The 71373-nt window shown below is 33.2% G+C and overlaps 9 protein-coding genes across 10 annotated transcripts in view; 3 read left to right on the top strand and 6 right to left on the bottom strand.

The window, feature by feature from the left end:
- LOC107487888 (uncharacterized) overlaps nt 1-5370 on the bottom strand; it is a 6041-nt gene extending 671 nt beyond the window's left edge. Inside the window, exons 1-8 of the mRNA XM_016108617.1 lie at nt 5268-5370; nt 5014-5187; nt 3725-3811; nt 3509-3562; nt 3369-3426; nt 1966-2891; nt 655-1872; nt 1-456 (exon numbers count right to left, since the gene is read on the bottom strand). The exon at nt 1-456 is cut by the window's left edge and continues 671 nt beyond it. Of these exons, the coding sequence (XP_015964103.1) occupies nt 1-456; nt 655-1872; nt 1966-2891; nt 3369-3426; nt 3509-3562; nt 3725-3811; nt 5014-5187; nt 5268-5370 (3076 nt within the window). The remainder of the gene's footprint in view (nt 457-654; nt 1873-1965; nt 2892-3368; nt 3427-3508; nt 3563-3724; nt 3812-5013; nt 5188-5267) is intronic.
- Nucleotides 5371-12464: 7094 nt separating this feature from the next.
- On the bottom strand, nt 12465-13610 carry LOC107487795 (F-box/kelch-repeat protein At3g23880-like). The gene has a single exon (XM_016108520.1). The coding sequence runs from the start codon at nt 13608-13610 to the stop codon at nt 12465-12467; it is 1146 nt and encodes a 381-aa protein (XP_015964006.1).
- Nucleotides 13611-15877: 2267 nt separating this feature from the next.
- LOC107487704 (F-box protein At3g57580-like) lies at nt 15878-16993 on the bottom strand. The gene has a single exon (XM_016108431.1). The coding sequence runs from the start codon at nt 16991-16993 to the stop codon at nt 15878-15880; it is 1116 nt and encodes a 371-aa protein (XP_015963917.1).
- Nucleotides 16994-21128: 4135 nt separating this feature from the next.
- Nucleotides 21129-23078, bottom strand: LOC107487627 (uncharacterized). Its single transcript, XM_021143323.2, has 4 exons — nt 23039-23078; nt 22790-22950; nt 22091-22205; nt 21129-21990 (listed from the first exon to the last, which is right to left on the bottom strand). The coding sequence occupies exons 1-4, from the start codon at nt 23045-23047 to the stop codon at nt 21790-21792; spliced, it is 486 nt and encodes a 161-aa protein (XP_020998982.2). The 5' UTR covers nt 23048-23078; the 3' UTR covers nt 21129-21789.
- Nucleotides 23079-25922: 2844 nt separating this feature from the next.
- Nucleotides 25923-30321, bottom strand: LOC107481860 (probable tetraacyldisaccharide 4'-kinase, mitochondrial). 2 transcript variants are annotated; one of them, XM_016102242.3, is made up of 8 exons: nt 30131-30321; nt 29934-30057; nt 28476-28709; nt 27452-27601; nt 27119-27328; nt 26591-26650; nt 26303-26383; nt 25923-26224 (listed from the first exon to the last, which is right to left on the bottom strand). In XM_016102242.3, the coding sequence occupies exons 1-8, from the start codon at nt 30301-30303 to the stop codon at nt 26063-26065; spliced, it is 1194 nt and encodes a 397-aa protein (XP_015957728.1). In that variant the 5' UTR covers nt 30304-30321; the 3' UTR covers nt 25923-26062. The 2 variants fall into 2 exon arrangements, with proteins under 2 accessions (XP_015957728.1, XP_052113542.1); XM_052257582.1 differs by having other exon boundaries at nt 29934-30062; nt 30131-30243.
- Nucleotides 30322-38631: 8310 nt separating this feature from the next.
- LOC107481777 (uncharacterized) lies at nt 38632-44742 on the top strand. Its single transcript, XM_016102124.3, has 9 exons — nt 38632-39305; nt 39677-39722; nt 39921-39999; nt 40108-40153; nt 40244-40342; nt 41938-42006; nt 42102-42435; nt 42577-42722; nt 42807-44742. The coding sequence occupies exons 1-9, from the start codon at nt 38886-38888 to the stop codon at nt 44190-44192; spliced, it is 2625 nt and encodes an 874-aa protein (XP_015957610.1). The 5' UTR covers nt 38632-38885; the 3' UTR covers nt 44193-44742.
- A 4829-nt stretch (nt 44743-49571) lies between these two features.
- On the top strand, nt 49572-51594 carry LOC107487538 (transcription factor MYB97-like). Its single transcript, XM_016108223.3, has 3 exons — nt 49572-49946; nt 50054-50945; nt 51311-51594. Exons 1-3 carry the CDS (start codon nt 49572-49574, stop codon nt 51592-51594), a joined length of 1551 nt encoding a protein of 516 aa, XP_015963709.3.
- A 6572-nt stretch (nt 51595-58166) lies between these two features.
- Nucleotides 58167-60767, top strand: LOC107487448 (transcription factor MYB97-like). Its single transcript, XM_016108124.3, has 3 exons — nt 58167-58547; nt 58669-59566; nt 60475-60767. The coding sequence occupies exons 1-3, from the start codon at nt 58167-58169 to the stop codon at nt 60765-60767; spliced, it is 1572 nt and encodes a 523-aa protein (XP_015963610.3).
- A 9643-nt stretch (nt 60768-70410) lies between these two features.
- Nucleotides 70411-71373, bottom strand: part of LOC107481685 (protein disulfide-isomerase 5-2) — a 3563-nt gene continuing 2600 nt past the window's right edge. Inside the window, exon 5 of the mRNA XM_016102015.3 lies at nt 70411-70996. Coding sequence (XP_015957501.1) covers nt 70673-70996 — 324 coding nt within the window. The 3' untranslated portion in view covers nt 70411-70672. The remainder of the gene's footprint in view (nt 70997-71373) is intronic.

Raw genomic sequence — 71373 nt, 5'->3', positions numbered from 1 at the left:
TTGCAAACCTGGAATGAGCTGTTCTTCCTCCAGGTAGCAAGAGTGAAGCTATTCCACTTGAAGCAACTGTTAAGACAATTTGACCCTTTGATCTAAGAGCAGCTGAGATAGTATTCCAAACGAAAGTCTTTCCTGTACCTCCGTACCCATATAAGAAGAAAACTTTACCACAATCTGAATTGACAGCTTGAAGGATTTGGTCATATACATATTTTTGTTCTATTGTCATTTGTGATAAAAATTGCTTGTGTTGCTCAGCCAACATAACTCGATCATAGCGGAGTTCATCTAATATTAATTTGTTTTGCAAAGAGCCACGTCTCATGCTGTGGATGTTATCCATGTTGGGAAATGGCATTGTTGCATATTCTCGAAGTGTTTTGCCATTGCTGTTAAGTATTTGTTCAATCTCTATTAGAGTAAGTTCTGATAATTCATCGTCTGATAAAACCAAATCTGCAATTAAAATTGAAAATGAGTATTAGAAAAATAAAAACACCTTAAGACATTTAATTGTACATTGTGACATTTATATTTGCTAAAAAGTTTCAACAATTTTCATATTAATATCAATATAATAAATGATATCATGTGGACATTTGATGAAGAAAGTTGTAGCAAAACAAATGTAGATATTAATGAATAAGTTCAAACCAGGTAAATTGAACATAGTTATATGACTATGTAGTATCCCATCTGAAAGTAAAGTCCAACATCTCTGCCAAACTACTTCAGGCCGAGTCATTGAATTTGACCACAAAAGAGTTGCGAACAACTTTTTCAAATAATATTCAGAATCCCAGTGACTTGCTTCTTCAATAGCATCAATGTATTCTTGATCATCATCAAGTAACCCACGCGCGTAACATGCATCTCTGAATGTAGGATAAACAACACCATTGAAAGACCGAAGTTCTTCATAGCTTCTTGGCCCTTTAACAATGTTGAGTAACATTCTTAAATAGTATAATTCACCTGCAGATGGAGGGATAAAGAATAGTCTACCAATAACAGTGTTTGTTTTCCTTGGCTCCCATATTCTCAGGCTGCGTTTCCAAACAAATTCAGTTGGAAAATTGTTATAAGTTAATTGTCTAGCTGCATCATAGTCTGTGTTTGCTTGAAACCAAGCTATGAACATGGATTCTTTAATTGTTGCTTTATCAACAGTTCTTTGCAAATTGTCTTGATCTTCAAAGATAACTGGTTGTTCATCGGGCAAGTGAAAGCTTAACCGTTCAACTGAAGGTCTTCTATAGTGAATATCAAATGCAAATATTCTCCAAGCAGATTCACATGGAGAGATATACCGACAATCATAATACATTTTCACTTCATCTATGATTGAATTAGAATTGGGAAGCGTTGAAGTTGAATAAAAAGAAGCTGTGACTCGATCACTTCCCTTGTTAACATACTTAAAAAGATACTTTATCGATCTTGATTGATTGCACCATTCAACATTGATATGGGCACCATACTTCATTAATAAGAACTTATTATGTGGCACAACATACCGATTATCCAAATGAATACCTGAAACCTCAATGGTATGACCGTCATTTCGACGTCTATAAAGTGGATATCCATTTTGATCGATGGTGGTAAACTCTACGAATTTTTTAGGAAAATGTCGGGTGCAAACACCGTTCTCCATGCAAGGTGAATTTTTGTTTGCAATTCCACAGGGTCCATGCATCATAAAAGCCTTAACTGCCTGATAGTATTCTGGATCCAGAGTCTGATCTGGAATTTCTGCTGATATAATATTGTCTATATCATCAGGACCAGGGAATTTATGCTCTTGTGCAAGAAATAGTAGTATGTGTGCATGGGGTAATCCACGCTTCTGAAACTCAATAGTATATATAACTGCAATAATAAATATGCATTAAGTATGATAGTATTAAAATGGATTGAAGTAGTTAACATTTTCCCACGAAAAGTGCGGGTTTGGAGTATTACCTGCCCTTGATGTACCAAAAATTCTATTCTTCTGGATATCTTTGATGAGTATGTCTAACTTTGCCTTGAATAATCTGCAAACCATGTCTGGTCTATCTTCAGGTTTTAAATTATTTTCCTTACAATAACGCTTCAATTCTTCCCATTGGGGGTTGCAAGTTACTGTTATAAATAAATCTGGATAACCAATTGACCTACAAATTGCCATTGCATCTTGGTAATTCTGAATCATATATCGTGGTCCCCCTGTGAATGTTGCAGGTAAAACAATGCGCTTGCCTAGTGATGATGCCTCAGTTTCACCGTTCATAATTGCATCTTTTAGACCTTTATAGATTTCAGCTCTGAATTGTCTTTGCTTTGAGTATACATATTTAAGTCTAGCCGCTTCAACCATTGAGAATGCATCAACTAAAAACTGTTGAAAAAGTCGTCGAGAATACAACAAAACACCTTCACGACTTGATCTATGCTGAATTCTAAATGCAAAAAAATCCCTCATGCTAACGTAGGAGCTTTCCTGTGTAGAATTTTTCGGCAATTTGTTTAAAAGGATATTTTCTCTCCAGCCGTCTTCACCATAAGGGAATAGTAAAGGATATTGTAATCCTAAATATGATGGGTTGAGTTCTGAAATTCGTTGAAGTTGGCCAGATTTTGTTTCGACAATAATATCTCTTTCTTTTGTATTTGAATCAAAATCTCCAACAACTAAACCTGCAACCTCATCAACAGATGGTAGATTATATCGCCTTCCATCTTTGCCCCTTTTCCCAATAAGACGTAAACGAACATTAGTTTGTGGATTAGTTCTGATTACGTCTCTTACCATGCGAAAACTTTTTGCAAGAACGTTATGTTGATCCAGCATTTCAATAACATCAGATATGATCTCCAAATTCCATTGGTTGGTTTTGTTGCCAGAGCTGTCAAAAAGAATTTGTTGTTGTTTAATAATTATGCTCACTATCAAATAAAGCTTAATAAATAGAGGCAAGATTGAAGTAATACTAAATTAATACCTAAGAATGGAACTGCGATTCTTGATCTCATTTTGTGTATCATAGATGTAAAGTTGTGCAAATTTTGCTGAACTTCCCTCTTCTGGTAATAAGCTTCCCATTAAATGATAATTTTGACCATGTAATATAAATGTAGGAGGACCCCTCGTGTGGTTAATACATCTATCTATTTTGCCACACAATGAAGTAAAAGCAAACATACTATTGTATGTGCGCGTATTTTTTTGAAAGTGATTAGCCTTTGCATCACAACCAAAAATTAGATCATTCAATATTTGAGGCGCCTCCTGTAGTCTAGGTAATTCAACTTGGCCTTGACGACAACACAAAGTGAAAGTTGGAATCCTTGCATTATAGTTTTTGTTAATTCGTTCTTGATACCAAAACTCAGCTCCACAATGTCGGCATTTGAAATTCGGATCTCCAAGGTCTAGATAACCTGTGATATGAAAAATATAGTGAGTTTGAAATTCTATAGAGCTATTTTGAAAAAAATGGGAATAATTCTTTTAACTATTAACCGTGTGGGATTGGTTCTGAGTCATTATGAATATCGTGCTGCTGGTCTGGTTCTCCTGTAATGTAATATTATGATTTTGTTAGTAAGGCAGAAGGTAGCAAGTTAACTATTTGTATGTGTGAACCGAAACAAAGTTGAAAAATGTTCCCCACTTTTTAATTTAATTCAATTTAAACATGACATGAAATTGATAACTACTTAAACAACACAATTTTACCTTGATTCTCTTCTGCATATGATTCATTTTGCCTCTCAATATTGTAGTTCTGTAGATTGGGGTTTGATAAATAACTCATTCCATGATCTGCTAAAGAAAAATAAGGTAGTTATTATTTGTAAGCCAACTTGTAATAGAGATATGATTGTTGTTAAATATCTATCATATATGTACTCTTAAATGGATATCTCATGGAAAGAAAATATGGGCGGAGGTATTTTTAATTTCATCGATTACATCAATTTTAGCAAGTGGGTAAAAACTGGGTAGTTTAAAAGGCTTAAGGTTAGGTAATTTTAAAGGCTCAATTTTTTAGTAAAAGAAAATGAGCATGTGTTATTCTCAGTTATGGAATAGTGATGTTTGTTATTAATATGGATTTTTTTTTAATTTCCAATTGCAAATCGGAGGCTCAAATTTGGCTGGCACGAAAAAATCGAAGGTCCAATTTTTGACAAAGTAAATTCAAATTTATGAGAAAATAAAATTGAACCTCCGATTTATGCAGGGTCATTATTTTTTATAAATTTAAAGGGTAAACAAATCGGTGGGTAGGTTTTCTAAAAAGGAAAATAAAGTTGCAGAAAACCTAAATCTGAGAATAGGTTTTGTGAAAGAATTTTGAAAAATTGAAAGAATCCAAATATGAGGGTAGATTTTGTGAAAAAGAATTTCAGAAATTCAGAAAATCCAAATAGGAAGGTCCGATTTTTTGTTTCCTAAATCTAACCATCTGATTTGTTTGTCGCTATCTTCCACAACTAATGATAACATACCCAGCTCCAATATTAATGGGAAACATCATTCTATCATCAATATGAAGTTAAAATATCGATTTTTAACTTATCGTAATACTTATAGAAGTCATGACAAAATGATAGACACGGAATGAATTTTTTTTGCAATAATTTTTATTGGTTTTGGCTTTATTAGGTATTTTGACAATGTTTTTTATGAATTTTTTTTGCAGCTGTTAAGTTTAATTAAGTAACACAATTTTAAGACCAACATGACATACCATCTAAAGAAATCATTTATGCAAATCATAATAACTAATAGAAGTCATGACAAAATGATAGACATGGAATGAATTCTTTTTGCAATATTTTTTATTGGTTTTGGCTTTATTAAATATTTTTACAATGTTTTTTATGAATTTTTTGCAGCTGGTAAGTTTAACTATTCAAGTAATATAATTTTAAGACCAACATGACATATCATCTAAAGAAATAGGAAGTTCTAATAAGAAAGACATAAATAAAAATTTTAGAAGTAATTAACTTTCTGACCTGGTTGAAGCCCAGGTCTTCCATTATTGAATTCAAATGATGGATCAAATGTGACATTCGATACTTGTGTTCGATTTACTGCAGAAGGCTTTTGTCCATTAATCGATTGAAGCTCTTTGTCATTGTTGGTCAGATTTTCAATAGTTGAATGGTTACAAAGAGCTTCTTCTGAACCTTAAAGAAAATGAAATCCATCTTGAGATATTCATTTAGTATTGCAACTATGCAATTTCAAACTGTGGCTTCTAATTTACCTTGTATGATCAGATTAATATTCTGTTTATAGTTAGTAACACTTGGTTGAGATTCAAATTCTACTATACCAAGTTTATAGCCAACCATGTTAGCTTCAGTCATGGTGATCATGGTCTGGTTTGCAGACAATTTTTGATCTGCAAAATAAAAAATTCATTACGATCTCATAAGATCTATAGTAATCAATCTTTGGGGCAAGATTTATTTAAAAAATTGTAATAATGTGTTGTTTATAGGCAAGATTTATTTAAAAAATTGTAATAATGTGCTGTTTATAATTATAGTTAAAGATTAGCTACACAAATTTGTGAATTTACAGTCCACATGGATATCTTTATTTACCCTCCATTCCTTTGACTTTGAAATGTACATAGATGTCTTTTTCTTTCTACCTTCATGCGTAGTGTGGAGTTTCATATTGTTTAATAGTTAGTCTTAGTTTTAGGCTTATTGCAAGTGGTGTACGCACATCATATGACAAACTAAAAACCGAACAAAATTTAATGAATTTAAACATATTAATTATATATATATATATATACATGTATAGACACACAATTGAAGGAGATATATATGAATGTATAATTTTATAGTGTCTTCAATGAAGAATACTTTTACCTGACTGCACCACAGACATAGCTTTTCTAATTAGTGATGGATCTGTTTTCTGATTTTTTCTTGATGAGTGTTTTGCTGTTGTATTCTCTGAGCAACCATAATGTAGACTTTGTGCATTTGCTGTAAAATTGAAAAATATAATTACTGTACAATTAATAAAAGAAATTGGTTTGATGGAAAACTTTGCTTAGTTTATAAATGATATAAATGTTTAAGAAGCATAAACTGTGGTAGATATGAAGTGTTACCCATGTTGTGTTGCTGCATAAGTTTATTTTTCTTGACAGCTAACCTAACATGTCTGTCCTTTCGTGCTTTCTTCATAATTTCGAAATTCACTGCATGGAATCAAGTTTCAGTAAAAGAGCTGAAGTTAACAAATAAAAATTAATAAATAAAGTTCATTAGTTAACTCCACCTTAAATCAAAGAAAACTTCCATATAAAATAATTGACTTTTAGGTTGCTAAAGCACACGGCAAAAAAGCAGTCCTGATTATAATTCTACTTTTTTAAGTGAAGCATAAAATCTGTATCCAATGTAAGATATAAGAGTTTTAAAGATAAATGAGATAAGATGAGCAGTTCCAATTACTTAAATTAGGACACGTTTTGTTATGTTTATTGCTAAGATTAAGCATGGAATACTTGATCTGTTTGTTAGCCACCTTATCAATTTGAAAATAAACACAGCATACCACTATCTTTTCGTATTTAAAAATAATGAAAGATTATGTTGATTTCTCAAAATCAGTTGTGTCATTAGTGGCTAATTTTAATAGTATAGTTCAGATTAATATCATTCGTCCCCTGTCCAATTATCTTGCAATATTCAAATCAAAAGCATTTGAGAGAAAGAGCATAGGATAAAAAAAACAAAAAGAAAAAAAAGATACATAAATTCTCAATAGACAAACTTAATGCCAGAGCTCCATGTCTCAGTCCTTCAAATTGTAAATACTTATGCAGTAAATATAATTGTAAATTATTGACCTGTTGTTAATAAATCTTTCTTTGTCAAAGTTAAAATATTATCTCAACATTAAAAATACAAAATTGTTAATGCAAACATTTTTTAGAAGCCTACATATATCATTGTTTAAAAAGTTTGATCGTTCTTACTTCATTGATATAGTAAAGGTGATGAAATTAATACTCAAATCAATGTTGGCTATTTTTTTCAGAGCATATTCTTTGTTTAATTTCCGTGAATTACTTGTCTATGTACTCCAAATATTAGTGTCATGGCTAGGTGTTAACTCCAAAAATGAAACATAGTCTTGTTATTTATCTTCTATATCTGCTATTATAAAGTATAAATAACTGAGTACACAATCATTTTTGCTTGAAGACCCAAAAGCTAATTTTTGTTTGAAGACTCAAAAGCTAAATTTCAGATTTACCTTTCATGAGCAGTGTAATGTTTTTGAATATTCTTAAAATTCTGCAGCATTGGTTTGGCTATTGACTGAATGCTTCTTGTGAATAAAAACATGATGGTGAAATTTGAGAGGAAAAAAAATATCGTTGTCTTATTTGAAGAAGGGGATTTAATAAAATGATTGGATTTTTATTTAAGTGGAATTACTTTATAATAGTTGGTGCTAGTGGGAGGATTTTAGTCATACAGTAAGATATTAGTTGTAATACATATTTCTTATGATGCAAAGATTTTTCTCCTAAACTACAAATTTTGGATCATTCTAATTGATATGAAAATCTATTATACAAATTAGAAGCCTTTTATGTATGAATAACATTATATATAAAGATAAATTTTTGCCTGCATGCCCCTGTTTACTGTGAGTGTATTTAAGTGATGAATTGTAATGTCTATAAGTTGTTCATCATAACAATGAAGGCTACCCATGAATTATGTTGACAGGCAGAAAATGTTGAATGCAACTGGAACATAAATATTACCATTTTCTAACTCAATCAATGGTTGTCGATTCCTTAAAGAAGTTTTCCCCATCCTTTCTATCGTTGAGGATTCTCCTCCCCTGGTTGGTGGTAAAATGGCAGGAGAATTTTCTGTATGCGACATAAATTAAAAAACAAAATACAAACTATCGATAAAATTGCTTACCTGAATATGTGTTTTTGAGAAATAATTAAGGCAACAAATAAAAAGGGTAGTATGCGGTGGAACCTTGTTGCAGAGCATAGTTTAATCTCCTTTTCTTTTGAGCTAGAATGTGATATCTACGTTGTCTTGCCTGCTTCCTATCATCTGGTTCCATACTACAGAATTGATTTAGAGCAAATATTTTTACTAAAACGGGTGTGTAATATTGCTACTAAGCTACTTCTTTCATGTATTTGTTTCTAAGCACACTATGAAGAAGGAAGGAATCAAATGTTTGGTTCTATTTAGACTAACAGCAACCAAGTCTATGAGTCAGTAGCAAATTCACTCTCCTATTAAAATTAAGTAACTCAAATTTTGTATTTTATATTTTCTTGAAAAGAATAGTTATAAAATACCAATATATTTGTAGATGTGTGACCCCAACACTGTATCAAAAGCAAATGAGTTACTGTAAGGTTAAATTACTAATTTATTTGGCAAAATTTCAAGTGATTTTTGTTTAAGATATTTTGTTGGAAAAAATGGAACAAATAGAATATTACTTGTTTACTTTGTTTTTATTATTTGGAAAGAAAATTTTGGTGATGTATCAGTACAATATAGAGCCACTCAAATTACTGACGTGATGGTTCCATCACAAACTGCAGCTTTATACCATGCGTATGGTATCTTGTTTATTAAGTGTAAATTTGGGAAAAAGAATGAACGTCCTGTTTTTTACAAAAAATAATTTCTTACTTACAAAAGATTTATGAAATTAAAATGGTTTTATCAAGTTACTTAGTTCCAATTTGATCAAATTTAAAAAAGATTCGTATCATTGAATCCTGTCAAAACTATATTCATGTTTGCTGCAACTACCCAAGACAAAATAGCATTAATTGTCCTAACTGTATACATGATTTTATCCATATAATTACATATATATTTCTTGCTATAACATAAAATAACAACAAACAGGGTAAAACTGTTTATAAGGCAACTAAACTGGAAAAATTCCTATGAAATACTCATGGATGAGCTTCACTTCAATAGCTTGAGACCACTGAACACAGTGAACATGATGCCTCTCATATTGATTTGCAATATGGAATCTTGATAAAACAATTTCCTTCAAATCAATCCCAGTTTGTTTGGTATCATCAGCTAAACTTATAAGATCATTATCAACAAATAACTTGGGATTATCATATGTACTCAGCCCCTTCAGCTTCAAAGTTGATTTCCATTTAAAGCAGTCATCCTTTGTATTTATAATGCTCCATATGCATATAGTATAATTATTTTCATCTTTTGGGTGAGATAAAAAAGAAACAAACCCCTGATATTTTAGTAGAAATTGACATTTTGATCTATATCTGTCACGTATGGGAAGGATGTAAAAAGTTTTCTTTATGATAGAATAAATCAATATAGAATCTGCAAACTGATAATCTTCACCAGTGAAATGAATCCAAAAGATCTGACCATTTTCAGCAACATAATCAGGCCCAACCTTTCCTCTCATACCTTCACTTGCACTTATTTTGGTCCATTGTTGATCTTCAGAGGAATAGACACTATAGAATATTAAATCTTCCTGCAAATTCCTTTTGAAGGTGTGAAGTATGCAATAATGCATGCTTTTCGGAAAGTAAGCAAAAGCAAAAGCTGGAAAAAAAACCTTGAACCCCAAGAATTTTGGTGGAGGAATTTGTCTCTTTGATCTAGTAAATGCATTCCAAACTATTATCTTTGCTTCATGTTGCAACATGTTATAAGAAAGACATATATTGCCATTCTCTATGCCTATTACCATCAGTTTGTCAGCATCACCCAACTCTGCTAGCAGTGGAAAAAATAATAGATTACCTCGTTTTGGATCGAGTCTAATGAAGCAATTTTTTTTCCCTTTCCAGGATGGAAAGAAAACATGAATTAGAATGGAAGGATGAGCCTTTGAGAACAGTTGATAATACTTTGAGACAAACTCAAAAGCTGATAGCGTTTTTCTCCAGTCATGTGACAACAATTTGCACCTGCACACTGTAGCAGGATCAGTTTTGCATAAAATATAGATGATTAAATCTTTAGGTAATGAAGGTATTGCAAGTTTGTGAGCTACATCATAGTTTTCCATGTTACAAAGAGAATATCATAAGTTTTTTTCTTCCAATTGTGAAAGGCTGAGTTTATCGAAATAACTAAAAAGAGAGGGTTAAGGTCAATTGGAAGAAAACCACTTGAACAGCTGGGGTGGATGTAGCTTATTTTGGCCTTATTTTATCATATAAGTAAGTCAAATATGAAAATTGATATTAATATTATACCTGTTAAAAAATAATTTTTAATCAAAGTTGCATTTAAAGAAATTCAGTCGGTGAGGTGATTGTTCTCTGAGCAGATAAGATCACAATTTTGTGAAAACATGATGTCATGGGCTATATAGGTCTTAGTGGGTAATACCCAATACAATCACTCATTAATTAGCCTAACTCAGTTTTACAAAGGAAATAGAAAAAGATGGGAGTTTAGTTACTTTATCTCTTTACTTATAACTAAAATTTGTTTAACTGTCCTAAACCAAGTCTTCTACTATTTTAAACTAAGTTAGCGGAAGTAGTTAATATTTAGTATAATAACTAAAAGTATATATATATATTGGATATAGAAAGGTAACTTCACAACTAAAAAATATTAAACATTTTAAATAAATATTGACAATACATTAAATAATAGATATTTAGTAATATGTTTAGGAATAATTTAATTTTTTGTATAATTTTTATATAGTTTTTGTGTAAGTATTTTCGAAAAGTTTTTTTGTTATCAAACAGTAGATTAATTATCGAAATATTGATCATATTTGTATATACCTTAATAGTGTGCAATAAATATTTAGTAATAATTTTATTTTTTGTATCATTTTTATATAGTTTTGTGCAGGTATTTCTGAAATTTTATTTTGTTATCAAACAAAAGATTAATTATCGGAAGATGCATGATATTTGTATATACCTTAATAGTATGATGTTTTAGGAGTTTTGAATTTTATTATTTGTAATTTTTTTTAAGTCAAATAAATTTTATATCTTATACTATATCAAGGTTTGCTTTTGATTAAATCACTGAAATCAATGTTTTATTATGATAGTAATGAAAGCTTTTTTTTAATTAAACTACACAGATCATGACTTATTATTTTTATCTTTTTTACGTCATTGGCATACCAAAAGGTTTGAAGTTTATAATCCTATCAACCATTTGTATTTTATTCTGAAGTTGTCATTAGTTAATCACAATGCATGAACTCTGTTTCTACTTTAAATTGTAGGCTGTCATAGGTAGTTGATTTATTTTATTAACCAAATACTACATTAAATTTTGTTTAAAAAAAGTTTAAAATGGTGACGTTTCTTATTTTTCTGCATTTGCTCTTATAAAGCATGAAAAATTGAGTACAAATTAATTTTCACTTGAAAAGGAGAATTATTAACTTCCTAATAATTTTCAGGTATAGTTTATAATATTTTATGAAGTTGATTAATTAATACTTAATTTATATGAAAAGATTAAAATTTTTTCTGATATCCTACTAAATTCTATTTATCTTGAATTTAGTTAAACTCTTCTTTTATTACAATGGTAAAAGAAAATTTTCATAAAACTTTGTTGATTACCAAAACTGTTGAAATTAATATTTTATACTGAAAAAATTTTAACATGTAGCTTGTTTTCTATGCTTGATCATATGAAGCATATAAATAGTTGAGTACAAAATACATTTTACTTTACAAAGGAAATTATTAAATTTCTTGTAATTTTCATGTATTATTTATAATATTTCTGAAAAGGTTCATTAAGTAATATTAAATTTAAAAGAGAAAAATATTTTTTTAGATTTCTAATATTTAGTAAAAAAAAGTTTAGTTTCATAAAGAATTTGGCAAAAAATATTAAATTGTTAAAATAAAGATTCATAACACTCGGGGCACTTATAGCTTTCTAGTACTCAACTTAATTGAACAACAAATATTTAGTAGCCATTTTATTCATATTTTAGAATCTTTATTAATTTTTTTCATGCATGTAATCTTTATTAATTTTTTACTCTTTATAGTAGTTTAGGAAGCTTCTTTCTTAATGTCACCATTTTTTATTATGAATTTGGATTATTTCTGGTAGGTAAATTTTTTTTCTAAGTTGAAAGTTTGAAAAATAATATTATCAATTGTTATGAAAGCTCAGTTACCTCATATGTTGATTACTTAATTATGCTAACAAACATCACACGATCACTATACGAACATGCTCATTCAACAGCAAAAACATAAACATTAAAATACATAAGTAGAAATGTCTAAAAACATCTCACACAAGCAACATGACATAGCAACAACAAACACACATTCCATTACAAACCTAGAAAGAAAGAAAAAACTTAATTAGAATCACACCAGATGCATAGTCCTAACACAATACGATCATTAAAGAACCAAACTTGCATATCACACCGGGAATAGTCCTGGGTAGAATTTGTGTAGTGTCCATAATTTGACTACATTGTCATAATTAACCCATTGAAGAGTCTTCTTTGAGCCAGTAACTGGACTATAACAGCGTATATGAAAGTGAGTGAATCTGAAGTCATGTATATCTTCAACTTCTAGATGTCTTTCCTTAATCTGAATAATATCATCATCAACAATGGTAGCAGGTATGTAAGACGGCCCAATGCCACTGTAGGAAAATAGTTTAGTCCAGTTAAAGCTAGAACTATTCTGGTCAAGTTGCCAAATGACTGAGTTATATGAGTAATCATCACCAATATTAGCAGCAACACATAGGTGCCCACTTCGGACTAAAAGAGTATGGGAACCTTGAAGTCCTTCATTTGGAAGTGAAATCTGATCAAAGGAGTAAGTGATAATATTGAAAGAAACTATATAAGGAGGCTGAATATCCTCTTCGTCAGTAATGACACTAACCCAATAAACAACACCATTAACTGACACATAGGCTGGATTCAACCTACGTGCATTCTCTGGGCATGGAACTGTAACATTCCAGTTTCTTCTAAAACTTGTGTACATGGTTAAAACACATGTGGAGCTATCTGGATTTTCCATGTACACGTGCAGCAGAGCATAGTCAAGCGTGTTTGGATAGTACAGAAAAGAGTAAAGAAAAGCACAACCTTCACAGTAATGTTTATTAGGGTCAGAAATGATTTTAGAGTAACGGGAGATCGGATTCCAGGTGAGCAAGTAGCTTTTGTTACCCATAGAAGAGTAGCGTATACAAACAATGCCATTTTCAACTCCAACTATCTGGAACCAACCTTCAGCAGTTAACAGGAATGGGAAGTGAAGTGGAGAAGTCTCACCAGTTAAGGCACTCATATTCATGACCCAGTCTAGTGACTTTGTCCATTCAGAAGAGTAGCCAAAGTGAGCAAAGATGGAACAACCCTTGCTCTTCCACCTTCTTGCAATCTCTTCTAAAAAAGCATATGAACTGAGATTTTTTCTCCAAAACCTGCATGTTGCTCGAGTATTGAGAATGGTAGATACATCACACAAATAAAAAATTTCCAACATAATCTCCATCGGAAGATCTGGAATGTTAACCCTTTTAGGAGGAACATCACTCATGGTGGTATTTTTAGTAATGAAATACTGGCTTATTGTAGAGGGAAGAAGGATGAGTAGAAGACTTATTTGAGTGTTTTAGTTTAACTGTGAAGACTTATTTAAGTTCTGATATAGTATTTATAGAATGATGTATGTATCACTTATAGGATAATAATATTAAGGTCACCTGCCTAATGCCTTTGAGTAAACTAAATATGGAAAAAAAACAATGCTATCAACAAATAGAAAAAAAGAATATTCATTGATTCTCAGATTAATGTTACCAATTAATTAATGAAAAAGAGAATGCTTGATCCTATTTGGTGAAGACATGTCAATGTTGGAGATTGTTTTTACCTCAAATTATTTTTTGAAATGCAATTAAGTTGTGAAATGGACTATATAAGTTAAAGCATTGCATATGTGTTCCTTGACTTAATTCTACTTATATCCTTTGCTTCTGCAGATATATACTACATTGTTGCTTTGTTTTTTTAGTAAATAGATAAGCTTTCTTTATTCATTTATATAACTACAATATTATAATAGACTCCTTTATTGTTAAATTAGACCAACAATATATGAAATGGGTAATTATTTGGTCAGTCAAATCATTGGGTTTCACCAGGTATTAATACATAATCTAAATTGGAAAAATCCCTGATGCAATTTTCATCGATTATTGGGTTTACTTCAATAAGCTGCAGACCACTGACACACATTTAAAGAGATAATATCTCTCATGTTGATATGAAACCACTCATTAATTGAAGATAGTAAAGAAATCATTTCTAGATACTTTATCTCATCTCTTTAACTAAGGTTTGTTTGGTTCTATTGTTCAAGAAATCTTTCCCAAGGTGAGGCTATTTCGAACTAAAATATTTGGAATAGTTAATATTTAACTTAGTAGGAAAAACAATCTTGTCTTATTTGTATGGAATTTACTATAAGTCTATAACAATATAACTTTATCTTCAATTTGATAGGAAACAGAGAACTTGACATTAATATTAAGAGATATTAATTACACAACATCTTTTTAAATAAATAGAATAATATTGATTAGATGGAGTACATAATTAATTGCCTAAGATGATAGGACCTCAACTTGAAGGTTACTATAGTATAGCTCTAGAGAAATATTTTACCAACTGTATTTTGTTTAGCATAATTAGCCTAATTGTTTGCTTGTAGAAGTCATTGGTACTCCAATAATGATGATAATTCCTATGTAGTCAAATTTGAATATGCTCATTTAAAATGGTTTGATTGGGTATATATATGAACTGTATGGTTGATAAATAATTATGTTAAATAGTATTTTTTTTAATTAACATTCCAAACTAAAATAATTGTGTATTTTTTTCTCAATTATCATGTTAATAAAAAGTTAAACATTTTTGGTCATAGATATGCTCTTATACCTTCATATAAGCTCTCATAATATTAAAGTAAGAAATTTTTTTTGGCGTTGTAAATATATATGCATATTCTGTACTTTTATAGATCCAATTCTAATTGTTACAATACTTCTCATTGCATTTTTTATAGTGAAAAGTTTTGTTTACACTGATCTTTTCATAGGTAATTAGACTTAACTATATTAGACACTCAAAAGATTAAGTGATATATTATTAATAAGCATGGAGATGCACTTACAAACATGTTCACCATAAACTTTCAAACCATGATTCAAGAACTCTCAAGACATATAAAATGTCAAAGCAATAGAATGTATAGGAACTATATACCTGTATTCTCGCTTATCAATCTGATGAGAAAGTGTTTTAAATAAGTTCTTTGAAAGAAAGTTTGTAAACATATAAATTGCAATAGCCAATAAAATGTTAGATTTGTGTTGAGCTTTATTCATCAATAAAGAGACTTCCATATGATAGAGCATAACTACATTAAGCAAGAAAATAAACATTAAGTTGGCAATAAAAATGCCAGCCAAGTTAAGATATAATTTAACCTGATAAATTTATACCACTAAGCAAATATGTTAGTTTCTTTTACAACTTACTTATTACAGTACTTCATATTATATAAAAAAAGGAACTTAATTAGATTACAATATCAGAAAAATAGTAGAAAATGACAAACTCAAAGAAAACATTAAGGATGTAAATTACAGCATTGCTGATACAAATGGATCCCAATTTTTGAAGCTAATTTCAGCATATATGCTATATCAGTTAGGAAATACATATAAATTATGATATATAGTTTCTCATAAAGACTTTAGAATAACATACAATAGTTGTTAAGACCATGTATATATACTAAACTGGGACAATAGTGTTAAAATTCAAATTCAGTGATTTAATATACGTAGAAAGTGGGAATTCCAGCACTTTAAGTGTTCTTCTCTGCTGATTTTTTGTATCTAACTTGGTGATGGTGAACTGAGTTCCTCTAGTTGGTTGAGAAGTATCTTTAACTGTTATCAAATAATCATGAGTCAAATACTCTGGAGATTCTGCTGATCCATGACCTCGAAACTGAGATGACAACTCCCAGGAATATCCTTGATTGCCTTCTTCAATTTTCCAGATGAGCCACCTATAACTGTCTGATTTAGCATGAACAGCAGCATAATACAAACAACCTTCACAGATTAAAAGCCGCTGAATCATAGCTCTGGCTTCCACAGGGATCAAAATGAATCCAAACTGATTGGTAAAAATTGAAAAGTGAACAATACACTGTGGACTTGTCTGTGCATGATTGTTCCAATTCAACCAATAAACGATGCCATGGTTAACAACATACCTAGAATCAACACCCTGAACATATGGAGGGCAGGGAAAATTACTATCCCAATGGCCAGTCACTGATGAGTATGAAGTCAACCATGATTGTGAGTCAAGAATTTTCTTCTTATAAATATTTATCCACACATACCCAACCGAATCAGGAAAGTACAGGAATGCATAAGTGGAGGCACAAATACAACAATGATGTTGCATAGGATCCGGAATTCGTGTTACCTGATCAGTATTAGGATTCCACACGATGAGATTACTTGGGTGACTAATGCATGAATACCTAATGGCCATGCAACCATTATCAGTACCAATCACCTCGAATTGGCCCTGAGAGTTCCTCAAGAATGGGATGTGCAGGCGTTCATTCTCACCAGTATCCACATTAAATCTAAAAACCCAACTCCCCAATGATCTTCGTCCCTTGACACCAAAGTGAACATAAATGGAAGCTGGCCTCTTCTTAGCAGCATGTAGATGCTTGAAGACAAACTCCTCGATCCCCAGCTCCCAGTTCCAATAGCTACACAGGGTTCTGCTACGACCAATTGTATTGACATCGGCTCTAGCAAAAATCTCCAATATGAGGTCGTCTGGCAGCAATATTTGAGGTTTGGAAGGTGGATTAGCCATTCTAAAATTTGGTTTGCTGAAGGAAGAAAAGAAGTCTATTACCACTGTCAATTATATGTATAACTCGAATATAGTAGAATGTATATGGCTACTTGTCATATTAAGAAAGTGACGCTAACCTTATATAAACTATATAAGTGGTATGTTACACAGGGGCATAATTACTTGGGGTTATACTTTTCAGGTTATTTTTTTCATATCCAAATGTTATGAATTAGGTAACAATAATGGTTGCAGGAAAAAAAATTCATTACTAAACAACTGTTCAAGTTTAGTTATAGCACTACTAATCCGGTTTGGTTATTTCAACTTAGTAATTATATTTAATAAAGAGATTCAGAAGTATATATTTACACACAACAACATCCCAAAAACTATAAGTAATCAGGTTCACTTAGTTGATATTAATGCATGGTTTAAGTAAGGGTCAGATAAAGCACCACTTTGGAAAATGGGAGTTCTTTCTTTCAGTCTGGGTTCTGACTTGGCTTAAAATTAGTCAGGTAATGCAACTACAAAAGGCACACTTCTGGTAAACAACTGCAATTTTTTTATTGGGCAAAAGCTTCTCATATCTGATAATAATAAACACACACATAGGAATTGCTGCTCCATGTTTATTAAGCATAAAGAGTTACCCTATTCCATTTGTTGGAGTTGGATATCACACTCTTAAATACTTTCCAATTTAAGAGTAAGCTGCTTCTTTTTTTCCCATCAAATCATAAACAAAGCTGCTATATATCTATCTTTTCACCGGCATTTTTTTGTCTGAATTTATTACCAAATTAAACATTTGGGGTATTTCTTTTTTAGGAACTTAATCTCGGCCCATGTAATTAAGATTTGCTTGGTTCGACCGAAAAAAATGTTCCCAAAAGTGACCGTACTTCTAAAATAAGTTAGCTGAAATACTAAAATAGTTTAGTAGATAGACATTATGTTTTCATATATATAAGAGACTTGATTATAAAAAGGTAACTTTAAAGAAAACCCATTCTAAAAAATTAAGCATTTTTTAATAAAAAATCATAAAAAATGCTCACAATAAATATTGAACAATAATTTTTTGTATGAATTTTATATTTTTTTTATAAAATGTTTTCGAAATTCTTTTTTTTATCAAATAATAGACTAATTAGCCCAAGATTCATTAATATTTCTATACACATTAATTCTATGTCACATCCTAAATGTTTATATCCTAAATCTGTCTGTCATTTATTTTTTAAAGTTGCACCTTATATTGTGTACTTTAAAAAAAATAGCTTATTTTGTATATTTCTTATAAAGCAAATATAAGTAATTGAGTATAAAATGTTTTTTTCTTTCAAAAGTGAATTAATAAATTTTATTTCTTTTCATTAATTATTGATGATGTTTATAAAAAGGTTGATTAAATAATATTATGTAAAGAAGTAAAGAATATTATATTTTTTGTATGTTTCTGAAATTCAGTATACAAAATTTAACTCCGTGCATTACAGAAAAAATTAAATAGTTAAAATCAAACTTCATAATAATAATAATGGTAGTTCAAATAGTTTGTACTTAAAAAATGTAGCATGGAATTTTTTTTTTATAATAAATACATAATTGAGTACAAAATACATTAAACTTTAAAAAGCGAATTACATACTAAAGTTTTTTTTTGTTTTCATGCTTTATTTGTAATATTTCTAAACAGTTTGATTAAGAGATATTAATTTTAGGAGTTAAACAAAATGATTTTTTTTTCAATTTTTGAGATTTGGTATACAAAAGTTAACTCTGAAAACAAATTGATAAAAAACATTAAACATATGAAATAAAGCATAATAAACAATGGTAGTTGGCTCTTATTAATCCAACTGAAAAACATAAATAGTAATTAGAATCTTTTGTATTCAATCTGTGCATAATTTTTTATGTAAGTATTTTCATAGCGTTTATATTTCATTATATCAAATTCCATCTTATGTATTATATTTTAAAAGGTAGATTATTTTCTATATTTTAATCATTGCAAACATAAATAATTGAGTACAAAATAAATTTGACTTTAAGGAGTGATTCACTAAGTGTCTTCTTGTTGTCATCTTTTGTTTATAATAGTTCTAAAAAGATTGATTAAGTAGAAATTCAATTTAGAAGTAATATTTCGTTTTATATTTGTGATCTTTGATAAACAAAAGTTGGCTCTGTAAAGGAATTGAAAAAAAGTTTTAAATATTTAAAATCAAGTTTCATAATAATGATAGTTGGCACCTATTAACTCCATTAAAAAACTGACAACAAATCTTACTTTTTCCAATTACCAATGCAGTGTAGTTAGAAAGGATATGTAATTTGTTGTGATGTTATTATTTTGTTATAGAATTCTATTTTTTTTAACGGAAAATACTAAATAGATGAAATTTAGGGTACATGTAAGGGTTTTCACAATCCGTTATTCCTTTATATAGGGGTTTATGCATGTGTTATGTTCACTTCATTGTCTTAAAGTTCAATTCAAATAGTTTTAACTTTTAAAAAGGAACTAATTTTGTATAATTTCGTTATAATAAACAAACAGAAGCCACTTCGATAAAGACGTCCAAAATGTCTTTTTTTAAAGATATTTTTTAATAATTAAAATTTAACATATATAATCGATTAAATCATGTTATTTTTATCAAAATTAGGGCAGACAATTTAATTTGATCGAGAAATGGTGAATCAAATTTTGAATCGGTCTAAATTACTAATATTTTTTATAAAAAATGAGTACAATATACCTATTATAGAAAATGATTAAAATACTCTTGTTATATATATATTAATTTTGAGAATCCTAAGTTCTAGCCCTTTTCCTTCCTGTCATCGTAGGGTTAGGATTTAGAATTATTAAAATTAATATATATATAAATAATAGGGATATTTTAGTTATTTTTTATAATGGAGATACTGTAGTTATTTTTATAAAAAATAGTTATTTATACCGATTTAAAATTTAATTTATGAATTTTTTTGGCTAAACTGATTTGTCTGGTCTAATTTAAATAAAAATAAAACAGTTTAATTGATTATATGTGTTAAATTTGAATTTTTAAAAAATATCTTAAAAAAAAGACTTTTTTGTTATTTTTTTCTAAGTGGCTCCCTAAACATAAATAATTTGACTACAAAATTAATTGAACTTTAAAAGGTAAATAACTAAATTTGTTTTTATTTTTTATGTATTATGTATAATATTTCATATAAGATTGATAAAGAGATATTAAATTTAAGAGTGAATCAAAATGATTTTTTTTTTACTTTTGAGATTTGGTATACAAAAGATAACTCCGAAAAAAATCAAGTTAAGAAACATTAAATATATAAAATAAAGCAACATAAAATTGCAACTTATATTTGCTATTTTAAAATTATCATTTATATTTTGTATCATAGCCGTTTTATTAATTTTATTATATAAAATTGCACTTTATATTTTGTTTAATAAAAAGTATATTATTTAATATATTTTAATATTAACAAACACAAATAATTGAGTACAAAATAAAATTGACTCTAAAGGTGGTTCACTGAATGTTTTGTTGTTGTGCTGTATTATTTATAATATTTCTAAAAAGCTTGATTAAGTAATATTTAATTTAAAAGTGATTGTTTTTGTATTTCTGATATTTCATATACCAAAGTTGACTCCAAGAAAAAATTGAAAAAAGTTTAAATATTTCAAATCGAGATTTATAAGAATGGTAATAGACACTTATTAACTCCATCGAACAAAAAATATTTAGTAATAATTTTGTTTTCTTTATCTTGTTTTAGACATAGTTGATTTGTTTTATATAATTATTTAGTAACAATGCTCTTAGATTTCACATTTTTTTTATCAAATGGCAGAACAATCAACAGAAGATTCATCACATTTTTTTGCATGGCTTAATAACTTATTATGTCTTAAGAGTCTTGATTTTTTTATCTGTGGTTTTCTTTAGTTAAAAATACGTTATGACTTAAAACAAATGATAATTTTTTTTATAATAATGCAAACAAATAATATTCGAAAAGTTGATGTTTTAAAATAAAAGACACCAAAAAGTTATATAAACAAATGAGTCCAACTGCAGATTTGACTTAGAGCAAGGAGTTACATTTTGTTTACTGCATTATGAAAGTCGATTAAAAAAGAAAAGAAAATTTAGAGTAAAAGTAAATTACAAAACGTTAAAACTTTGATATGACATTGTTCATGGACACCCAAGGTCATTACAGCAATATACATAAGTTCATAACACTGAGTTTCATAAGGATAAATACCCATAGCAACTAAACTAAAGCCAACAAATGTGTACAATCACATTACATATCCCAAATTGAGTGAATCACTCAATTTTCCTCTTGGTAGAACCACGTTTGAAAGTCTTATTACTGGATCCCTGGCCTTCCGGATTAGTAAGTCCACTAACACCCAAGCTTGGAGCAGAATCTGCTATAACACATTTACCAGGAGTATCTAACCCGCTTTCAAAGATGCTCTCAATGCCAGAATCCTGCATGAGTGCAACAGGATTTACAATATCAAATATTGGGTTCTACAATGCAACAGAATTTGCAATATCTTATTGGGTTCTAATGGAATCTTGACCTTTGATAGTGAAACAATAGCAGCTCCATTCCCATCTAAGTCAAGGTCATTATTTCCAGTTGTAGACACTACGTTTGAAAGGCCTTGTTCAACCCCCTGCATCACATGAATTCCAATTTTAGTTACGAATACACCCTTTAAGAGTATGGAAACTGCAATGGACAGTTTAATAATGAGTCATAATTTAAATACGAACTCCAATATCTATGGAAGAACTGTGGGATGAATAGAGATCAATCAGTGCCTCATCATCACTAATCTTAACAGCATTATAAGCTTGGTCCACAGAGGTCAGATTTTTCTGTGAGATAGACAATTTAAAAAGAAACTTCCTATCAATTATAGGTTCAAAAGCTTTTAAGCAGGCATTCTCATCACCATCTTTCTGCACATGAAAAAAAAAGCTTTATTAGTTGGTTTATACACCGACAGTCCATATATTGACGAATCACCAAATAAGCTCAGTAAAATGCATAATAGTTTACCATTAGATCCCTTATGTCATTAGCAGATTTTCCGAGAATGATTTTTGCCTCTTGATTCCAAAGCATTATATTAATGCATCCAGTCCCATCAATGACTACAACATTAAGTCGATACCTGAGTAAAAATAAACCAAACCGAATTAAAAGTGTTCAGGGGAGAAATAAGTCTGGATATAAAACTTATAATGTAAATAAAACTTGAAATTAGCGCGTTAACATAGGTTACATTAAGAGCATTTACTCCATTCCAACAACCAAAGAAACACACCTTGAAAGAATATGTGTATGTTAGTTGGCCACATGATTAATTTGATATAGATAAAGGAATGGAAAACTTATTCAAGTTCTATTATCAGTAAAAATACAAAGCACTGAATAGTAACATAAGTCAAATACCCTTACTCATGTAGTATACCCTGAGTTTTATCCATTTAGTTCTTTTTCCTCATAATATAATTAGTTAAGTAGATTGAGTCATGCTTATAGTTGTATGGTATACCCATGTTTTTGGTATGGGACCACCATAATAAGTGAAACTTCATTTGCGCTAAGAAGTTATGTGTTATTTGTAATCACCAAGGTCCTCTAAAATGAACAGTGACAAACTTCACATTTTAGCATTGAACGCAGGAAACATAGTCACACAAAGAAGTTTGTTGTTAAGACGTGGAATAAAAGTCGAAACAAAGAAACTGTTACCTCAATGGAGCATTAAATCCCACTTTTCGACAATGCTCACAATAATATCGACCTTTATTCTCCACAACTTTTCTAGGACAATTCTTACACGAGGCATAATACCAATCGCGGGTGCCAACATCAACAGACACTATAGTGGCTAAAATCCAAGTGGAGACCTCCTGTAACAACATGGACTCTCATTTTAGTAACATTCAAATGCAATGCAACGAAATCAGTGTTAATACAAACGGTGGGAAATGAACTCACATAAGTCATGTTCAAAACTTCTTCAATTGTATTGATTGGAAAGGAACCTCCCGAAAGTTCATCACTCACAGAATACTGAGGTTGGGTCTCTATGTGATTAATTCGTTGGGATCCAATGTTACCTTCTTTCAGTAGGCTAACTCGAAGTAATCCAAAATTAATAGACCAATTAGCTTAATATTTCTATACACCTAATTTTATGATCTAAAGTTGCACTTTATATTTTGGACTTTAAAAAAATAGCTTATTTTGTATATTTCCTGTTTTAGCAAACATAAATAATTGAGTACAAATTTTTTTTTAAGTAAATAAAGAATTTTTTTTGTTTTCATGTATTGATAATGTTTATAAAAAAGTTTAGTAAATAATATTATGTTAAAAAGTATAAAAGTATTAAATTTTTTTGTATGTTTCTAAGGTTTGGTATACAGAATTTAACCCCATACATTACCAAAAAAGATTAAAAACTTATAATCAAGCTCCATAATAATAGTTGTTCAAATAGTGTACACTTTAAAAAAGTAGCTGATTCCGTATATTTTGTTAATAATAAATATAAAGAATTGAGTACAAAATAAATTAAACTTTAAAAAATCAATTACTAAGGTTTAATGTTTACTTACCGATTCTTGAATGCAACAACATCAGGAAAATCAGGGTTCAGGAACACTCTCGAGGCATAAAGACTATTCTGAATATTAATCTGATTGAGGTACTGATTTGGCTTGAAGAGTTGAGCGACCAAGATCAGTGGCTCACCATCATCCTTATTGATAAATGGAGTTAACTTACCAATCATTTCACCAAATATGGTACACTTGATCTTATTTTTCCTACGATATTATAAAACATACAACAATAAGAAAAGCCACAACTAAAACAATCACTTAATGACATACCAATGAAAACAGCCATATGACTTACTCAAGATCCTCCAGGTATAGTGCCATGCATTTACTTTCTTGACCTGATTTTGTAACCATTGGTCTAACATCCTCCTTTCCAACAATGTGACCAACACAATCTATAACACAGTGGAGATAAAAACCCACAAAGACAGCATCAGTTATCCACAAACAAAATAACAAAACTAAATAAATTATGAATCATTGGATCAATATATTACCTAGGAGGATATTCAAATTAACAACATCAACTGCTTCAATTTCAGTAAAGGAGACGAATCAGAAAGGATTTAATTGAAAGGTCTCACTGGAGAGAGTACTGACAGAAGTTTTCATATAAAAACTTAGCTTGAACTTGTGTGAAGTTGTCCTCACACCTTTTGAATTTGGCTGAACAATGAAATTTCTCATTGAGTAAATTCCAAACTCACGAACAACTGTCTTAAAGACCACCACATTTGCCTTCGGAATGGAGCAATGTATACGATCACCCTAGGCAGCCACACATACAAACACACACACACAAACAGACACAAATTAACATGTATAAACTCCACAAGTCAATATGACCATTCTTAAAATAAATAGTTGGATACACACCATTTCATCCTGGAGCACCAATTCTAAGCTGCATACATCTGTGGGATTCCATGAGCTAGGAATTTCGTACAAACGAACAACTCCAACAACTAAATTCCAGGCCAGTTTCGTTGCATTGATGTCTGCAACACGATCAACCTTTTGAGTAAAAGCATTTGTTAGAGCCATAGGGAGGAGAGGAAGTAATCTAAGCTATGTGGATGGTGGGATACCGGCTTCCAATATATAAAGACTATGTCATAGGAAAAGTTGTTATACTGGTTTTAAATTTTCCAAAGTAGCGCCAAAATTAAATCATTGTTTAAACCAACGTACTAAATTTTTCAATCGACTAAAACACGTTGGGTACTGGGATTAACCCCAATCAACCAATCAAAGCAAACTATCAATGGTTAATAGCATCGTTTTGGGATTGCTAATACTCTAACATATGCTAAGCACAATAGATAAAAGGAGTACCTTACAATTTCTGGAAAATAATACTGCCTCTTTTCCTTTTTTCCATCAGACACAATGCATTCTCAATCCATTGTTTACCCTAATCATCCAATCAGAAGCTAGCATTATCGTTTTTTTCCCTAAAATGGTGGTTTTGGGATTGCTGCTCCATTCACTCCCTACAACCCACTGGACAAAACGATTACCCCGAAAATCTTCCACCAAGCAAGAGTTCTCGCTGAGGTTAGGGATTGCTGAGCCACTCATGTATTTGTGTCGGCAAAGGAAAAAGGAGCTTGCAACAGTGAAAAAGAAGGGAGGATTTCTAATAACCAATCTATATATAGGATAGGATTGTAATTTCTATGGTAATAAGGACAGGTGTCATTTGGAGAAGAACAACAAATAGTTAAAAGATGGAAAAAGGGTAGGATACGTAATTACCAATGTATATATAGAATAGGATTGTAATTTCAATAGAAATAAAGATACGTGTCAATTGGAGAAATGCCAAAAACAGTTGAAAAATGGACAGGTGTTGAAATATGTGAACGGGTGTCACTGTTTTGCAACTCTTCTTTTATATAATAAATAGATGTTATTTGAATATTTGTGAAAAACCATATGCCCATGTACTCTAATATACTATTAGATATTTAGTGGACCATGGTGGTAGAATTGAGCAGGAAAAAAAACTCTCAACTCTAAAGTGAAGAGAGTAGTTAAGTAATAAAAATATAAAATAAGAAATTAATCATCATTGAATTTGTAAGATCTATGTTCAATCTATCACATATGAACCGTATCATCTTAATGTTAGAGTGATTAATCAGTTAATTTTTCGCTTTACCAATCTTTCACTTTAAAAAACCTTGGTTCGAATGGAGCCCATACCCCCCATCAAATGGTGGATGAAAATGTCAACATTTCAAAAATTATGATGTAGAACTAACATTACTCATAATCAATGTAGTAATTTCGGGGACCAGTAACATGGCTGCAAAAGAGAGGGCCTATCAAATGATACTGGGATACTTAACCATATGCATGCATGAAAAGCAGAGCTTACAACAACCTAAGACTAATTTTCTGCAGGAAATTTTAATCTCAAGTGGTCCTTTAGAAAATTCTTAAAGCTATCCTCTGTGCTTCCTTTATAGGACATAACCATCAATGCAGAACACAGAACAAAAGTTTTAAATGGATACAGCTGTTTGAGAATCTCCGGGTCCCTATCATAATCCTGCCAAGACAAAAGTTTAATTAAAAATAGGGGGTTATGAATATAGAAACAAACCTATACGTAAAAATATGAGCATACCTTTTCAGTAATAACAACTATGGGCTTGGAACCAAACTTGCCCTCTAATTCTCTTAGCTTGGCTCTGATCAACTCAATATCCTAGATTAGTATGAGGAAAAAAAGAGTATCCTAGTAAATGTTTTCTTTTAAAATAAAATTAAGAAACAAGAGGAAATTTAAATGGTGTGGCTTGGCAGAGCAGGTGCAAAGAATGTATGACAGGTTTAAATGGTGACTTGAAATAACATAGTATGTAATCAGTCAGAAAAATATTTGTTTGAAATTCAGGAGTTATATATAACGTACCTTGACATGGAATGCATGATGATCACTGAAATCTACTCGATCCACATAACGTGCACCCATCTGCATCAAGTTGTTTTCACTTTAGAGATGAAAAGAGCAAACAACAGGGACCTCGAAGCAAAAACCACTTAAAAGGTAAGTAAAAGTATAGCTAGATAGCACAGCATAAAAGGGGGTTGGTGTGAGTTACTAATCATGTCTGGAACATATATTTATCCCTTGCTGTCTTTCAAGTTTCAACTACATAGAAGTTGATCCATTTCTATAGTATATGTTAGTGTACTATTAATATATAATAAGAAAGTTGAGTTATGACAAGCACTACGCCCACTTAATTAATTATTTTATTTATCTCTTGTTTAGTTATTTTACTTTTAGTAGAACCTTTTCATGATTAAGAATCATAGAATTTTATGATTCAAGCAAAATGAAAGACAAGTTTTAACAAGTGAAAATACAACTGGCCAATTGATATGTTTATGTTTAGTTATGCTATTTAGAAGAGGAACGATTATTAAGGAGGAATACCTTCTGAATTTTCTTCACAAAAGATTCTGCGGAACCAATAGCCGAAACACATAATATAGTAGCTTTATGGAGAGCTGTCAACGGTATATTGGCATTGGTATTACCCACCTCAAATAAGTAAGTTGGATCCATTTTTGTTAAGAAAAGTGGAATCGACTCTTTGATTCCTCGGATTGTTGACTCAATATCCTTGAGAATATTCTCAGACACCTATGAACCACCCGAAGTACATTGTCAGTAAGCAAATCTATATGCCAACCAAATGACTAAATTCAAACTGATACAAAAACATTTGCAAATTATTTCCTTGAAGAAGGTATCGCTTTAGCATACCAGGTCTGCATGATGGATTACAACTGCATCTGCTCGTTTAAGTGCAGTCAAGGGTTCCCTCAAAGGTCCAAGTGGCAAAAGCTGAAGGTTGCCCCAAAGAGTCAATCCATTAACCATTACAATATCCAAATCACGCCACAAACTCCAGTGCTACCTTACATACAGAAGATAACATTTACAGAAACTTCTTGTCAAACAAAATGAAGGTAATTAAGCAAGCCAAAAGCAGGGCTCAGTATTTCCAGTATCATAGGCTCCGTTTGGTTGATGTATAGGATGAGACATAGACACAAAGACACAGACACTAAAGACATAGACATAAAATATTTGTGTCTATGTTTATGTTTGGTGAAAATAATGAACAAGACACAAATATTTGAAAAAGTCTGAATTGCCCTTCATTCAACCACAAATTTTACCAATACCGCTACACATCCATCACCTCAAAGGCTACATGTCATAACCATTAAATTTTTATTTCTTCCCCTATTTTTTTTCTTCTAATATCATCTCAAATTATCATTTAATATTAAATATATAATTTTTTTTGGAAAAAAAAATAGAAAATCAAAGTCCGAAATTTATCAAAGATTAATTAAAATTCAAATAAATAAAAAATTAAATGTATAATTTTTTTAAGAAAATAGAAAAATAAATTTGGTTGTAGAATTTAAAAGAGGAAGTAAAAAAAAAAGAAATATTTGAAGAGATAAGAGGATAAATTTTGAAAATTTAAAAATTGAATAAGGATAAAAGAGTAAAAAAGTAGTGTCTCACAAGTTGTGTCTCAGTGTCTCATTAAATTGGAGGTACACTAATTTAGTGTCTCCGTGTCCATCTGTGTCTTCCCGTGTCCATCAAAAATCTGTGTCTCACCAAACCAAACAGCAGACATGTGTCACCGTGTCCAAACACTACCATACTTAACACTAAATCATAAACCATACCTCAATAAACAAAAAAAGGTTGCAAAGGAAATTACTTTTCTATATTGTTCTTTGGTGCGTGCAATAGTTGGCATTACCTGCATTGCATCATCAAGAACTACAGCACCAATATTTTCTGAATCAACAGAAACATTCAACTCATGACCCAGCTGCTGTTTCCTATACCATGAACTCTCTCTGGTATCAACATAGCCATATCTTTGGATGAATTGACTTGCAACCGCAGCTCGATTTGCGCCAACACCAAACTTAGTTGGTGTCCAAATTAAATGCCTACGAAGCATGTTGACTTCATCACCACCTGCATAACCCTGCCAGAATAAGCAACATATGAAGCCAGATAGGCAAGTTACAAATTAAAATACACAACAATATTGCTTCAGCTAGGATTTTGGCATGAAGGGTCAAATATATCTTCCATCAGTTATGATGCCAAAGGAGATAAGCCTTAAAATTTGATCATTAAATTATAATCCTATTTGCACAAAAAATAAAAAGTGTACTTTTTCCTTTGTAACACACACATCATGTATCAGACAAAATATGAATGCATAACACCATGAACTGCTGATATGTCAGGGACCGCTTAGTCCAATAGTAGGGGCCACTTAGTCTAGTAACAAGGGCCGCTTAGACTCTAATTATTTGGATGGCTGGGAACTAGTTAGGAATTTTCAAATTGTGAAGGAGAGCTGTCTTTCGAGCAAATGGTCAGCGGTCGGCAAGATATTTACTCTCAAATTTATGTACAAAGAAAAGGAAGTGTATTGAAGTCAGTTCAGCTATTGGCCTTAGATAGTGTATAAAAGAAGTAGACCAAGTGGAAGAGAGCCTTCGAGATTGTTGTTGTTGTTGGTGGTGGTGGTGAGGGAGAGGTTGGGGACGAAATTCAGGTGGAGGTGACGGTGGGTGGGGTGGCAACGGGGTGAGGGAGGGGTGATGGTGATAATGAGGAGGAGATGATGATGTTGATGTTGATGTTGATGAAGCAGGTGGGGTGCTGGAGATCATGAGGGAGGGACCGGATGAGAGATATTATTAGGATGATTAAGAGGGGATTATCATAGGAGTAATTAGGAAAAAAGTTATTTTGACTAACTTTCACCACCAAAAATTTAAGGCTTTCTTTACTGATCTGCCACCATTTTGCAAATTTATCACCAAATTGACGCTGAATAAAATTAAAACATTTCATTTAAAATTGATTCAAAGAAAAGATACAGATATTTTTAATACTTTTCGAAATCATCACGACAAAAAATATACTTTACCCTAATAATTAATCATATGCACATTGCTGCAGGGTATTGCTAGCCTAGATCCTATACTTTTAATGTTCCCATTACAGGATTTTTCTGGCAATACACCTGGAATGCAACCTGTAAGAATATGTGTAAATGCTAGTCTTCTCCAACAATGACAACTAAACAACCTATGATATCTCCCCAATAATGATATAAGTATGGAAATTGCAAAATTCAGGTCCATTAATTAAACTAAAAAAGATGGACAAGCAAGGAAGGAGAAGAGAGTACCCTTGAAAGAATGAGAGGTGAAATTCCAACATGACACAACCAGCGAGCTATAAACTCAACCATGGGCGTCTTCCCATTTCCTCCCCAGCTCAAATTCCCAACGCTAACAACAGCAACTGGCAAACTAATCTTGCAATCAAAAACACAAAATTAGAGCTCTGCCCTTTCGAAACAAAGTTAGGGAGAAGAAGGGTTACCGGTGGACTGGGAAGAAGCCGTGTCGGTAGAGAGAGTGGCGAAGTGAGAGAGAGAGTTTGTAGAGAGAGGAGGAAATGGAAAGGAGAGGGATGAGAGAGCGGTGAAGACGACAGAGCTTACGAGGGTTGCGAGCGTAAGCTATCTCATTCGCTGCTCTCCTCACTTTTTCCATATCATTGCTCCCGCTTCTTTTCGACGGCGAAGGAAAGGTATGGCCACGGCATTTTTTATTTAAATAAATTAAAAAATATTTTATTTACTAAAATAAATAATTTTAAAATTTAGGGAAAAAGACAAATAGGTTCCTCACTTTTCAAACTTTTGACAAATACATTTCTGACAAAATTTAAATACAAAAAAGGTCTCTGACTTTAACAAATGGAGGACAATTTAGTCCTTCCGTCTATTTGCCTCTCATACACCTAACGGAACTGGCTGACGTGGCTGAAACGGTGTCCAGGTGTCCATTACAGTGCCACGTTAGAAGTGGAAAAAAGTTCGAAGGACAAATAAGTCCTTGACGTCATTTTACAAATAAAGTTCGAAGGACAAATAGGTCCTTGAGAATTTTTTTTTTCAAAATTAATAAACTCATTTCCTAAATTCTCTCATCTACCTCTCTCCATTTTTATATTTCTCTCTATTATTTTTACTCTATATATAATTATATTTTATATTAGTAATTTGACAAATCAAAATATGTCATTCGATATTTTTTACAATTAAAATATTTTAAATGTAAAATTATACACATTAAATTATTTTAAATTTTAGATAACGAATGTTAAAATTAATTACTAATAAAAAATTAGACTTTTTCATATAAAAATAATAACTAAAAATCTTATTATTTAATATTTTATCTGCAGATATCTTGGTCTTCTTAGTCAGAAACTTTTGTCAACTTACGACCTTTTTGTAAAAGTAGTTTTATTTTATAAATCTTTTGTGTCATGCATAATTTATACTGTTAGAACAAAGTGAACTATAATTTAAAAAAAAAATATTCTCGTAATGTTATTATGCATAAAAATACTAGTTCTAATATAATACACAAATGCACTAATGCTAACTTAATACATGAATGATGCACAAATGAACTAATGCTAACTTGATGCATAAATGAACTGATGCTAACTAATGCCACTGGTATGATGAAAATTGAACTAATGCAATTTAAGAAATTCTAATATAATACACAAATGCACTAAAACTAAACTAATGCAATTTAAGAAAAAGAGTAGAAACATAACAAGCCCAATTTCTACAATTTTAATACAAATAATTTAAATTGTATAATAAAATAAGTTAACTAGATTTCAAAATATAAGCATAATTTTATCAGAAATTATTTTTAATATGGAAAGAAAATTGGTGTTTTGGTTGAATATTGACATTTGAAGTGTATTATAGTATTGTGAAAATTATTCAACACGCCCCCACGTGTTGGCTAAGATGCTGCCACGTGTTCAACACGCCCCCCACGTGTTGGCCAGAATGATGCCACGTGTTCACCACGCCTCCCACGTGTTGCACCACGCCCCCCACGTGTTGACTTCCTACAAAAAAAATCCACCCATCTATAATTACACCACATTCTCCCATTTTCAACAAAAACACCAATATTTTTTTCATACAAAAAAAATTAGCCTAATTTTATAAACTAAATTCTCATAATAGAAGCATAATAGAAGTATAATGAAAAAAAATTCTCAAGGACCTATTTGTCCTTCGAACTTTATTTGTAAAATGACGTCAAGGACTTATTTGTCCTTCGAACTTTTTTCCCTTCAAACGTGGCACCGTAACGGACACCTGTACACCGTTTCAGCCACGTCAGCCAGTTCCGTTAGGTGTATGAGAGGCAAATAGACGGAAGGACTAAATTGTCCTCCGTTTGTTAAAGTCAGGGACTTTTTTGTATTTAAATTTTGTCAGGGATGTATTTGTCAAAAGTTTGAAAAGTCATGGACCTATCTGTCTTTTTCCTAAAATTTATTACAGAAATACGTAGGATTACTGTAAGTTTACACCTATTTCATTTATATTTTAAACGAGATAAGACAGTATGTGTGATACGTGTATATTTCGTTTACAGTATAAAAGCGAGTATAAACAAGATACGTACAAGCTTACCTCGTTTATACGTGTTAAATTATAACGTTTACAATGTAAACAAGATACAGTAAGACAAACTTTCAACAGTTATAAAAGAATGCGCAATTATTGACATTCTCTACATACATTTCATATCTTCTTCTCCTCCGTTTTTTCTTCCTAAAAATAGGCAAAAATGTCTAGTAGTAGCGGATATGTGGTTGTCTGTTTGCATCCCAATTGCCGTATGAGGAACAGTAACAATGGGGTGATATTTGAGTGTGATAATCCATTGCTATTGTGCACTCGGCAAGTAAGTTCGAGTTTGATATTGAGCAACCTTGGTGGTTTAGGGAGAAAAGAGATCGGAAGGGTGATGTATAGCTTGCTAGCACCATTGAGTAACAGAATTTCTTGGTTTCGCCTGTTTCGGCTACAAGGCGACGAGTATGTGCAACTCATGTTTGACATCCATAGGAGAATTATGGCAGAACAAGTGATGGAGCTTTCCGCAAAGGTTGGTGATGTTGGTGGCAGTGGATCTGCCCACTCGACCTTTGTGTAGGATGACCCACCTATTGCACCACCACCGATTCATGTTGCTAGTCCAGTGAAAGGCATGGACGTCAGTGATGAAGACTCCGACGAAGATTACATTGCGGATAGCAATGATAGTGATTCGTCTGAAGATGATGATGAGCAGGAGTTTGTACCGAAGATGCTGGCTGAGCCAGCGATGCGCTATGTGTTGCCTCACCCCTCCCCACCCGATTCTGGCGCTATCAGATGTACCAAGTCACTATCATGCATTGGATCTGGACGCGATGTATGATAAAACTCCTTTTTCGAATATCGGGGAAGACGATTATAACCTAGATGGTGAGGTGGAGTTTCGTGTCGGCTACAGATTCAAAAGCAGAGATGTAGTAATGCAGGGTGTGAAGAACTACAGCATTCGCAGAAGTGTTGACTATCGAGTGATCGAATCGGACCGATTGAAGTACCGTGTGCATTGTCGCCAAGCTTCAACTGGATGTCCATAGAGTCTCAGTGTAGCCCTCCGACAGAAACTTGGATACTGGTGAGGTCAAGTTTAATTGTGGCGTATTTACTCATTTATGATTGTTATATCTAGTGCAGTTTCCAACCATGAATGTTTTATTTCGTTACAGAGATCTGGAGGGTTGGTGGAGCGCATACGTGTTTAGCACCCACCATGTCTCAAGACCATCGACAATTGGACAGTAGCCTCATCTGCAAGGTCATTTTACCGTCGATACAGTCCAACCCATTTATCAGCATCCCTGTCTTGAAGGCTGCAGTTCGACAAAGCTATCACTTCAAACTCTCATATAGAAAGGTCTGGATGGCAAAGCAAAAGGCAATTGCACATATATATAGGGACTGGGAAGAGTCATACAACAAGGTGCCAAAGCTTCTACAAGCACTGTAGAGTTGTTGTTCCGGAATGATATGCGAGCTCAGGGCTGTACCTTACTATGATGGGCACCTTATGGTATGCGACTGTAGCATATTCGACAAAGTATTTTGGGCATTCATGTCCTGTGCTGAGTCTTTCAAGCATTGCAAGCCTTTTGTTTCTGTCGACGGTACCCATTTGTATGGCAGATAGGGTGGTGTGTTGCTTATTGCAATTGTAAAGTCCGGGAATACAGAGGCATGGTCTTTCTTCCTGACTAATCTGAGATGACATGTCACCCCACAGGACGTCCTGATGATTATTTCTGATAGATCTCAGGCAATCAAGGCTGCATTGAGTGCCAATGATAGTGGATGGCACCCTCCCAGGGAGTTCCATGCTTATTATGTAAGACACATGACCGCAAATTTCATGTCTCGTTTCAAGTCCGACAAGGGCAAGTGATTCCTCATTAACGCTGCTTACAGTCCAAGTAAGGTTGGGTACGAGTGGTACATGAATGCCTTGAGAGGTTTGTCGCAAGAGATGGCGGACTGGGCTGGTAGATTCAACAAAAAATATGGCTATAACAGTGCGACGGCGATCACCGGTTTGGGCACATGACAACAAATCTGTCGGAGTGCATCAATGCAGTGCTGAAGGGTATACAGTACTTGCCGGTTTCTGCCATCGTGCGCATCACATATGAGAGGCTGCAGAAGTTGTTCGTCACGACGGGCAGGGAGACACAGACATAGCTGGCGGTTGGAAATCGCTTCTCCCAGGGGCTGATGGCAGCTATTGAAAAGAACAGAGAGTGTTTCCTAAAGATGTGTGTTACCCATTGTGACAGATGGGCTTCAGTGTTTGTCGTTGAGGAGTTAGAGCCGTTCGAATATTGGTCACAAGATTCATTCCGTGTTCGGCTAACGGTGAATAAGTGTGATTGTAGACTTTTCCAATCTCTCCACTTCCCATGTCTTAGGATGGCAATGGGTCCCCATGCCTGCCCCCCGTCTCCAAAATCTGTCCCTGTCCCGTCCACGTGACGGGTAACGGGGATCTCGTATCCGTCAGGTACCGGAGTCTCCGTGAATATCCACAGATTTTATAAAAAATAATAAGAATCGAAAAAAATAAAAATAGAAAAAATGAAGATAATTCCCAATTGTTATTACAAACATATTTTTTATTGTCTCTAAATACTTAAACAGCAATAAACAATAAACATCTCTACTAAATATATTTATAAAATATTAAAACAACCAAACATATTCAAAAACTAAAAAATATCATTCTCAAGCTTTCTTTCATCCTGTGATGGTAGTGATGGTAAATTTCAATTTATTTGAATCCTACATCGAACAAAAAATCCCAAAGAATAAGAATTATAAAATTTCAAAAAAAATCACAAAAATCAGATGACATAAATCACAGGAATTTAAATTGTAACGAAAAAAATCAAAATCAGGAATAATCAAAATCAGAAATAATATAATAGTTAACAAGTTCTTCAAAATAAATTAAAATTAACAAGTTCTTCAAAACATATTAAAATAAATCAGAACAAGTTCTTCAAAGCAAATTAACAAGTTATTCAAAACAAATTAAAATTAACAAGTTTTTCAAACCAAATTAAGATAAATCAGAACAAGTTCTTCAAAGCAAAATAAAATTAACAAATTCTTTAAAGCAAATTAAAATAAATCTGTACAAGTTCTTTAAAGCAAATTAACAAGTTACAAATTAAAATTAATAAGTTCTTCAAAGCAAATTAAGATAAATCAGAACAAGTTCTTCAAAGCAAAATAAATTCACAAATTCTTCAAAGCAAATTAAAATAAATCAGTACAAGTTCTGCAAAGCAAATTAAAATTATAGAGATAATATAATAGATGAACCCTAAAATCATAACTAAATGAATTTAAATGGTAGTTTACAAAACTTACCGGGAGGAAGAGCAGCTGAGTTGACAATGAAGATCGGCGACAAGGCGAAGACGCGAAGAGGTGAAGGTTGGCGAAGAGGCTATGAAGCGACGCTGTTGCCTCGGCTGGGTCAGGCGGCGACAGCAATGTTCTCCTCGGCTGGCCAGATGCGACGACGATGTTGCGATTGCAAACAGGATGACTGATGAGACTTAGGCGCCCGAAGAGAGGGTAGGAGCTTCGTGTTGGCGGCGGTGAGGGGGTAGGAGATGGCAGACAACAGTGGTGATTGGTAGTGGTGAGAGGAGAGGAGAGAAGAGGGAGACCGAGCTTCAGATTTCAGAGTAAGTGAGTGCGAGTGACGACTAAGGTTGGAAACTTGGAATTTTCAATTCCTCACTTTGATATATATATATATATATATATGAGATATTATTGTCTTTTTACATATACGGGAATTATAAAAATCTCCACGGGGCGGGGACCTCTATCCCCACCCTCCCCCATATAATCAACGGGTCCCCGTCCTTGCTGGTACAAAATTTCTCCCATATCCGCCTTTTATCGGGTAAATCCCCGCGGGTACCCACTTCGCCGGGAGTTTTTGCCATCCCTACCCATGTCGATATGCGTTGGCCACTTATGCCGCTGCAAGCATCGAGTGGGCTCCATATGTTCATCCAGTGTACATGCAGGGGACTGTGTTCAAGGTATACGAGACGAAGTTTTCACCGATACCCGACTAGGCGCTTTGGCCAGAGTGGTGTGGGATTCTGCTTCGTCTTAACCCACGCTATCTGGAGGATTACAATAAAAAAATCGGAATCTTGAGAACTACATTGAGTATTCATGCGAATCTCAGGGACTACTATGAAGATTTTTTCGAAGCACAGGAGAAGAGATTATCATTGGTTAGGGTTTATAATAAAAAAGGAGATATTTAAAATTTCAAAAAATAAATGAGGGTAAAAAAGTCTAAAAAATTAATGTAAATCTATGTCCATCACTTAAAATCTGTGTCTCACTATTTTATTGATATATGAAATACACATATCTTATGTATGTTTGTGTGTAAATGTGTTATTCTCATTTTTTTATCCCACAAACCAAATAATAGGCACATTCTATCATATTTATATCCTGACTTGGCACATACATCAAACAAACAAGGTGTAAAAGTCTTCCAAGTCATATACAGGTGTTTTATCTTCTCACTACTATTTATTTTTTTTAGAGATAGTAGCGAGCTTAGAATGTTAGTGGAGCATCTAAGAAGATGTCTCATGTCATTTTAAAAAAATAATTCATAAATATCACCCATCATTTTATATTGTTGTGGAGACTCATGTGATGTATGATAGAATGATTTTTTTTTTTTTTGGAATGGTTTGGGATACTCTTCTGTTAGCATTTCTAAGGCTCAAGGGCACAATGATAGAATTTGGTTTCTTTCTTCTGTTGATATTAATCATTGCAAAGTCATTGAGGTCATGAAACAATGCATTACTGTTGAGATTTTGATGGGTAATAAATCTTGGGTTTGCAGTGCAATTTATGGTAGCCTAAGATGTGGTTTGAACTTTGAAGAAGATTATTTGTAAGATAGATTCGTTTGATACTTACCTTGTTGTTCATGATTTCTCCAATGCGACAGTAAAGCAATGATTCTAATTTGATTTTCAAAATTTATGAGTTATTGTGTCTTAACTGGAAAGTTCAATTTAGCCTTGTGTTGAGAGAGGCTAACACAATCGTTGACCTACTGACAAACAAAGAGAGGAGCTAGAAGGGAGGAAGATTAAGTTGAAAGAGGAGTGTTAGGTCAATAATTTTTGTAATTTGTAATTATTAATTAGTTATCAATAATATTTTTAATAAGATTATATTTAATGATGTAGAATTATTTACTTTTTATTTATTCGTTAAGTACTTATCAAATTTTAATAAAAATATTGGCTTCCTAAATTTTCTCTAAGTTGAATGGATATTACCTTGGCCAAAATTTCATAAAGTCGTTTTGAGTAAGGAACTGTCTAAACTGAATATTTTTTCTCTTATTTTTTTGTCTTTTATTTTCTTTTTTTAATATTAAAAATAAATTTAAAAACTTATTTCAAACGTTAACAAATAAAAATTGATTCAAATTAAATATTAGTCATAATTTTAAAAATTTTCAAAATTAAAATATAATTACTATATCTATTAGCTAAATCCTAAAACAAGTAAAAATTAAGAAAAGAGTTATTAGATAATGAACAAAAATAAATTCTCTTAATTGTTATGTGTTTATTTATTTTCGTAAAATAATCAAGTAGATGGCAAATGCTATCATAGTGGTTATAATCTGAATTTAATTTTTAAAATCTTCTGCTATATATTAAGATTTTAGATAAGTGACCTGACTTTACAACATTTTTTAATCAAATAAGGTTATAATTTAAGGTTAATTTTTTTTATATAGATTAATATGTGTGTAATACTTTATTATTAAAAATTTAGGTATTTTTTTCTTTATATGAAATTACTTTTTTAAAGTTGATATTAATCAAATCAAACCATTTGATTTGTTTAAAGAGAAAAAACGAACTATAAATCAAATTATTTGATTTTAAATTTTAAATCTTTTATTTTTAGTAACAAAAATAATAGTATTTGATTTCAATGTAATTTTTTTTTATTTTCAAAAACATAAATCGAACAATCCAAATTGTAATCTTTTGTTAAAAAATTAAACAATTTAAAAAAAATTAGAGGCGCCAATTCACATCAATATAAAACACGTCTTTTATCACATCCTTTTGTAATATACACTCCTGCGACCTAGAAAAATAAGGAGCGACAATTTAAATCTTATTGCAGTATTATATTTTATATATTTAATTATTTTTTGAATTCGTATAAAATATTAAAATATCGATTTTTTCTGTACTACTATCCGGAGAAAAATAAATGAAAATGACGGAAGTTGCGGGCAGAAGAAGGGACACGCAAGCCCTCCCGGGCAACGGGCAGCAGAAAGCGCCGTTTTATATACAGACTCCGATACAACAATAAAAAGGAAATCCTTCATCATTCACTTATTACTTATTAGTATTGCCCCCACTGATCCGAGCCTTAGGTTCGTGCCCTCGGCACCCAGGTTCGGACCCTAACAATACCGCACCCGAGCCTCTCTAAAGACGCCAAACCTGTGCCTCCGCGAAGAAAAAGCAAAGGAAATGGAAGACGACGAAGCAAAGCAAGAGAGAGAAAGCAGCACCTTCTAGAGAGAGAAACAAGAGAGAGAAACAAGAGAGAGAAATTGGTCTGATGGGTCAGATCGGGAGGAGGAAGAAGAAGGGAAGGCCATCGAAGGCGGATCTGGCACGGCGCTCCGGAGAGTCTCAAGCGGCGGAGAAATCCGATATCCGGCGAAGTCTCCGGCGCCGGAATGTGAGGTACAACATCATTGACTACGATGACGATTACCTTGACGAGGATGAGGACGAGAGGAGGCGCGAAAAGAAGAAGCTGAAGCTCGTTGACAAGCTCAACAGTGACGAAGAAGAAGAAGAAGAAGAAGAAGAAGAAGCAGCTCGAGGGGAAGGTGAAGATGACGCAGAAGAAGAAGAGGACGCGCGTGCCGATTCGCGTGCTGAACACGCGCTTGAAGAAGATGAAGAAGGAGGAGACGTTGACGAAATTGAAGGAGGAGAAGAGAACGAGGACGCAGAAGACGAAGAAGAAATGGTGAGTGATGTGAGTCAAAGTTGAAATGGAAAACGAAATATGCAAAAAATTCCACAGTTGCACTGAGAACTCACTCAACTCAGCGTGTAGCTAGCTATAAATAATCAATTCTCTCTCTCTCTCTCTTTCTCTCTCTCTCTCTAGGTTTCTCTGTCTGTGTCGGGATTAAGGAGAGAGAGAGAGAGAAACTTACAAGTCAACTGTCAAAACTACCATCCACAACACCTGATTTCTCTCTCTCTCTCTCTCTCTCTCTAAATATATATAAGTTATGTCTGTCTCTGTCTTGTGAAAGCAGTGTATGTCTTTTGGTCCTTTGAATGGAGTTATTAATTGTGTTCGGTGTCTGTGTTTCTTTGTTATGATGACAGGTAAAAGGCAGAAAAGTGGATTTGAAAGGGCTCCACTGTGCTTCAGGTTTGTGTGATTTCAATTGGGTATTGTGGTTGTGGTTGTTGTTGGGGGTGCACTTGTTAATTCTCTCTTTTTCTTGTTTACAAGGGTGATTAGATTTGGGCACTGAAAAGGATACAATACACATAGTTCTGTTTCTGTCTAGTCCTTTGATTTTTCTCCCCCTCTTATTTTGCCTTGTTTTTCGGTCATTGGTGTTAGGAACTCCAACGAATCCTCCATCTGGGATTCCACTGCCGGATAAGAGGACTCTGGAATTGATCCTTGACAAGCTTCAAAAGTATGGGTTCTCAGTTCTCTCTCTCTCTCTCTCTCTCTCTCTCTCTCTCGTTTTGGTTTATCATATGACTGCGTAGTGATCCTTCATTTTGGGTCTGTATGATGGCAGGAAGGACACTTACGGTGTGTTCGCAGAACCAGTTGATCCAGAAGAGGTGTGTGAAATTTTCTTCCTTTGAATTGGTAATCTTGCTATTGGAAGACACCTGCTGAATTGGAAGCTCAAATTCTATTTTGACATGCAGCTTCCCGATTATCACGATGTAATTGAGCATCCCATGGACTTTGCCACGGTCAGGAAGAAGTTGGCAAATGGATCCTATCCCACTTTGGAGCAATTTGAGGTACGTTAAAAACAAAGTTTTCTTGATTGTTTATGAATTGTATTTGGAGGAGTTTTTGTCTTTTGTTTGAGGTTTTTATTATTTTGCAATTTGGGATGTGATCTTGAGCCTGCTTACAATTCCTGGAATTGGGAGTTGAGATTGAATTATTTAAGGCACTGCTTTCTCTCTAGTTTTCTTTTTTTATTTTTGTTACACTCTCCCCGTCTTTTCATTTGGTGGATTCTGTAAGATTGAGTTTGTCAGCAAATGTCAGTAAAAAAATATTAATTCTTTGAAATTAGAATGCAAACCCTTTAGAATGGCTTATTTGTCAATTTATTGAACTGGTAGTCAAGGTTTGCATGCATGTCGGAAAGATGAGATATGTAATAAGTTTCTGCAGTATTAATTACCGGCAGCCATTGCAATATTATGTTATTATTGATATTGAAGATGTTCAATGTGTTGTGCTATTTTATTTTCTTCTTTTTTGATGCATCATGCCATCTTCATCGGATGGAGAATCTTCTGCTAATACATGCTCAAGATGGCCTAAAGTTAGAAGTTGTGTGTATATCTAAGATGGGGAATATGTGATACATCACATGAGGTTTCTTGTATTATATAGTTGTGGTTTTTGCCTCAACATATGTGTGTTTCTGATTTGGGGATTATAAAATTACGAAGGATGTACTTTTTATGTTGACCTAGAAGGAGGAAAAAATCTTTTGTATTTGTTTGATTCTGTTCAGCCGTTAATTTGTTTGGCATCAAATTTTGATATCGTATCCTGGTGGTGAAATTGGAGATTTTTGTTTAGCGACTTTAACGCTAAAATATTGTATCCCCATAGTATGATAAGTGATGTCATTTTACCTATTTATTATACGGGCAAGGGTCATTTAATTTGTATGGCTAAACTCACCTAGTAAGAAAAGGCTTTATTGCCTTTGTTTTGCATATTGGGATAGAAAATATATACACTGGAATTCTAAAGAAAAGCCCGCAGTTTTTAGCTTATGGTTTTTGTGTCTGGCTTCCATCTTTTCATGGATGCCACTCTATTTTTTATTTTTATTTTTGTTTATTTATTTACATGCAACAGTTTCAGCATGATATGATAGCCTAGATCTTAGTTTCAAAAGCTTTATTTACTAGGACAGCAGAGGCATCTTCTTTACGGCAATGGTATACCAACCATATTAAGCACTTCTTGGCCTCAAATCTTTAGTTAGCTTTACAAAAATCTCCATTTAAAATTTGCCAGATAAAACAGTTTATGTTCCATGGACTATAATTTGATTGATGTTATCCAATGATCTCTAGTCACATGATGTTTACTACACAGTCATGGGTGCACATTTATGTTCGTAGTTTGCTTTTAACTTTGACTAACATGGATTTTCGTTGCTATAGAATTTGTAGAATTTTCATAATCAATTATAATTGTTATGCAATATCCATTATATTCAAGAAACATGATAATGAATTTACTTTTCTACTAAGAGATCCCTCTGTTGCTTGAATTTTATTTCCTGATTGAGTAAAAAATTGCAAGACAACAAAAAAATAGTGTAACTTCACTGATCTGCGAATGAAATTGTTGGATGCAGAGTGATGTATTTTTAATCTGCTCAAATGCAATGCAATACAATGCACCAGAGACTATTTACCACAAACAGGTAATGGCTCAATACATACCCTGTTTTTCCTACCAACATGTGGCATCGCTTATCATTTTTGTGTATTTACTTTTGGACCTGTATCTGTTTTGCAGGCACGATCAATACAGGAACAAGGGCGGAAAAAGTTCGAGAAGTTAAGGATGGACTTTGAACGCTCCCAGGCTGAACTGAAACTAGAACAGAAAACAAGGTCTATTTCTTTGGTTAAGAAACAAGGAAAGAAGCCACTGGGTCGAGCCTCACAGGAACCCATTGGCTCTGATTTTTCCTCAGGGGCAACTCTTGCTACCATTAATGATGTACAGCCAACTTCTTTTCCAATGCAAGGCGGTAGCTGTGAGAGACCTGGAATAATTGATGGCATTCTCGAGGCAAATGCTTTCATGATTGATGCAACTCAAGAGAAACCTGAAGATATTTTGCCAGGTATCTCAAACAAGGGATCGCGTTCTTGACTGTCTGTCCTTATACGATAGGGCTTCATTCTTCACTTCTATGCATCGTCGGAAAAGTATAATAATCACAACGTCATCTTCTTTTGCTTTATTCCATTCTAATTTTTTTCAGGGCGAGGTCTTCTCTCCAAGATGGGAAGGAGGTCATTAGCTCTTGATGAAGATCGCCGTGCATCTTATAATATGGCAAATCAACCAATTACACGATCAGATTCAATATTTATGACTTTTGAGAGTGAACCTAAGCATCTGGTTACTGTAAGTATCCATAGTTCTGATTTCAAATTTTTGAATTAATTTCAACTCATCTTTTTCATATCATTCTTCTCTTTTTGGATTTAGGTTGGACTTCATGCGGAGTATTCCTATGCTAGGAGTTTGGCTCGATTTAGTGCAAGTCTAGGACCTGTTGCTTGGAAAGTTGCTTCGCATAAGATTCAGCAGGCGCTGCCAGCTGGATGTAAATTTGGTCGTGGTTGGGTTGGAGAGTATGAACCTCTTCCAACCCCAGTATTAATGTTTGGCAATCGTATGCAAAAGGATGATAGTTTGGTTACGAGGTTGCATTGTAGTAGTGCATCTATAAAAGGTGACAAAAATTGTAGAAATGTGGAACCCACCATTGAGCATAATGGTGATCGGCAAGTTTTTCAGGGGAAGCAGTTTCCAATTTGTCCTCCCAATGGGCTTGCATCAGAGGGAAAACCCTCATTGTTTGGTTCTGGTGGAATAAGACCCAATGCTCCTGTTGACCTCAATAATCAGCAGAAGAATGTTCCATCCCGGAATTTTGGTAAGTCTGAGAATCAGTTTTTGAAACAAGTGGAGTTGAACTCTGCGCCTTCAATGAATGAAAATAATTCCAGTTCAGTTGCAAAGTTTCCAAGTAACGCTTCTCCAACTTTGTCTAAGCCCAGAGAAATGGTATCAAGGAACATGAATACCATTCCATCTGTATCATTCAAGCAGCCAGATACTAATGGAGTGGTTAGTAGAGAATTGCCAAATGGAAAAGTAATGAATTCTAATTCGAATAGACAGGTGACTTATCCATCATCTGAAAGTACATCAAACCAAGCAGGGAGAGCACCTCCTCTTGTCCATGGCAAGGAGCAGAGTGTCAGTGACCCAGTTCAGTTAATGAGAATGTTTGCCGAAAGGACTCAAAAACAGCAGGTTTCTAATCATTCCCCAGGTAATACTCCGCCAGTGACACCATCAGATCGATCTGTACAGAGAGATGACTCGGCCAATGCTTCAGCAGCAGCAGCAGCCGCGCGGGCATGGATGTCTGTAGGGGCAGGAGGGTTTAAACAAGTACCAGACAATTCGAGCTCACCCAAAAGTCAGATATCTGCATATTCATTGTACAATCCGACAAGAGAGCTGCATCAGCATATGTCCCAAATTCGGGGGAACTTTCCTCCTGGAGCAGCGCCTTTCCAGTCTGACAAGAACAATTTTCCATTCCAGGCATTTGTACCGCAAGCTGCTATTTCACCGTTTCCAAACAGACCTATGGTTATCCCTCAGTTAGCATCAGCTGATCTATCTAGATTTCAAAGGCAGTCCCATTGGCGAGGTCCAAGCCCTCCTAGCCAACCAAGACAAAAACAGGAAACACTTCCTCCTGACTTGAATATTGGCTTCCAATCTCCGGGATCACCTGCGAAGCAGTCTTCAGGGGTCATTGACTCGCAGCAACCAGACCTAGCTTTGCAGCTATGATGTGGCATTGCTGTCTTTGGTGTTTTGGCAGGAATTTGACTGATCAGTCCCATCATCGGATAGTGAATTTTCATCCCCAGAAGCTTGCATAAATGTGAGCCAAAGTCTACCTTGGTTATGCTTTGGTGCATGGTAATGCTGATTCAAAAATGTGCTTGCAAGTTTGGAAGGCTCGTGGTGTATTAATTAACTTAAAGGAGTTACTCTCTTAATGACCGACTTTCTGTGTTGAAGCCACAGAAGAAAATCTGCTGGTAATTGATTACTGAAGCAGCCAAAAGAATCCCATTGTTGCCTTTGTACATTGTTTACACATGAGATCCAGTTGCGTAGATATTAGTTCATTTAATGATTGCTTATGTATAATGTATCTGAATTGGTGTTAGGTCAAGTTCTTAGCTTCTCTATTATTTTGTACAATTAAATTTACATGTTATTTAGGCGAAACAGCTTGCTTCATTTTCCTTATCTAACTTGATAGGGTCGCATCTTTGAACAAATTCTGGTTAAATGCGCGTCCATTCCTTATGAATTAAATGTTTTATTGACATGTCGTCTGTGTTTCTTTTTCCAAAACTTTTCATCTTCTGTGAAGTTAACAATTTTTTACTCCATATATAAGTTTGCACTTTACAAAGACAAATTAAACTGTTTTTTTATTCCTACTCGGACGAAAATACGAAATTAGTCATGGGATCCACTTGTTAGTTGTTGTGACAGTATTCAGTGGGAAGATAAGAATTTATTTGGAATCTATGTTTTGTTTTGTCTTGTCTTTTTCCCCTCTTTTAGTTCAAAACAACATGGCTCCACTCACCAAGAAGGTAAGGAGCAAGTATCGACAACAAAATACAACTTGAAAAAAGACACTCCAGCATGTGACAAATTTCAAAACTCATACATCCGTAAGTATAATACATCCCATCCCATAAACTTGATATGGACACTATAATGTTAACCATTGATATTGTATTGTAGAGCCTATAAACTTGATTCTCAATTTCTCTTCCAAGATGAATGTTTAGAAACTTAGAATGTGGTATTCATGTTAGCACTAAAAGTTTTAGTATCATTATCCTAACACATACCTGGATCTGAGGACTGAACTATGGTGTACCATGCACCCAAACAACTTTGTCTCCACTCCCCACTGTCTTTGCTTACTATTAATAGGGTGGAAGTGACAGAAGGGTCGCATTGTCTCACGAGGACAAGTCCGAAGTGGTCTGTTTGATTTTTTGCGAGTTCGAATTGCAAGTCCGAAATGGTCCTTTTTTTTGTTAGAGTTCGCATTGTCTTTTGTGAAAATGGATAGGGCTCGAGTTAATAGATTATCCACTGCCAAATGTAGCAATTAATTTCTTCGTTGCGAGTTATCCATTAAGAAGCAAACAAATGACAGAATTTAATGTAAAATTTAAATTCCTAACCACTTGATTAATGAAACAAGTGATTATTAGCTGCCGAAACACACCCACATGGTTGTCTAAATATTAATCATTGCGAATTTTTTTATTATCAAGCCCTTTCTTGACTTTTCTTTTTGATTTAGCCTTTTTCCCCCTCTTGAGATTCTTCATGCTCCTCCGTTCGGCCAGATAGCAAACATCGCCATTACAAATTTGTATCAACTCTTTGGGCGCTGAGGATTTCACGTAGCAACAGAATATGTTTGTCCATGACAATGCTGTGAGGGCTTCTTTCATGCTTCAAGATTGGACAAGGATCTTGATTTTTTCCCCACCTTTATTGTTTCTTCTTAATCACATTCCCCGCTCAAGATGATTTTATTGGTGAAGCCCAACGTAACCGATTATCGGAACAGCAATACATGGTGAATTCTGTTTAGAAAAATATGTTGTTGTTTTGCTGAAATGTGCGTGAATTGTGAGCCATGGAATGCTTATGCTATAATAACGAAATGAGTAATTATCCAGAATAACCATCCGGATACCAGGATAAATAAACATCTCATGTCATAAAATCACTCATCCCAAAAACTTAAGCTGATTTTGGGGTTCACCTCTAATATCATATCATGAAACCACTCATTCCAAAAGCGTAACCTAATAAGACAATGTAACACTAATGATTATATCTCTAATACTTCTTAAACCTTTATTGTACACATTGTACACTTAAACTATTGGCTCCCTGTACTTTTTCTAACGGAATACTCGGTAATTCGTTAGACGCTTTGGTAAATGAAGCATGAATTCATAAAAGTATAAAACAGTTAGCCAGGTTTGTGAGCGTTTTAAGTTGACAGGTGTTAGCCTGTTAAGACAACAAAGATCTCCAAGTTATTTCCAATTTTCCTACTAGCAATCTAGCATGGTTGTCACAAACAAATATTTTAGGTGCACACGTGGATAAATACATGTAGTTTTATTTATTTTTAAGTATATTTAAATGTATATTTTATATTGGTGATTAATTTTAATATATATTTAATATAATTACATTATTAATTACAACAAATTATCCCTAATAAATTTTGTATGTAAGATAATTTGTTTTTAAATAATTTTTTTGACAAATTGATATATGTCTTTTTAGAATATTAGATGGTTTAATTTTTAACAAAATACGTATATTAGTTTCTAATTTTTCAAAATTTGGATAGAAAAAATAATCATTTATATTCATAAATTTTATAATTGGTAATAAAAATACCTATCAAACAAAAAAATTAATATTATATTTATAAAAGATGAATTCAATGTAACAAAAATATTCGAATCCTAATTTAATTCTGACCACTACCCTTTTCTCTGCTACCTAGAGGTCATCGCCACCATCCCAGTCCTTAAGAAATTCAAGGCTGTTGACCTCATTTTCAGGAGCCTCGCCCACAACTTGGCTGCCAAAAGCCTCGTTCTTCAATCGCTGGAGCCTCCTGAGAGCATTGTAAGGACAAAGCTTCTGCAATACTAGAAGGAAGAGCTGGGGTGGCTCTTTAACAGAGAAGAAAGCAAGGAGCTTCTGCCGTTTCGGGAGGAGATAGAAGGGGAATAATTCTTCAACCTGATTAAAAGAGCACTTGCGTAAAGCCAGAGCCTTGGGGCGGGGGAATATGGTCGATGAAGGTGAATGATATGGTGTTTAAAAGGTGGTGTCTATTTACTAAACGAAGTTAAAAATTATTATTTAATTTAAAAATATAAGAATAAATAATTTTTGAAAAATCAAAACTTATTACAAAAAATAACTTAGGCAAAATTTAGGCAAAAATTCATAGGCACCATAGAATTGACCGCCAATAAAATGGAGTTTAGAAAGACTCTCATTTTACTCTCTCTTTAGAGCTGGCAATGGAGTGGGTAAGGGTCGGTTTTTATCCTACTCGATTTTGCTCCACTTTATAATAGTCCGTATAAAATTCGTCTCGTGTTTACCCGTAATAACTCGCCTATCTCTATAATTATTAAAATCTAATAAATAAAATTTCATAATTTATATAACAATCATCATATATATAATATAAATTAAAATAAATTTAAATATAATATAATATGATTAATCATTTTACTAATTATTCTACAAATATTATATATTAAAATCATATATATTATATGTATATCGGAACGGATATTACCTAATTCCGATCCTATCCCGCTTCACTTAAGATTCTGTTCTACTAAAAATCCGCCTGGTACGGCGTAGGTAATTACTCGTCCCAAACGAGTAGGGACAGGGTGGGCACTTACAAGTTCGGATAGTATTGTTATTTTCAACATGAATTTTGCAATTGGAGGATTAGAGAGAATTGATGATGAAGATAAATTACGAGAATAATTTAAAAATTTTATTAAAAAGTCAATAAAAAATTAAGGCGAATACTTTTATCACATAAAATTCATCTTTCATAAGTATAATTTTAATTTTTTTTGTTTAATAAATACTTTTGTCAGCATAAATAGAATTCATGAGTACAAATAATTATTTTTTTATTAGATATTATTCTCGTTCAGACTAAAATTGTGTAGAGAATACACAAAAAAAATAATTAAAGAAGATTCACCTTAAAATTTTATCGTTAAACATTACTATATATGTGAGAATTCACCTTAAAATTTTTTATAACTAATTTGACATTTTTATATAATCACATCACTCAAATATTGTTATTCCTTTAAAGTCATATGCTAAAATTAATAAAATGATTAGACTTTTTTATACAAATAAGATAAGTGATAATATATATTTTTTATTTTTAAATTTAAAAAATTAATTTAATTTTATTTTTAATATTTAAAATAAATTTTAATTCTATTATTGTAATTTTTTAACATAGTGAACATCATCATCCTCCTCCTCTCATCCCATCATCTTTCATCTTGGTCTCTTCTCCTGTCTCTTCCTACTAAAGCTATATTTCAATTATATTATACTACTCATTAATTTTTACATAAGAAATAATCATTTTTTTTAGTTTCAAAATTGTTTTGCCAATTATTGTTATTGTTTGTACAAAATATAAATATATTAAAATTAATTACCAAAATAAAATATTTTATTAAATTCGTAATATCAATAAGAAATCTATGATATTTACCAAATACGAATAATCTCGATTAATACTCATTTTGGCGATATTTTTTGACATCCTAATTTTAATCTTTATAATAGAACTATATTTAATATGAAACATTTTATATGAAAAATGCAAAACTATATTTTATTTAACACAATAACTAATTTAAGGATACAACTGACAATTTAAAGAAGTTCTACAATAATAAAAAACGAAGAGAATGACAAAGTGACAAATAATTTTTTATTTTTGGTACAAAAGCGAAAAAAATAAAGAGACCAAGGGAGAAAAAAAGAAAATAGGGGCAAAAAGAAAAGAAAAAGTTAATCACATGTCTTTAACTAGATATGCAAACACAACCATTCTTGCCACCATGCATGCTCCACACAATTACTCAAACATATTTAATCTATATATGTTGCTTCTCCACACTTCCTTTGCAATTAGAATTTGTTTTTTCTTTTATACTATTTTTAGTATCCAGCCTCGGTTTCACACAACCATTTGTTTCTATTAGAAGTAAAGCATCCTGTTAAAAAACAACTGAGCAGTCACAAATTACAAGATTTTTTCACTGTGAATATGTAAGATATGGTTGTACAATTTTCCATCATTGGCTATGAAGGATTGAATTTTTTCCTTTCAACTTCTTCACAATTTTATAGCTAATGTTCTTCTTTGCACCACCCAAAACCCATCATATCCATCACCACCACAACTGGCAGGTTTTCTCATTGAATTAATATTGCTAAGCATAGAGAAGAGAACATTCATCTAAGTAATTGCATTATTCGCATATTTGAAACAAGATCGAGGTAATTGGGTAAGAGCTGATGGAAAACATGAATAAGGATGCAGAGAATGATGCAAACAGTTTCACTGCAATGGGGAAATGCGTGGGAGATGGTGGCAATAATAGTGGTGGCGAAGACGGTGGTGGGGCGACAGCGACAGGCGAGGTGGCTTTGAAAAAGGGTCCTTGGACGACAATAGAAGATGCAATTCTAGTTGATTACGTGACAAAGCACGGTGAAGGAAATTGGAATGCAGTGCAAAGGAACACAGGGTTGGCTCGATGTGGAAAAAGTTGCAGGTTGAGATGGACAAACCATTTGAGACCAAATCTGAAGAAAGGTGCTTTCTCACCTGAAGAAGAAAAGCTCATCATTGAATTCCATTCTCAGTTTGGCAACAAATGGGCTCGAATGGCTGCTTTGGTATATTTGCATCATTATTATCTTTACCATTTTACTATAAAATATATGTTAAAATATAAATACACACCCATCTATATCTTCTAAATTTTCTTTTATTGCTGTTACAGTTGCCTGGAAGAACTGACAACGAAATAAAAAATTATTGGAATACAAGGGTGAAGAGAAGGCAAAGGCAAGGTCTTCCTCTATACTCAGATGACCCTAATCGTTCCATTACTACAAGTACACCCACCACCAATGTAACCTATGTCGGTGAAAACTTCACCAACAACGCTCCCATAACCATGTTCGAGTTTATCAAACAGAGTTATCCTCATTCTCCATCTCCACGACATCATTCTCCTTTAACTTCTCCGCTACAACACAGGGCATCATCCTATTCTCATATGCTTTCCCCTCTATCCTCTCCAGCTCACTCCCCATTGTCCTCACCTGCAACTTCTTTGCCTCTCTCCTTCACCTTCCAGAGACCTGCACCATTGTTGTACAACCCTCTTAGCTTCAAGCGTTACCGCTCAACCCCAAGTTGTAACCCTAATACCTCCCCTATGATGAATAATCCAACCCACTTATCTGACATTGATAATGGGTTCCAATTCCCAATGCAGCTCAATTCGTCTTCTTTCTCCCACTTCTTTCAAAATCCGACGTTGTTGGATCTTGAAAGAAGTGGGTCCTCGTTGACGTCTTCTCCATCTAATGCTCAAAGCAAGATGCAACTTCTTTCGAATCAAATTCCGTTGTCGTTGCAAACGCAACAAATGGAGCCATTGGAAGTTAATTACGATATTGAGTACAATAATGACCCTAATTCTTTGAGTGCAAGTAATAGGTTGTTTGGGGATTTTCTATCAGAAACTCAACCCTCGACTTCTGGCCATCAGATTTTAAAGAAACGAAATTATCTGGGCTTAGATGAACGAGACAATAATGTGTTTGATTGCTGCCAAAGCTTTGATGACTCTCCTCTTAGCTCCCTTTATGGCTCTTCTAATCCAGGTTCGTTACATGAAAATTTAGTCAAATCATTCAAATTATTTAACGATTCTCACTTATCAACTTAACTTGTGAAGTTGACTGCATCTGAATTTTCACCCTAAATTAATTCTAGAAGTTAGAACTAATAATATAGGACTACTATTAGCTAAGTTGGAATAAGAATGAATAATAACCTTCATGTTACAATGAATAAAATATTTTTATTTCCTATGAATTGTTACATATCTATGATAATTTAAATGGAAAATAGTCACTTTAATATTACTACGTATTCATTATTAGAGAGTATCTCATTCAAATTGTAATGCATATGATTGAAAAGGTTGATAATACGATAACTGATTCTAGTTTCATCATTTTTGCAGTACTAAAACAGAAGGAAGAAGCAACTAACCTAAACCAATCCATGAATGAGGATTTATCAACATTTCTCACTGTAGTGCCTTCAATCATGCAAGACCAGCAAAATTGGCAATATAATTATTCAACAGAAGTTTCCGATAATGTCCAATCTTCTCATGTCATCATAGATGACAATTTTGGATTTGATATCAAGCCCAAACCTTCATTGTTTCCTCTTAGTATTGCTACAAACCATAATGATAATAGAGGATGTTACACATGGGATAATTTATCTAGCCAATGTTAACTTTTATTCAAATTAAAAAAAATAGTGACAATTTATGTACCTTACATTTTAGAAGCTATTTATTTTCTTGTTGAGCTCTCTTGATTGATGTATATGATATTTTTTATATTGTTCAAAACATTACTTTCGTTTTAGGTATAATATGTTAGTGTTCAATGTTTGAATTACAGATTTATAATAATATTATTTTAATATTTCTATGAAGAGTTAATAGTTAAAATTGTCTCGAAAAGATACATCGATTTCTGTTTTTGTCTCAAAAAAATAAATTAACCAAATTTGTCTTCAAAAAGTAATGAAATTGGTTGTATTAGTCTTTTTATCATTTCCTTCGCTGAGCCTGTTGACGTGGCTTGTTAATTACTAGCGTGGCACACAATCAAAACAATGTAGTTTTGATTTAAAGCTTTCCAAGCCCTAAAATGACACCGTTTCGTGTCCAAAAGGATACTCAAACATCGTAAAGCCTCAAAGCCTCACCTCCTCTCATAATAACCATATCTCTATTTCGCTCCAAAACGTCTCATCTCCCTTAAGATCTGCCTTCAAAGCCTTTCACCCAAGTTTTGAACCACTATATCAACATTCATCAGTGTTGGACGACGACTAAAACGAAACAGTTGACACTACTGAATGCAAAATTGATCATCTTTTAGAAAAACATTGATAGTGGAGGAAGCCATTACAACTGTGAGAGATAAAGATGAAAATTTTTTCATCATTTTTGAGCTATTCTACGATGTGTTCTCAGTGTAGTACTCTGAGTCTGTGTGTTCCTCTAATCTAGTTTAGAGTTTGGAATGACCAAGAGTTTGTATAATTGTTGATGTCTCATTTTAGAGTGTGAGAATGTCTTACTTTTTTCTTATTCTATGAAAAATTTTAGTTAGGAGTGCTTGATTTTGATGACGGTGTTTAAATTTTTTGCATGTTCATTTTGATTTTAGGGTAGGATTTGTTATGATTAATTTGTACAAAATGAATTTAGCCTCTGGTGACTCATAAACAAGATCTAGTGCACTCTATTTATTAATGATATTTTTATTTTTGATACTGTAGATGGAGACTCCTTTCATAACATTTTTGTTTCACCATAGTGGGTTATTTAAAAAGTGTGAGGATGGTTAAATGATATATAAACCTGATAACTCAAAAGTGTTGGTGAGTGATGAGGGAGACACATTGGATATGTTTTTTGTAAAGGGTTACTATAAAGAGCTACGATATATTGAAGCTAAAGACTGTTGGTGAAAAGTTCCTAGAATTTTCCTTACATCTAGGTAGGAGGAACTAGTATCTGATCCACCTATACTTTGAGAATTACATTTCACAGCCATGTGTAATGGACAACACGAAAGAGAATGTAGTCACTATGGAAGTATAAAGTAATATGAAGAATTTTTTTCAAGTTAAGAAACACCATTCTCAACTCATTAAGTTACCCACTAAATTGCACCCTCAGCCTAGAAAACCAACCTCTCAGTCCACTAAAGTAGCCTCACAATCTAGTAAGTCCACCTCTTAGCTCACTAAGTCAGCATATCAACCATTAAGATAATCTCTCACCCCACTAAACCATCATATCAGTCTACTGAGACTCTTTTGCTACCTACAAAACCCTATTTTCAGCCCACCAAGGTCACACTTTAGGTCAACAAAGTTTTAACTCAGTCCAAAAGATCATATCAACCTTCCAAGAACTCACAAGATAATAAGAATAAGAAAAATGACAGTGGCTGCACCCTCACAAGATCTGGAAGATGCGTAAAACAAACTTCCAATCAGTAAAAGAGAACAGGGACTCTCATGACTCATATGAGAGTGATGAAGATGAACTATACAAGTCTCCTAAAATTCTAGGCGATAATCTTTATAGCAGTAATAATGATAGTGGACAAAGTGGCGTAAGAAAGAACAAAAAATTTATGGTCAGGAAAAAACATAGACCTCCTGAGTCTAGACTAGGGGATAAAGAAATAGACACAAATGACGCTAACTATGAAGGTTTTGAAGATGAGCAAAGCTCTGAATCTGGTAGGTTTATCTGCTTAGGGTTATTTATGTTTTAATTGATTTAGCAAACGTTTATGAAAATTTATGTTTTAATTTTTTTGGTAGATGTAGAAGAGGATGATGACGACCTTAATGGTGTGTTAGATGTTGAATCATGGCATTCAGATAATTTTGGTAAGGAGTTGGATTCTGATGAGAAATCACCAACTGTGTATCTTTAGTTTAATGATAAGGCCAAGTTTGAAAACCTCAAAATTGAGGTTAGTATGATATTTAAGTTAAAGGCTGATTTTATGCAAGCTACTAGGGACTATACAATCTAATGAAGTAGAAATATTTTATTTATAAAGATTGATAAAGTTAGGGTCAGAGTTATTTGTAAGACAGAGGATTGTCTTTGGGTAGTATATTATGCATGTAACACGCAAGATGGGTCTTGGCCAATTAAAACTCTAGTTGATAGTCACATTTATCCAAAAAAAAAAAAAGAAAAATAGAGTTTCCACCCAAATTTGGACACTAAATAAACTAGTACCTAAGTTTAGGAAGCATCCAACTATGAAGCATCATGAGATTTATGATTAGTTTGTAAAAAAGTGTAATGTGTATCTGAATAGTACATGTATTACTAAGACTTTGAAAGCTACTAGAAAAATTGTGGAGGGTGATGAGATAGCTCAGTATGGATTGGTGTGGGATTATGCTCATGAATTACTGACTAGAAATCTGAGATCCATAGTTAAGGTTGGTGTCATCCCCATGTCCGAGAGTCTCCTTCAGTTTTAGAGATTCTATGTTTGTCTTAATGCTTAAAAGAAGGAATTTAAGGCAGATTGTTGACCTTTAATTGGGTTAAATGGTGCGTATCTTAAGACATTATATAGGTGACAAATTCTGACAGTATGTGGACAAGATGCTAACAATCACATCTTTGGGATTGTTTATGCAATTATTGATGTGAAAAATAAGGATAACTAGCACTAATTTCTAGAAGTCCTTCACAATAAACTTAGAGACTACAAAAAGAATAGATGGTGCTTTATTTTAGATCTGCAGAAGGTAACAATCTTTTTTATTCACATTATGTGTTCTGAGGACTATATTGATTTAATGAATATTATTCAAGGACCTTTTTAATTTAATAAATTTTATTGGAAGACTATTTTGATTAACAATTTTTTTGGACTTTGTATTTAGTGTAGAGATTAATTCCTGCCATGTAGAAAGTAATGCCAAGGATTCACCACCAATTTTGTGGGTGGCATTTATGGCACAATTTTTCTAAGCAATGGTATAGCAGTGAGTTAAAAGACTTGGAGTGAAAATGTGCTCAATCAAGGACAAAGAATGAGATTGATAGAAATATGAACAAAGTTAAGTTGATTAATGAGAAGGCCTGTGAGTATTTTGACAAATGGCCGAAGGATGCATGGATGAAAGCGTATTTCAGTGAACCTCCAAAGGTGGATAACATATGCAGAAACTCATGTGAGTCATTCAATGCAAAAATCAAGTATGAAAGGAGCAATCTCATCCTGACATTAGCTAAAGAAGTTAGAAGAATTATCATAAAGAGTATGATTGACAACAAGTAGAAGCTGATCAACTATCAAGGTTTCTCCCTTCTATTCCACAAAGTAGAGTAGAATCAATGACAAAATTGTCTAGCCATTTAACTTCTCAGTGGTCTGGTAATGAGAAAGAGGAATTGTATGAAGTGCATAACTAGCCAATGAATATGGTGGTTGACCTGAAAAAACACACATGTATCTGTAGGTTCTGGTAACTCACAAGTAACCGCTTCAACTCTTATTTAATGATCAATTCAATCATGTAACCCATTTTAATTAATCATTTAATTGGTTTTGACAGGTATGCATGTATGCATGCAATATCAGCCATATAAGATAAGAATGACAAGAGGGCTAAAGATTACTGCCATGATTAGTTGAAGATGGATATATATAGGAGAACTTATCCTTTCAATGTTAATCTGGTAAAGGGACATGATCTATGAAAAAAAAAAACATCACCTTTAGCTCCAGTCTAACCCTCAATTAACCTAAACCTAGAAGATCTACAAAAAAAAAGGAGAAGGGATAAAAATGAACAACGAATTGGGTCAAAAGCAGAATAAAGAACTTGCACAAACCACAAATGCAATTGCAATGTAATGTGGTGAGGTTGGGCACAACAAAAGAACTTGTGCAAAGAAGAAAGATACAAATGTTGAGGAACAAACCACAAATGCAATTGCAACTTGCACTTGTTGTCCCTGGTGTCCTTGAAGTAAATGCTGTCCTTGTTGCAACTAATATTGCTCCAGAAGTAGTAGCAGTAGCATCATTACCTGCACTTCCACCTCCCATCCAGTCTCCTATAGAGATTGACATTAGAGAATTTGAAAATATTTCACCAACTCAAGAGACACAACAAGTTGTATCTTTAAAAATCATCAACATTTTCATAGCTCTAACTTCAGATTTTAAACTGCCTAATCTCCATACCATATTCACTCTCCATTTATCATAGGCATTCTCAACCTCTAAATCAGTTCCTGCATCTGTCTTTGCGCCACCTTCAGCCACTCTTTAGTAGTCTTTATCACCAACCCACTTAAAGTAATTGCAATGACTTTTTTTTTACAATTTTGAAAAAAAAAATTAAAAACACCCAAAAACAGAGAATAAGATGAGAAAGTATTAAATTTTTTTTTGAAATTGCTCACCCGTTGTCTTGGAACAATCTATCTGAGTTCTCTACTATCCCAAAATTTTTAATCACATTTTTCAACCCACAAAAATATGTTTCATCCTGAGTCTTCTTCCTCATTATTCCTGTGGAAGAGCTAGAACCATGATTGTCATGTGACAGACACGATAACCTACTACCACGACCTATATTTTCTATCTCCATCATCGTTGCAACCCAATAATTTCAACTTCTACTCAAGTATAGTGCCATCCAATGCAAGTGTTGAGGAAGTCTTATTTATGATTGAATTTGGAATTAGGGTTCATTCACTTAGGGACGGATTTAAATTGATTTAACATTCTTATCTTGTCAGCAACAAGATGATGCTACTAAACATGTGCCAAGCTGATAGTTAACAGACCACGTCAACAAACATTAGCCACCTCAATGAAGAAGATGATAGAAGGACTAGTGCGACTAAATTTATTATCTTTCGAGGTCGAATTTGATTAATTTATTTTTTTGGAAACAAAAATAAATTTTTATTTAATTATTAAAAATTTTGGTAAGTTATAATAGTTTATGTGAGATATGTTAGCTAGAGTTATTTAATTATTTAAAATTAATTTTATACGAAGTGAGCATCTTATTTTTTTCCTCCTTCCTCCTTACTCCAACTTATTTTAACAGGTGGGGTGGGAGAGGGTTTTCCCATTAATACGATATATAAGTACTTTCATATTATTCTCTAACAATTTCTTTTATCAAATTTGATTCCTAACAAAAAAATCTTTGATCCGGTAGAATATTAAATAAATTAATCCTTAACAAAATAAATATACAAATTTGTTTTTTTCTTTTAAAATTTAGACAATTTAATCCCTCAATTTATTCTTTTATTGTATGAGAAACAAATTTGCAATAATATTTTAAAAGAAAAAGAACTACATTGTCAAATTTTTGTTATTAAGAACTAATTTATGGCATGTAAAAATTATTAGAGACCAATTTAGGATGCAATAATATTAAGAATTTAAAATTAAAAATATTTTAAAATATAAATTTACAAAACTGCCCCTATTTAAAAACATTTTATATCAATAACAAAAAATATATTTAATTTTTACTAAAATCATAAATAATTTAATGATACATTTGACAATTCAATAATGAACAATATATACAAAAAAAAGAATATCTAACTAACAAATAATTTGAGGGAAAAAAAGAAAAACCATTTTTATTACTTGTGTTCAAAACAAGCATGTAGAGTTACTCATATGTTCTCATGTAGTCAAAACAAGCATGCCACTTAGAATTTACTTTTTTGAGTATCCAAACTTGGATGCCAACAATCATTTGTTTCTATTGGCATTAAAACATGCTGTTAAAAAACAATGGAACAGGTACAATTTTCAAGGCTTTTTCACTGTGCATAACACGTAAGATTTAGTTGTACAATTTTTCACCATTGGTTATGAGGGTTACACGGAAGCGCAATCCTAGCATACCCTTCTAAATTTGTCTTTCCACTTTTTCACAAATCCCTTAAACAATTCACTTCATGCCTTTGCCTTTTGTTTGCACCTCCCAAAACCCTTCATATCATTGTAGACTAGTAGAATCCCTTCATCTCCGGTCTTCGTCGTGGTCGCCACCACCACTACCACCACTCTCTCTCTCATATAGAGAATTTAAGAGTTTAGAGTTTAAAAAATATAGTGGAAGAGAGAATTATGGTAAGGACAACGAAGAGAAGATACAACTAAGTGATTACTATATTTAGATATGCACAAGAGGTAGGAGTTGGACTAGTGTGGCTATATTTGGATGAAAAAGGAAATAAACAAATTTTTCTTGGCATGATGGAAAATATTAATAAAGATGCAGAGAACGATGCAAACAGTTTCACTGCAATGAGGGGAAGCATGGAAGCAGGTGACGGCTGCTGTGGCGATAGCGGTGGTGCGACAGCGGCGGGAGATGAGGTGGCTTTGAAAAAAGGTCCTTGGACAGCCGCAGAGGATGCAATTTTAGTTGATTACGTAACGAAACACGGTGAAGGGAACTGGAACGCCGTACAAAGAAACACAAAGTTGGCTCGATGTGGAAAGAGTTGTCGGCTAAGATGGGCTAACCATTTGAGACCAAATTTGAAGAAAGGTGCTTTCTCCCCTGAAGAAGAAAAGCTCATCATTGAACTCCATGCTCAATTTGGAAACAAATGGGCTCGAATGGCTGCATTGGTATAACTCCTTCCTCCCTTCTTCAGTTATCTTTGTATAAAATTTATAATCAAGAATATAATAATTTAATCAGAATTATTAAATTATTTAATAATTTTTAAATATCAACTTGTTGCTGTAGTTGCCCGGAAGAACTGACAACGAAATAAAGAATTATTGGAACACAAGGGTGAAGCGGAGGCAAAGGCAAGGGCTTCCTCTGTACTCAGATGACCCTGATCGTCCGACTATATCAAGCACACCCACCACCCCTATAACTCATCTAGGAACAAACTTCATCAACAATTCTCCCACAAGCAAGTTTGAGTTTCTCCACCACCAAAGTTATCTTCATTCTCCATCTCCGCATCATCACCACCACCTCAACCATTCTCCTTTAACATCACCACTTCACAGAGCTCCGTCTTATTCCCCTTTATCCTCTTCATCACTTCACACACCACTCTCCACTCCCATTTCATCTTCACCTCTCTCCTTCACCTTCCATAGACCTGCACCCTTGTTGTGCAACCCTCTTCGCTTTAAGCGTTACCGTTCAACTTCAACTGTGAATCCAACCACACCAACCACGCCAACCCACTTATCTGATCTTGATAATGGGTTTAGGTTCCCAGTTCATCTCAACTCTTCTTCTTCTTCTTCTTTCTCCCATTTCTTTCAGAACCCATCCTTGTTGGATCCTGAAAGAAACATGGTATGTTCGACTTCTCCTTCTAATTTCCTAAGCAAGATAGAGCTCCCTTCAAACCAATTTTCATTGTCATCGCAACCGCACCAAATAGAGCCATCAGAGTTTAAACTTGATGATGTTGAGTATAATAATGACCCTAACTGTTTAAATACAAGTAATGGGTTGGTTGGGGATATTCTATCTGAAGCTCAAACCATGGCTTCTAGTCATCAGAATTTTAAAAAGCGAAGCTACTTCGGCTTGAATGAAGGGCAAGATGAGGCTTTTGAGGGTTGCCAAAGCTTTGATGACTCGGTTCTTAGTTCTCTTTATTGGTCTTCTAGTTCAGGTTGATAAAAAAAAACTTTTAAATCTTAGTTGTTTTTGTTTGATTTACACTACATCAATTAAGCTAAAAATTCAAGTATAATTGACTTTATGGAAAGTTAATAGTCGAGAATTTTTAGATAATAATTTAATTCAATCTATTAAATTATTTAACGACTTTTAACTATGAACTGCACTTGAATTTTCACTCTCAATCAATTACTTCTTTGTATATTTGAATAGTTGGATCTTCTCGATTGCTTTTAGCAACCTAAGTTTATTTTATGTCACAAAATTAAATCTGATTCTTTCATCTCAATATATTTTTCTAAATTATTTAAGAATTTCCTTAGGTTTAGGAAGAAGAGTCTAAACTAAAATAAATTTGCATGGGTTGAAAATATTAGTATACAGTTTTTTTCTTGTTATATTGATGCTTATGTACTAAATTTTTAATGTCTTTTGACATAGTTTAATATGTCTCTCATAACTGATAACATAATATGAGTGCATTAATTTTTTACTTTGACCTCTTGGAGTTATTATTTTAATTCTAAAATTGGAATGCTTCAAAATTCATTTCAAATATAATATACATTCTAATTGTATAATACTACTACATAGCATGTTTGAAAAATACATTCTAATTGCCACATACGTGTGATAAGTGTGATGAAAAATAATGACTTTTTTATAACTTAAGTAAACACATTTTGATGGAATAATAATAATAATAGTTCTTATTGTGACAATAATGCATATGGTCTTTGGGGTTGATACGTTTTAAAGTAAACATCAAATATTTAAAAATTATTTGGTTTCATACGTTTTAAATTAAATATTAATTTTTAATATTTTTTAACAAATTAAACACACTAAACTTTAGATATGGTGGCAATCATGTTGATTCTATTTTCATAATTTTTGCAGGACTAAAACCAAAGGAAGAAGCAACAAACTTAGAGAAATCCATGAATGAGGACTTGTCAACATTGCTCCCTGTAATGCCTTCAACCTTACAATGCCAACAGAATTGGCAGCATAATAATACAACAGAAGTCTCAAATAATGTCCAATCTTCTTGTCTTATGACAGACGACAATTTTGGACTTGATATAAAGCCTGTAGCTTCATTATTTCCTCTCAACAATGCAACTAACCATGATAATAATAATAATAACACAGGATGTTACTCATGGGACAATTTATCTGGGCTATGTTGACCTTGACTCAAATTATAAATAATGGTCACAATTTATGTATCATAATGACTTTAGAAGCTATTTATTTTGTTGTTGAAATCTCGTGATTGATGTAGATGATACTTATTATTGTTCAGAACATTGATTTTTCAGTTGTAACATGTTTAGTGTTTAACTATTAATTATAATTTGAAAAAGCTTCGGGAGACAATACAAATCCAACCCAAATAGTATTCAATATTCATTGATTCTAAATATAGCATAATTCGGATATTGTATAAACACTAATTACTATTATGTATCAATTTATTATTCATTGATTGCAATAAATTACAATAAATTCAATATATATTAATTTGTTAGAAAGCAATAGGGTTGGCAATGGATAGGATAGGGTAGAGTTTGGACTTTACTCTAATTCTATCTATAGGTTAAAAACTTTTTTAAAATTCTATCCTATTCTATATGCGCATTGAGAATTTCTCAACCCTAACCCTATCATCACCCTAAAGTTTTAAACCCTACCTTACCCAATCCTATCCGCGAAAATATAAAAAAAATTTAAGCAAATAAAAAATAAAAAATTAAGTTCAAATTAAAATTAAAAATAATAAAATCTTAAAAAAATTTAACATAAAATTACAAATAATACTATCATCAACTAGTTTAGTGGTTACTTCAAATTTTTATAAGAGAAAGATTGTGGATTCAACACCCACTTACTTCACTACATACATAACTTTTACATATATGGTATATAATATATTAGGGGTGCGGATAGGGTAGGGTAAGGTAGGTATACCCTGAACTCGTACTCTACCCTACCTGCAGGCGAACTCCCATCGCACCCTACCCTATTTGCAGCGGGTCGGATAAACAACCCCTATCCAAACGAGTTGGTCCGAATTAAATACCTGCAGGTAGAATATAAATTGCCAACCCTAAAAAGCAACTAATTATACATTTTTAATAATTTAACATTTAATTCACCACTAATTTGTTGCAAAGCAACTAATTTTTTATATTTTAACATAATAAATAAATAAATAATAATTTTATATTATTGTACTCAAATATAACTAATAAATAAAAAATATATTTATATGAAATATCTAATATTAAATTAATTTTACTTTTTAAAAACTCTGTTTAAAAGATATATTTTCTTAAAAAGTCACGCATATTTCTCTAATATTTATATACAATTTGAATGAGAAAAATAAGTGATCTGTTAGGAGTTAATATTCAAAATCGTCCGTGAAAGATACCTCGATCTCCATATTAGTCCCCGAAAGAAAAAGTTAATCAAAAGAGTCCCCGAAAGTGACACGAGTTAATCACGTTCATCCTTCCGTCAATTTGCTTGATGACATGGCTAACGTCTGCTCACGTGGCACGTTAACTGCCATGCTGGCAGAGAAGGAATACGACGCCGTTTTGAGTGAATGTCCAGATAGACATGATACGGTGTCGTTTTGTGGAGAAAGTGGATTCAAAACGTTGCAGAGTGGATTCACCCTCTTCCATAACGAGTATCTCCATGTCTGGCTCCAAATTGTTTCGTCTCCCTCAAGCCATGCCCTAACCCCTTCACCTTGCATTCGAACATTGCCATCCACGTTTGTCGTCGTTGGTTGCGATCAAAGCCGATGTCATAAAAGTGGCGTGACGGTTAGAGGTAAGCATTAAAGTTTTTTCCTTTTTTTTTGAAGTCAGTTTGTAGCCTGATGTCATAAAAGTGGCGTTCTGTATATCTCTGTCTGATTAGGGGTAGGGGTTTGTGTGACTATTGTTTAAGTGTCAGAATGTATTTCATTGAATGCCGTTGTGATGATATTGTGTTATGGGTATTTCATGTTAATGAGAGTTAGTTTTCGTTGTTGCATGTTTGTTTTGGGGTTAGGGTTTGTTATGTTATGATTGAGAATAGGCAGTTGCAATCTGTGTGGGCTAAGGAGGTTTTCTTGTTTCTGCTTGTAGATGGAAGGTCCTCCAATGACCTTTGTGTTTCACCATGGGGGACTGTTTAAGAAGAATGCGGAAGGAGATATGATATACGAACCCGATAATACAGAGGTGTTGATGGGGGTTGAAGGAGACACGCTTGACGTCTTCTTTGTAAGGGGTTATTACAGGGAGTTGGGTTACATTGAAGCTGGAAATTGTTGGTGGAAAGATCCTGGAGTTCCTCTTTCATCAGGGTTGAGAAGCTTACTCACAGACGTAGACTTGGTTGCCATGTGCAAGGATTGCAGGAGAAACTACAATCTGATCAATATCTACCTGGAGCATTGTATCTCTCAGCCTTGTATAGTAGACCAGATTGAGGAGGAAGTAGTGAATGTGGAAGCAGAAAAGTTGAAACAGGGGAAGTGCAGCTCCCAAGCTGTGAAGAAACCCACAACAATTGATCCTCATTCCCAGAAGCAAACCTCTCACCCTAACAGAAAAACCTCACAGCCCAAGTCACAGCCCAATCCAACAATGAAGCCCATATCTGAGCCCAATCAACCAAAGGTGAAGCCCATGTCTCAGCCTAATAAAGCAGCCCACCAGCCCAAGAAGACAACATCTCAGCCCAAGAAGACAACTGCTCAGCCCATGAAGCCTGTTCCTCAGGCCAAGAAGACCAGTTATCAGGCCAAATCAGTCCCACCTCAATCAAATTCGTCATCAGAGACAGGCAATAACTCACAAGGGGCAAAAGACAAACAAAATAGCAGTGGCTGCAGAGTCACAAGATCTGGAAGACAAGTGAAGGAAGCTCCCCTCCAGGAAGATGACACTGACTCTCATGACTCTTATGAGAGTACTGAAGATGAACTGTATAGGCCTCCAAAAATTGTAGGAGACAACCTCTATAGCAGTGAGAGTGATAGTGACTCTGGGAAGGGAAAAAGAAGTGGAAAAAGGGACAGCAGGTCTAAAGTCAGAGAAAAGCAGAAGCCCCCTAAGAAAAGACTAGCTGATAAAGAGATAGACACTGATGATTCCAACTATGAGGGGTCTGAAGATGAAGAAAGTTCTAAGTTTGGGATGTTAATTCCATTAGGGTTAGTTGTTTCATAAATTATTTTACAAATGTTAGGGTTTCTAATGTGTTAAACTTTTTGTTACCAGATTTAGATGATAGTGATGCTGCCTCAGATGCTGACTCCTGGCATTCAGAGGATTCTGATAAGGTGTTGGAGTCTGATGAAGAATCACCAGCTGTGTACCCTCAGTTCAATGACAAAACAAAGTTTGGAGAGTTGAAATTCGAGGTCAGTATGGTATTTAAGTCCAAGTCTGAATTCATGCAAGCAACTAGGGATTATACAATCCAGTGGGGTAGAAATATTCTGTTTTCAAAAAATGACAAAGTTAGAATTAGGGCTGTCTGTAAGTCTGAAGATTGTCCCTGGGTAGTTTACTGTGCATGTAATAAGTAAGATGGTTCTTGGCAAATTAAGACACTAGTAGATAGTCACACTTGTCCAAGAAGGAGGAAAAATAAAGCTGCAACCCAAACATGGACTCTGAGTAAACTAGTACCTAAGCTTAGAAAACACCCAACCATGAAGCATCGAGAGGTTTATGACTGGTTTGTTAGAAAGTGCAATGTCTATCTCAATAGCACATGCATTACAAGAGCTTTGAAAGCCGCTAGGAAAATAGTCGAGGGTGATGAGATAGCTCAATATGGGTTGGTATGGGACTATGCCAATGAGTTGCTAACTAGTAACCCCGGCTCCACAGTTCAAGTGTCTGTTATCCCCATGCCTGAGAGTCCTCCCCTGTTTGATCGCTTTTATGTTTGCCTTGATGCCTGCAAGAGGGGTTTTTAAGGCTGGTTGCAGACCCTTAATTGGTCTTGATGGAGCGTTTCTGAAAACACTACATAGGGGTCAGATTTTAACAGCTTGTGGGCAGGATGCTAACAATCACATACTTGTGATTGCTTATGCCATAGTCAGTGTTGAGAACAAGGACAATTGGAAGTGGTTCCTTGAGTTACTGCACAATGACCTGGGAGACTACAGGGAGAACAAATGGTGCTTCATTTCAGACATGCAGAAGGTTAGCACTTTATTGATTTACGATAAGACAATACTGGGACTATTTTGATTTAATGAAGTAACATTGAGGGATGTATTTGATTTAATGAAGTTATTGTAGGGACGAATTTGACATGTTATCTTCTCGTGTCTGTTTTAACTTGCAGGGGTTAATACCAGCTGTTCAGGAAGTATTTCCCAGGGTACACCATCGATTCTGCATCTGGCATTTATGGCGCAATTTCTCAAAACAGTGGTCTAGTACTGAACTGAAAGATATGGTTTGGGAATGTGCTCGGTCTAGGACAACAGTTGAATTCAACAGAAACATGAACAGAGTGAAGCTAATTAATCAAAAAGCATGGGAATATCTCGACAAATGGCCAAAAGATGCATGGACAAAGGCCCACTTCAGTGAACTGCCAAAGGTGGATAACATATGCAACAATACCTGCGAGTCTTTCAACGCAAAAATCAAGCATGATAGGGGCAAGCCGATTCTGACATTAGCTGAGGAAGTAAGAAGAATCATCATGAAGAGTATTGTTGACAATCGGAAGAAGCTAGAGAATTATCAAGGGATTCTCCCCCCTGTTCAGCAGAGCAGACTTGAAGCCATGATAGCGTTGTTTAGCCACTGGGCTCCTCAATGGTCTGGTGATGAAAAAGAAGAACTGTATGAAGTTCATGGCTGGCCAACCAATATGGTGGTTGACCTGGGAAAGCATACATGCAGCTACCGTTTTTGGCAACTAACAAGTAAAAAATTCAACATTAAGTTACTGTAATTTACTTTTATGCACGATCTTCAAATAATGATTGGTTTGTCTATGCAAGGGATGCCGTGTGTGCATGCAATCTCAGCTATACAGGATAAGAATGACAAACGTGCTGAAGACTATTGTCACGACTGGTTGAAGATGGAAGCGTACAGGAAGACTTATTGCTTCAATGTGAATCCAGTGAAAGGTCAGGATCTGTGGGAAAAAACTCCACACCCAACTCCCGTCCCACCACCATTTAAGGCAAAGTCTGGAAGACCAACAAAGAAAAGGAGAAGAGACAAAGAGGAACAACCCACTGGGTCAAAAACAAAGATGAAAAGGAAGTATAACCCTATCAGATGCATGTATTGCATTGAGATAGGACACAACAAGCGAAGCTGTGCAAAGAAGAAAGCTATCGAAGCTGAGGAGCATGCTAGGCAGCTGCAGCTGCAACTAGCTCTGGTTGCCCCTGCTGCAGAAGGGGCTGCCCCTGAAGCAACCACTGTCCCAGCTGAACGTAATCCAGCTCCATCACCAACACAGACTCCAACAGTAATTAATATTAGCCAGTGTGACAGTATACCACCAACCCAAGAAACACAACAGGTAATCTGCCATATGTGATTCATTTTAAACATTTGTTATTTCATAAATCTCATTTCTTTAATAAGCTAAATCTAAATCTAGATGTACCATTAATTTCTGTAGGAACAACTCACTGCTAGGCCATCAAAGTTAAAGGTCATTAAAGGGAAAGCCAGACTTCAGTCGTCTCCTAAACCTACTGAAGCAGCACCAGTCACTGTCTCTGCTGAGACAATCAAGGGGACTAGTTCAGCCACTGCTAAAAAACTGGCCGACTTTATGACCTTCGTTCCTACTCCCACCTTCAAGCCCCCAAGAAAGACTGATAAATGACTTTGATTAGTATTGAAATGTATTATGGTTGAATTTGTTTTTTGTGTGAGGATACTTTATGTTTTTTTGCAAAGGGCAATTGAAGTTACATTATCTACATTTTGGTTATCTATGTCACTGAAAGTTGTACTATGCCCTTTATTTTGGTCTACGATACTTTTTAGGTTATGTATCCTCATGTAAAAGCTTATGACTTTGATGTGGTCTGTTTCCTATGTTAAACCTTTTGGTCCTTAAGAAAATGTGACATCTAGCCTTCTATGGCAACTCAATATTTAATAGTACTTTGACTACTCAATGTTTAACACTACTTTCACTACTGATTATGTCCATTCCTTAGTACATGTTACTTTAATAGTCATCCGAATTGGATTGTGTTGTCTTCATATAAAAAAACCAAATGCAACATCTATTCTCATTCAATGGATTCATCTCATTACACCATGAAGTGTTTGGAATTTGCTTTATTTGGAACGAGACAACAAACTACAAACAATCACATTAAGCACAACTACCACAAACAGGAAAACTATTAACATTTTCAATGCTTTTACTTCAGCTTCCAAGCTGCCCAGTCTCCATGCCACCTTCAACCTCCATTCATCACAGTCACTATTAACCTGCAGCTCAGCCCCATAATCTTTCTTCATTCCACCTTGGCCCACCCCTTCATACTCATCATCCTCAACCCACTTAAAGTAGTTGCAGTGACTGCCCTTCTGAAAATTCAGAAATCAAAAAATAAAAAATTAAACAAAATCCCAACACACAAAACAACATCAAAAACCCTTAAAGTCTTACACAACACTCACCCAGTACCTTGGACATGCACGGAATAGTCTATCTGGGTTCTCCGTTGTCCCAGATTTTCTTATCACAGCCTTCAACCCACAGAAACATGATTCCTCATGGGATTTCCTCCTGCTTCGCATTGAGGCGCTGGAACCATTACTACCGTTCGAGAACAACGACACACCACCACCACCACGGCCTCCATTTCCTGCCTCCATCGTCGCCCCAAACCACCAATTTGAACACGAACCCAGGCATATGGCCATCTGATTGATGTAGGCGACCTATTTATCGTGGAATTTAGGATTAGGTTTCAAACACTTAGGGACTTATTTGAACTGTTTTGTCAAACTTACCTTGTCAGCAATAGGTCATGACACGTGGGCCTCTTCCACGTTGGAAGCTAACCACACACATCAGCAACCGTTAGCCAGGTCACCAACGGAGTTAATGGAAGGACGAACGTGATTAACTCGTGTCACTTTCGGGGATTCTTTTGATTAACTTTATCTTCCGGGGACTAATATGGAGATCGAGTTATCTTTCAGGGACGATTTTGAGTATTAACTCGATCTGTTAGCTTATAGTTCAATCTTTATTGTGCATTATGAGTCATAACTTGACTTTATTTGCCTTCATTCTAAATTTGTAACAGACGATCTTAATAACCATTATTCTGACTTAATGACAAACGGTCATAACATTAATTTTATTCATCAACTTTATGCCTATAAAGGCACCAATTTCTATATTTTAAAGAAGACCTAGTGATAAGTTCTATTTCATTTTTAACATTCTATAATTATAGAATTCTTATACCTTTTGACCACTTACTGACTTGAGTATCGGAGTGTCTTTTATAAGGACGGAGCTATATAAAATATTAGAGGGATCGAAAATATTTAGACAATAAAATAAAATTAAAATAAAATTTTAAAAGAGACTAAACTAAAATTTATATATAATTTACATGTAAAAAATTAAAATTAGGGGGTCATTACCCCCTTTCTACAATGTAGCTCCGTCCCTATTTACAGGTATCACCTTCCGTATTCTTCTTGTCAAAATATACATTTTTTAAAAACAAAAATATAAGTTCGATTTTTTTAAATGAGATATTCGTCAAAAATTCATTCACATGTGAACAATAAATATTTACAATTTGCTTGTTTTTAGATCGAATGATTTTTGTTGGAGTGTACCTAATTCTAGTGTTTAATGTATAATCCTTACTTACACAATTTCAGTTTAACATTAATTCGTGCATATTAATAGAAATTAACTAGAAATGTTAGGCAGCTAAGCATTCTTTAAATCAAGTCTAATCAATTAAAATATACACTTATGTTTGTGAGTATTTGTTTCTACTTTATCTTCTTCGTACACAACTTTCATCTGCGTTTATTTTTTTTTTCGTTGACTATTTTTTTCATTCTTTTTCTTCTGCGGCTTCTCTTCTTTCTTCCTCTTCCTCTCTTTATATATCATCGTGGTACAATTTTTTTTTTGTTCTATTTTTTTTATTTTTGTCTTTCTCAAAAAAGAACAATAACAAAAAAAAACAATAATTCAACAATATTCAAACTTTTATTATGGACAAAATATCTACTATTAATTCAGAGATTCAATGGAATAAAAAATAGATATATAAACTAAGAGAAAAGAACATATATATATTATCATAGATATTGTGTCAGTGTTAAGAATTTTTTTTTAAAATTTTGGGACTTTTTTATTTCTTATAATTTTTAATTGGTTAAAAAAATTTTGGTGTTACAATTAAAAAACTTTAATGTTATTTTTCTGCTTTATGTTTTTTTTTTCAAACGTTTCCTCCTCTCCATTCTCCTCCTCTTTTTCTTTTTGTTTTACTCTCTCATAATTCTTTTTGTTTCATCTTTATAAGAAGAATCAAAACTAAAAAATGAGAATAAAAAATTCAAACATAGAAAAAAAATAAAAGAAATCTATAATAATACTAGGAGAAAAAAAAATAATAGTAATAAAAAAAAGTATATAGGAAGGAAACAGAGAAAGAGAAGAAGAATAAGGAACACAAAAAAAAAAAAGTGCGCGATTTACGTATATTATGTGAGTAATTTTTGTAAAGTTTGGACCAATTTTGTTAGACTTAGTTATAAAAAATGCTTGTACATATAACAATACTAAAAATTTACATCCATAATACATTTTATTCAATTTGAATTTTTTTTTTTTGTGACTATTCAATTTGTAATTCTTATTTACTTTTAGAAACATTTTATTAACATAATTTATTGCAAAAATCTTACCATTCAATTTTTTTTATTAACCAGAAATGCTGCAATTGATATTGCATAATTTAAATTACATAATTTGACATAAACACAACAATGTTTAAATTCTCCAACTCCATAATTTTTAAGAATACACTAAATTATATGCATCATAAATAACGTCTGAGATTCCACAATTATAACATTCAAAAACCTTCAATACTTACATCCAAAACTAACATTTTGGTGACCTCAACATGATTGGCAATTAACAAATTCAAGTAATTAAACACGAATGCTATGTTTAACGGAATAAAATAGAACAATAAATATAATACAAAAGATAGAAATACAAAAATTAATATTTTATATTTTATTTGTCAATAAAATATAACTCAAATAACATAATTTTTTATATTCATCTAAAAGTCATAGGTTTGAGTCTCACTTCTAATTTTATAAAAAAATATTTTATATTTTATTTGATAATCAACTAAAAATAAAACAATAAATTATAAAAATCTAATTTATTCTAATTTCTTTTATACAAAAACAATTAATAAGAAAAATGTAAAACTGTAATTATGAAAAATGAATAAACATAATAAAAAAAATAAATTCTTCTCTCTTGTTGATACTTTAGTATTTTTTCTGTTAAAAAAAAATACAATATATATTAATTTAGATTAAACATAATTTTGTATCTTTATGTTTTTTCTTAGTATCTCATACTTAGTCAGGCGTGCAAAGCTTAGTTAGTTCAAATCACTTCAATATCAAGCCAGTTAATAGTTATCGTGTACTAACAACTCTGATCCCTTGTGAGTTGTGAAGGTAACATAAAAAGTACAAATCTTGCTATTTAGGCACCGGTTAGCAAAGGGAAGTAGGGAACTTTGAAACTTCATATTTTTTGAAAATGATACCATTGGAATTTTTAAAATGGAAAAAATAACCCTTGTCATCTTAAGAAATAAATAGAGCTTGTGTGTGAATATGAGTGAAAGTTTGGACACTACAACTTATCAAACTACACAATCTCAAATATTTACACATCCTCCCAATAGAAATGTAAATTAAATTCTAAAGCCAGCTATTTTTCTAGAATCTCCCTTGGTCAAGTTTCATTGATAATTATATCATTTGTTTGTGTTGGTTTAATCCTCCTTGTCTCCAGCTTTATACTCATTGTTTTCAACTTCTGAAACAGAGCTCCTTGCTTGAGTAGCAGCCTGTACTTGATTTGAAACTCTCTGGTATTCATCACCTCCTTTAACAAAAAATGTCTGAAGAATCATCATTACTGCAACAATACCAACAAGAATGTACACCAATCTGACGTCAAAAGATCGCTGGAGATATCGCATAAATGAAGGGCCACTCATCTCTTTCTTTATGGTTTTTCCTTCTCGATATCCTTCTACAAATTTAGAGATCTGTGTTGCTTGATCCTCTTCTTCGATGCTTTCAAAACCAACAACCTGAAAATTGTTAAGAGAAATGTTATTGGCTTCAGCAGCAAAAAATTGAGGTATTTAATATGTTTGCATATCCTCACTAGTAAGATACCCCATATAGTCTGAAAGTCAAAATTGGAAAATCCCAGATCGAGTTATATATTGAAAGAATTTGTATATTCATATCAAACATATTTAAGTATTTAATAGTCAATGAGTACACAAAGCTACTGGTGTATATGATATGAACATCAACATATGAAACTTGCTTCTTCTAACTCAACTCCATCTCTCAAATATGCAAGCATAAACGCGTGTGTCCAAGTTGATATGAATACAGAATGCATATATGTAAACACACATGATAGGATAACCTAAAATAACTTGTTTCGGGTAAAAGG

Source organism: Arachis duranensis, chromosome 1 (genome assembly GCF_000817695.3).
Source record: "Arachis duranensis cultivar V14167 chromosome 1, aradu.V14167.gnm2.J7QH, whole genome shotgun sequence".
Classification (NCBI taxonomy): Eukaryota; Viridiplantae; Streptophyta; class Magnoliopsida; order Fabales; family Fabaceae; genus Arachis; species Arachis duranensis.
The sequence above is the reverse complement of the archived record's forward strand: the minus strand, read 5'-3'. Positions and strand labels throughout refer to the sequence as shown.

Excerpts from the sequence above, each read along its gene's own strand:
- LOC107487795 (XM_016108520.1), bottom strand. The coding sequence starts at position 13,610 with ATGAGTGATGTTCCTCCTAAAAGGGTTAACATTCCAGATCTTCCGATG.
- LOC107487704 (XM_016108431.1), bottom strand. The coding sequence starts at position 16,993 with ATGGCTAATCCACCTTCCAAACCTCAAATATTGCTGCCAGACGACCTC.
- LOC107487627 (XM_021143323.2), bottom strand. Across the intron at positions 22,206-22,789 it reads GGATTTAATGCTCCATTGAG|GTATCGACTTAATGTTGTAG; the intron begins GTAACAGTTTCT and ends ATTTTTACTCAG. Across the intron at positions 21,991-22,090 it reads ATGACATAAGGGATCTAATG|AAAGATGGTGATGAGAATGC; the intron begins GTAAACTATTAT and ends TTTCATGTGCAG.
- LOC107481860 (XM_016102242.3), bottom strand. The coding sequence starts at position 30,303 with ATGGAAAAAGTGAGGAGAGCAGCGAATGAGATAGCTTACGCTCGCAAC. Across the intron at positions 28,710-29,933 it reads CACCTCTCATTCTTTCAAGG|GGTTATGCAGGTGGTGATGA; the intron begins GTACTCTCTTCT and ends TTATTCTGGCAG. Across the intron at positions 26,651-27,118 it reads TTGTGAAGAAAATTCAGAAG|ATGGGTGCACGTTATGTGGA; the intron begins GTATTCCTCCTT and ends AACTTGATGCAG.
- LOC107481777 (XM_016102124.3), top strand. The coding sequence starts at position 38,886 with ATGGGTCAGATCGGGAGGAGGAAGAAGAAGGGAAGGCCATCGAAGGCG. Across the intron at positions 40,343-41,937 it reads CCACTTTGGAGCAATTTGAG|AGTGATGTATTTTTAATCTG; the intron begins GTACGTTAAAAA and ends TGTTGGATGCAG. Across the intron at positions 42,723-42,806 it reads AACCTAAGCATCTGGTTACT|GTTGGACTTCATGCGGAGTA; the intron begins GTAAGTATCCAT and ends TTTTGGATTTAG.
- LOC107487538 (XM_016108223.3), top strand. The coding sequence starts at position 49,572 with ATGAATAAGGATGCAGAGAATGATGCAAACAGTTTCACTGCAATGGGG. Across the intron at positions 49,947-50,053 it reads GGGCTCGAATGGCTGCTTTG|TTGCCTGGAAGAACTGACAA; the intron begins GTATATTTGCAT and ends TTGCTGTTACAG. Across the intron at positions 50,946-51,310 it reads TTATGGCTCTTCTAATCCAG|TACTAAAACAGAAGGAAGAA; the intron begins GTTCGTTACATG and ends TCATTTTTGCAG.
- LOC107487448 (XM_016108124.3), top strand. The coding sequence starts at position 58,167 with ATGGAAAATATTAATAAAGATGCAGAGAACGATGCAAACAGTTTCACT. Across the intron at positions 58,548-58,668 it reads GGGCTCGAATGGCTGCATTG|TTGCCCGGAAGAACTGACAA; the intron begins GTATAACTCCTT and ends TTGTTGCTGTAG. Across the intron at positions 59,567-60,474 it reads TTATTGGTCTTCTAGTTCAG|GACTAAAACCAAAGGAAGAA; the intron begins GTTGATAAAAAA and ends TAATTTTTGCAG.